Raw genomic sequence first — 69,093 nt, 5'->3', positions numbered from 1 at the left:
GCAGGCAGGGCAGGCAGCCGTCCCCACTCCACAGTTCGAACCAGTCCTATGCCGCAGCGAAAGGCCCGGGCCCACCACACTTCTCGGGACGGCTGTCTCGTGGCCATGTCTGATCTGAGCCCGTCCCCGCCAATCACTACTAGTGCCTGGTCAGGCTCCCTCCGCCTCTCTTGTCCTGGAACCTCAGCCTCCACCATCAGCTGACGCAGCAAGTCCGGGCTCAAGGGTGGAGGCAGCCCAGCTGCCCATACCCTCCGCAGCTCCCTGGTAGACATACGGCCAAAGCGAACGCATCGAAGCAGGGCCTTGGCCTCTGACTCCTGGGTGTCAGGGTTGGCAGCTAGCCAACGCAGTGCAGCCGCAAAGGCCTCGAACTCCTCCTGCAAGTGTAGCTCATCGCTGTCCAGGAGCTCAGCCAGGCAGGCAACCGGTAAGGACGGGAAAGTGGAGCACAAAGCCACAGCAGGCAGGTGGGTGAGGAGGTAGTGACGGGCTTTGCTCCAGAGCCTCTCCAGCCCAGGGGCTTCAGCCATGGGGATCAGGGCCAGGCAACGGGCAGGGTTGAGGCCTTGTGCCAAGGCTCTCTGGCACAGAGCCAGGCAGGAAGAGCTCTGGTACCGCAGAGCAGCCTGGGTGGCTCTCAGCAGTCCCGGCCACCTTGCCCGCACAACCCCAGAGTAGGCAAAGGAGACAAGGAGTCGCAGGTCCTGGGCAGAGATGGTATGCAGAGACACCTCTGTGCCCTGGGATTCCCTCATCCCGCTCAGGAGCATGGCCCCAAAGAACTCACTGCCACAGGCGAGGGCTGCTCGGTGCACTGCAAGAGGGAGAAGCAGAGGGGGACCCAGAGTGTTGCAAACTGCAAGGCACTCCCCTGTCTTCACAGCCCCAACTTTGGGCCAACCACCCAAGACCACAGGCCAAACTGCGGTACATGCACCAGAACCACGTGGGGTGCTTGTTACAGTGAGGGTTTCACGGACCCACCTCCAGAGATTCTGATTCAGTAGCTCTAGACGCAGACCCTAGGAATTTGTGTTTTAACATATTCAAGCACCCTGCATGATTCTCATGTTAGTGGCCTGAAGACACTTTGAAAAACATTGCTTTAGTCTTCTTGATGCAGGCCAATTAGAGAAAGGGTCTTGATCAATCAAGTGAAGATGCTACAGAGAACATTTGCTAAGAGGGGGTACAAGATAAACTGCAAAGACCGATGTGCAACTTATATAGGTCTTTCTATATTGTGCACAGAATAAAGTTCTTTCCTCTACAATTATAAGAGCCACTGACATCAGCCATTCTGCTAGTCAGATTTTACTCAGAAAGTGGTACCACACTCAGGAATGGTTGTGAGCCACACTCATCTAACTGCCATCTCCTCTTACCCAAGATTTAGGGCTTGTAAACTGGAAGCCTTCAAAATCACCTGCTTCAATTGCTCCTTTTAAGATATGAAAACTGAGTCCTAGTGAAAGGCAGTAATTTATTTTCTATCTCCATACAGGGGCTGTCTGGGCAGATCACTGTAACTGATGTCAGGCTGCAGTGAGCATACTTGTGTATCAGTTCCCTGCTTATCTGCATGGCCCTCGTGACTCTGAAAATATCCTATTCAAAAATGCTATTAAATAACTAAACCTGGGCTTCCCTGGTGGCGCAGTGGTTGAGAGTCTGCCTGCTAATGCAGGGGACACGGGTTTGTGCCCCGGTCCGGGAGGATCCTGCATGCCGCGGAGCGGCTGGGCCCATGGGCCATGGCCGCTGGGCCTGTGCGTCCGGAGCCTGTGTTCTGCAGCGGGAGAGGCCACAGCGGTGAGGGGCCCGCGTACCGCAAAAAAAATAAAATAAAATAACTAGACCTTATATGCTCCCTAATGTAACTCAATTTGAGGCAGTTGGCATCAAGTATGGAGTATCCTTACCAAAATATTTAACCGAAATCTAATCAAACCTTCAGATCTAAATTCAAGTTTATAGGAAATTGAGAGGCTGAAAGAATGAGTTAAACAAAACCATGAGGGAAAATGCTTACAAATCTAGAACATGGAGCACTCTATAGGACAACTAATCTTGTTTCTTCAGTAAGTCATAAAAAAGGGAGAGAGAACTGTACGAGAGTAAAGGAAGCTTAAGAGACATATATCTGAGTTCAGTGCAAACCTTGATTGGCTCCTGGGTTGAACAGAGCAGCTCTAAAAGACACATTTTTGGACAAGTGGGAAAATTTCAATGTGGACTATGCAATATTAAGAAATCATTGTTAATTTTGTTAGATATGATAAATTGTGGTTACATGAGAAAATGTCCTCTTTTAGAGAGACACATACCCAAGTATTTGTGAGTGAAATGTCTGAGATTTACTTTAAACTTCAGCAAAAAATAAAGAAAGAAATGAAACAAATATAGTAAAATGTTCATTGTTAAGTCTGGGTGATGGGTGTTTGAGTGTTCACCTTAATATTCTCTTTTCTTTGCTATGTTTGAAATGCTTCATAACAGAAAAGAGAGGAGGACTTCCCTGGTGGCACAGTAGTTAATAATCCGCCTGCCAATACAGGAGACACGGGTTCGATCCCTGGTCCAGGAAGATCCCACATGCCACGGAGCAACTAAGCCCATGCACCACAACTACTGAGCCCGCATGCCACAACTACTGAAGCCCGTGCACCTAGAGCCCGTGCTCCACAACACGAGAAGCCACCGCAATGAGAAGCCCCCGCACCGCAACAAAGAGTAGCCCCACCCGCTGCAACTAGAGAAAGCCTGCACACAGCAACGAAGACCCAACACAGCCAAACATAAATTAATTGATTAATTATTTAAAAAAAAAGAGGGGAAATGCTGCTAGAAGTCCTCTCGGGCAGGTCACACAGACCCAAGCTCCCAGTGAGGCTTATGAACCTCAGGCTGCTTTGATCAGTTGCAGCATGTTCACCTCTCTCAAAGGGCAGGTGATATCGGAGTGGCTTTCCACTGTCTTTTTGAGCAGTAGGTAGTAGCTTGGTGCTTCCCAAGCAGTAAACATTAGTGACAGCTTCCATATTGCCTGAGAAAATCTGCATTCCGTAAAGCAGGTAAGCCATCTCATCTTCCATACCATCAATCAGCCTATAGCTCAGAGCCACTGACAAAGGATTCACAACCACTTGTATTCTGTGCCCCTTCTCACTCATCATTATTCCTTAGAATTTTAAGTGACAGGTTTCCACCACTAAGTTGGAATGTTTCTTAAAGGAAGTGAAAGCAGTGATATTGAATACAAGGATGTTTAAATTCCAAACCCTCGTGAGAATTTTATAACTATGAAATTTTAAATTCCCCCTGCATCTAGTGCTATTGGAAATGATAACAAACACTTTAGAAGTCTGTTATGGACTGAGTGTTTGTGTTCCCCGCCCCCACCAAATTCATATGTTGAAGCCCTGATCTCCAACGTGATAGTATCTGTAGGTGGGGCCTTTGGGAGGTAATTATGTATGAGAGTAGAAACCCTCATGAATGGGATTAGTGCCCTTATAAGAGGAGACATGAGAGAGATGATCTCCCTCTCTCTCTGCTGTGTGAAGATACAGTGAGAAGGTGGTCATCTACAAACCAGAAAGAGGGCCCTAACCAGAACCTGACCTTGCTGACACCCTGATGCAGCCTCCAGAGCCATGAGAAATAAATTTCTATTGTTAAACCACCCAGTCTATGGTATTTTTGTTATAGCAGCCCAAGCTGACTAAGATAGGATCCTTTTCCTTTGGGGAGTCCCAGAAGCACTTTGGGTGCCAGGCATTCCTCCAATGAGCAGTAGCTATGTGACTTTGGACTTGTCTTAAAGACCGATTTCCTTATCAATAAAGTGTAAGAGCTGAACTAGATAATATCTAAACAAATCCCTTTTAATGTTAAACTTTTATGTGTCTGCACTCTGACTCCGTTTGCCAGGTGCTATGTGTCTTTGACTTGACTGCATAGGAGGCAATGCATGGCCTAGTGAGAGCAGACTGGGTTAGTGGATGTGGGCCTGTATCCTGGTTTTCACCTGTTAACATCTCTGAATTTAATATTCTTTATCTGCACCCAGGGATAATGATATCTAACTCACTAGTTTTCAGTGAGATGAAAAGAGATGGCATGTGTAAAAGAAATTCCTGGTACCCAGTACCTCACTAAATGTTAGTAGAATCTGAATAAATCTCAACTTATTCAACCCTCTTCAGCTTTCCTGGTGATGAGCAGAGTTAACTTCAAAGTGCCATGAACTGGTAGCCTTAAGATTCTGGCCAAACAGTACCAGACCTTGCTCACTAGCTGTAGGGTCCACGTCTGCCATGGTGTCAAGCTCACTTGGGGGGAAAGGACACACTGAGTTTTTCCACTGTGTTCCTCTGGCTTTTCCTGTGTCCTAAATAGAAGATGCCAAGAAGGGCCTTTGGTTAATCTTTGTTTGAGTCAATCACCTCCTGCTTGTTCTACTGGCATGGACTATATACCCTTAGCTCCAGCCAGCTGACTGTAAATTTCTTGTTTCTGGGCACAGGGAAAGCCACAGCATAAATCTGTCAGTGCTCTTAAGAAAACAACTCAACTGCGCATGCTCCATTCTCAGTGGGTCAGGAGAGGTGCCAAAGGTCACCCTGGGGAAATTCTGACTGCAGCAGGGATCAAAACCACTATGGTAGGGACTGAACCACCCGCTGCTTGCACACACCATTTCAGGTGGCATATGCGCCTGCATTAACGTAATGCCCCACAGACCCTCACCCCGCAGCCGGCAGCCGTCTGCCTCCAGCTCCAGGTCACATCCGATGCCTTCTTGGTACAGGAGCTCCATGGTGCGCAGGTTCTCTCTCAGTTCCTCTGCCTGGCTGGGCTGCTTTTCATCTTCCCGGGTGCTTCCAGCCCCCTCACGTCCCCACTGGGCCGCAGCCTTCACCCGGGGTGCGCCCAGGGCTTCAGCCGCGACCAGCACATCCTCCCGTGGGGCGGGTCCCAGCACCCCCTCATAGGCAAAGGTCAGCATGGCCTCCCAGGCCCCGGGGGTTACATCCAGGCTGAGGGGGCATTGCAGACCTCTGCTGCCCAGCAACCTGCCTCTGAAGAGGCTGCTGACTGCGGCCAAGATCACCCGATGCACCCCGTATACTCGCCCCCCGACCGACACGTCTTCATCCAGCAACAACCTCTGCTCTCGCAGCCGCTGTGCCTCCGCGAAAAACTGGCTGGGATGCGCCTCGCTGCGCAGCTCCTCGGGCTCCTCTGCGTCTTCTCCGTCCTCATCCTCTTCCTCCTCCTCTTCTTTGTCTAGGGACAAGGCTGGAGAGGGAAGGCTCCCCGGGGCCATGGGCCTGGGGCCAGGCTCTTCCAGAGGAAAGGGGGGCAAACCAGGATCCTGGTCTGGGGACGGAGGCCAGGAGGGGGTTCTCCTGGTGGACAAAGGGAGGCCAAGGCCGTCCTTCTGGACTGGAAGAGAGACTTGTTCAGGCTCTGAGGGACGATGTGCCGAGTCCGAGACGCTCATGGCCCAAGCTCACTGGATTGCTGCAGGTAAGCAGAGGAAAGAGAAGAGAGGGTAAGAGCTGGGCCCACAGAGGCCAGAGGAAGCCCTGCCTCCAGTCCGGCGACATGTCAGTCCCTCTTCCTACTTCAACCCCCTCTCCCCATCCCAGGGCTCGAGCGTGTAGGCCACACCGCGCGACTCTGAGGCTCCCCAGGTGCAGCAAAGCGCGCAAGATCTATGTGTAAACACCCAGTACCCGGAACTGTACCCTGCCCGTCTCGCCCCTATGCCAGTAGTCACCCTCCTAAGACACCAGCGTTCCGCTTGCCCTCTCGCTTGAGCCTGCTCTACTCCTGACAGTGTGGCAGAGGGAACGCGCCCCCGGGGCCCCGTCCCTGACCGAACCCAGCTAATTATAGGCAGTGCTGGCAGGCTGGGGGCTGGTCTCCAGGTGCCCAAACTCTGACACCCAATCCCCTGGGCCTGACCTGAGATGACCTCCTCTCCCCTTCCACTTGTAGGTCATGCCCTGGTGCTGAGCGAGGCAAATTCAGAAGCCAAGTAGGATGTGGGGATCTGGTGGAGTGAGCCAGGCCAGAAAGTCTTCCTTCACTGGACGGGGCTGGAGGGGGTGCGTGAAGAAAGTCTGGACTCTGCACACCTGCAGGAAAGTGGGGAGAAAGAGTGAAGCGTGTGTTTGGGGTCAGTCCTGGCCTTTGTTGATTTTTCTGTGCGTGATAAAGCTGGGACCCTAGAGCGAACAATCCTGACGTGAAACTCAAACATAAGCCATCCATCTGGTCCAACAAGGGCAGAGGAGTGGGGGAGGTGAAGGGGCATGGGTCAGGGCTACCGACCATGGGTGACCCACCCGTAGCGAGGGGTTTCCTCCCTGTGCCAACGTGGAGTTGGTGGTGAGAGAGCCAAACCCAACCCTCAGGCTGCACTCCTCCAAATGGGTAAACAGAGAGGCAGCCCATGGTTGTCCTGGCTTGTGAAATGGGCAATAGTGACCAGCCTCTGTGTGGATCCTCTTATGGCCTCTCCTTTGCAAGACAAGGTGGCCAACACCTTGGGCCCCCACCAGGAAGAGGAGGAACCGCTATCTGGCAGAGACAAGCCCCAGGTCAGCCTCTGCCCTCCCTCTGCCAACAAGGACAAGGACACTGGACCCTGATCTGCATTCTCTGCCAACCCCATGGTCCTGGGACAGCTCCACCACAGCCACGAGTCTCTGGAGGCTCTGCTCGGCTCCACCATGGCAGGACCCATACCCCACAGCGAATCCCCGAAGGTTGGATGAAACCTGCTCTTCTGTGCAATCATCCACCTTCCATTAAATGCATTATGACTGACCTCCCCCCATAGCACCTCCAGGTCTGTTGGCCGTCCTTCTTGCTGCTGACCTGCTGACTGGGGCAGGGTCTTGGCATCTCAGCCAGGGGACAGTATTACTTCCACCTCTGCTTAGGAGCCCCATGTGGAGCCACACTCCCCAAAAATGATGTGGAGAATTGGGGGGCCAGGCCTGGCAAGGCCCCATTGGCTTCATCTGGGTCATGGGAGTCATGGTAACGGATTGGTGCTTAGGGTTCTGAAAGGTTCGGGATGGAAGCAGGGAAAGAGAACTTCGCTCCAGAGGACAGCCTCAAGGGTCCCTCTGAGGGTGAGAGGAAAGGGCTGAGGGTGACCTTGACTCCTCCCTCCCTGATGATCAGGGGCATCATCCTCTACCTGCAGCTGCCTTGGATTACTGCTCAGGCCGGGATAGGTGTGGGCTCAGCACTCTGCTAGACAGCAGGAAGGGATTTGGGATGCGGCCTCAGTGAATTAAAGGAGCCCCATTCCCATCCCACTCCAGGGCTCAGATCGCTCCTTACCTTGCTCTCGGCTTCAGTCACTACTATCACCAGCCTGTCTATCTCAGCCGTCTCCACCAATGGCAAAGTCAAGGCTGGTGAGTCTGTTGTGACTCCATGACCTCTTAGGGCCCCCGGTCCTGTTGGGAGTTGGTGAGACCGATTGACTCTTCTTTCCTCTCCTCTCAGGTGGTACCTACTTCCTTGTCTTGCACAGCCTGGGTCTGGAGCTTGGCAGTTCCACTGGAATCATATTTGCTTTCTCCTATGCAGTAGCTGTGGCTGTGCATACAGTGGGCTTCACAGAGACCCTTTTGGACCTGTTCCGGGTAATGCCCATTCCCTTCCTTCATGCAACCTTTTCTCAAGTCAGCTGACCACCCAGCTTGCATTTTCGTGGCTCCAGCCTGGACAAGTCATTTTAAGAATCAGATGGACCAATTAAAAATCTCTGTGACTGGGCTTCCCTGGTGGCGCAGTGGTTGAGAGTCCGCCTGCCGATACAGGGGACACGGGTTCGTGCCCCGGTCCGGGAAGATCCCACATGCCATGGAGAGACTGGGCCCGTGAGCCATGGCTGCTGAGCCTGCGCGTCCGGAGCCTGTGCTCCGCAACGGGAGAGGCCACAACAGTGAGAGGCCCACGTACCGCAAAAAAAAAAAAAAATCTCTGTGACCCCCTACCTCTGTGTTCTGCCCTTCCAGGAGCATGGGGTGCAGCTACCAAACATGGATCCTGAAAATGAGTTTCGGGTGGTGGGCCTGGTGACCGTGACTATCCTTGTAGGCATTGACACTGGCAGGCGTGGAGTGGGAGTCCAAGGCAGGCGAGGGGGAATTGAGTTGGGGGTGAAAAGACTAAGGGGATGGCAGTGAGAGCTGGACAGATCAGGAAGGGGCGGAATGTGGGGAGATGTGGGATTGTGTGCATGGGTAGTTGACAGAGCAGATTTCCAGGGACCCAGACCTGAAGCTAGCCGGTTCTGCTGGGAGAGACTCCACATGCCAGTTTTTGAAGGGGAAAGTAAGGAGGACTCCTTCTGAGGATCTGTTGGGATGAGCACGACATGACTACCAGATGAGAAATGCCCTGCTTCTTGCTCCCAGTATTTACAACGTTGATATTCACCCCTCTGGCATGGGAAGGGATGCTTTGTAGTTTGAGGCAAGAAGGAAAAGGACACCCATTTAGCCACATTCCTTTATGGGAGGAGGTTGGTAGGAAACAGAACAAGAGGATTGGAGAGAAGAGTGAAGATGAGACAAGAAAAGTGAGGAGGAGAACTACTTCCCTTCCACTCACCTCTCTGTCTCTGTCCCTTCTTCCCTCCCTCTTTCTCCCTCTCTCTGTGGAGGGAGGTGGTGTCACCTATGCTATTACAGGCCCAGATTATCTTCTTCCTGGTCTTCCTTTCTCTTACCAACTACCTGCTGGGGACTTCCTCCCCACAAACCCCAGCCAACAAGCCACTGGCTTCTTTGGGTACCAAGGTGAGACAGTGGGAAACTGACTGAGAAATGTGTCCTCCTCAGAAAAGAACCCTCAACTTCTGATTCTGTATATCATTCACAAGTTGGCCATCAGACCACTCAGAGTCCTGTTAAGTCCCTGGGCCAAAAATCCCTTATGCTTCCCAGCCTAACCTAAGTCACTGACACTAAACTGGGTAGAGGGGTAATAATTTGGGCTGAACAGAGGAAGGCAGGAGGTGCTCCTCAAAACCTCATCTTTTCTCTCTGTTCCTTTCTGTAGAAAGCATTTTCTTTCATAATATTGTCCCGCAGTGGTGGGCACAGTCCAGAGGGCAGTTTCCTTGGTATGTTTTCCATCTTCTTCTCCTCCGCCACTGGGGTACTCACCAGGACCAGTATCTCTAGGGACCTCAAGGTGACACGGATGTCCAGGCATGGAGCACACTATCACCCCTCTTCCCTCTCCACTGATGGTTCAACTTCTGTTCCCCGGACCCTGCTACAGCTGTCCCCAAAGGAACCATCCTTGCCATCACGTGGACCATACTTTCCTACCTGGGCATCTCTGCCACAGTTGGTAAGGCCCTCCACTCCTGCCTTCAGCAGAATGACCTGGAACCCTGGTTTCCGCTTCTCTGAGGGGCTAGGTGATGAAATGAGCCAGAGGCATTCATCAATTATATTAAAAGTAGCTTATATGCAGGTAGGCCCCCATCCCCTCCTCCACCGGTTCTCTCCATCCCCCGTTTCATTAATGAACTGTATGGTGCTCTTTGATTATCAGATTTGGTTGTCCCCCCCAACCCCATGCACACACACTTCCATTACCCGCTTTGGCACTGGTGGTACCTAGACAGTCCTACTGCTTTGGGTTGGGGTTCTCTTCCCATGAAGGAGTGTTTGTGCCCTAAATCTCATTTCCAGGCTCCTGTATGATTTGAGATGTTTTAGGAAATAGGACCGACCTGGGTGTGCAGAGTGGGCGCTGCCTAGGGTCAGAGTGCCAGTATGGCTGGTACTTCGGCAGATGTTGAAAGCCAGGGTCTTGCCTCTATGGGCTCTCTGATTACTACCAGGTGAGTGAACCAGAGGGGAAGATTAGAGAGATAAAGCTTACCTAGCCCACTGCCCGGCATAGAGTAGATGCTCAAAAAACAGTAATGACTTAAGTGGATTCATGTAGGAGGAGCCGAAATCTGATGGAAGAGGAGTTTCTGTGGCAGGGGTGGTGCTGGCTGTGGGGAGACACTGGCTAGTGTCTACCTACATCTGAACAGGTTTATGGTTACCAGTTTGAAAGAAATGCCAGCTGGACAGCAAAACAGAAAAACTAAAGAGTGAAGAAGCCCTATTATCCCTAAATCCCCAAGGACAGGAATTTCAGAGGATGACATACTTTCTGTTCCCTTCTGTATCTGGGGTTTCCTTTCTCTGTAGCCAAAAGGCTTTTGAAGACTTGGTGGTCTTACAGCAGGTGCAGAAGCCACCACCAAAGGAGAACTTGGCATCTACCTCTCAACACTCCTGCTCCCTCAGGCTACATCCCTGAGCAGGACCTGAAGACAAACCAAAAGCACGTAGTTATACAGGAACAGGGCCGTTAAAAGTGGGGGCAGTCGTCCCAGAGCACAAACTGACAAAGGCGCTCACCTCGTCCCTGCTCACTTTTCCTAACCATGCAGTCAGAGTTGCACATGTGCCTTCATAAAGTGGTACGACAATATTCATGCCTTCATGAAGTCCTATGGCTGCCCTCAGTCATGAATCTGGGAAGATTTCAAACTGCAGGGGCATAGAGCTCAGGGGTAGGACTAGTCCAATGGCTAGAGAAGCTGAAGAACAGGTTCCATTTCGTACGTAACAGGAGCCTACCTGTGATCCCTCAGTCAGCCTGCCCTGGGGCCCTATACATGACCTGGCTGGAGATGCTGTCTAGGGGCCTGACATCCCCCATTGCCTTCATTTGTTGAAATCAGCAGTACACACTCACCCTATACTGTTAGTGAGACTCAGGAGGAAAGACAGCTAGGAAGAGGAGTCCATAATTTAGGACTCAAGGAGCCAAGATTTTAATCTCCCGGCTCCACAAACTTTTTGAGTCCACCCTTGGGTAGCCCAAAGCTTTGGACACACAAGGATTTTACAACAGCCCAAAGCTTCCTAGGGAGAGAACCCCCCGACTACGCAATACGAACTGCGGCTGCAGTGCCAAAGGTCCTTCCTCCACAATCCATTCCACCCCATGATATTAATAAAAACTTACAAATAAATACCTGAGGCTGTGTAATAACATACTTGAAAACTCCTGAAGCCTAGAAAAAGATTATTCCTGTTCTCAAATATATTCAACAAGAATTTATCTTCTATCTTCCATCTCGAAGTTTCTACTTTAAACCTCCACGCCTTAATGCATTTCAACCCATTTATGCGTCTATCCTTTGTAAATGAAAAAAAAAGGATTTATCATCACTTTCTACTTAGTAAGTAATCAGAAACTTCCTCTTTTCCCAAGCTCATGTAATCCTAATTTTTAAAATCTTTTAGCTCAAGTCTTACCTTATAGTCCTTTGATTATTTCTTTGGTTTAGTTCCTCATCAGCTTATATATTCATTCAGCAAATACTAACTGAATGTCCACTATGTGCCAGACCCTGTTTTAAGTACTGGGAGATGATATGCCAATGAATACAAGCTACACCTCCCCTCAGGGAGTTTATATTCCAACAAGAAGAGATAGACAATGAACATAATAAAAACAACTATTAAATTACAAGGTGCTAAGTGCTACAAAGAGAAATAAAACAGGGGAGTGGGCTAGAAAGCGCTAGAGGAGTACAATTTTAAGTAGGGTTGTCAGGAAGCCCTCACGAAAAAAAGTTGAGCAGATTTAAAGGCTATACCTCCGGAAAGAGCTTCCCAGGCAGAGGGAGCAACAAGTCTAAAGGCCTTGAGGGGCAGCACACCTTCAGTGTTTAAGGAAGAACAAAAGGCCAATGGTGCTGGAGCAGAGTGAACAAGGAGATAAGTAGCAGGAAGTGAGGTCAAAGCATTACTTGAGGAAGGGTGGAGCAGGTCATGGAGGCTTTTACAGGCCTTTAAAGGGCTCTGGGTTTTATTCTGAGGTAGGAAAACACAGAGGGTTTTGAGAAGAGTGACAATCTGGCTTCCGTGTTAACACTATTCACTCTGGCTGCTGTGTTGAGAATTGACTGTAAGAGGGAAATGGTGGAAGCAGGTAGACCAGCTACGGCAATAATCTTGGACAGCAGTTTCGTGGAAGACAATTTTTCCAGGCTGTAATGCAAGCGATGGTTCAGGTGGTAACGCGAGCGATGGGGGTGGGGGGTGTGTGTGTGTGTGTGTGCAGATGAAGCTTCGCTCCCTCGCTCGCCCCGCCCTCCCGCCACTGCTCACCTCCTGCTGTGCAGCCAGGTTCCTAACAGGCCGCTGACCGACGGGTACCAGTCCGGGTACCAGTCCGTGGCCCGGGGGTTGGGGACCCCTGATCTTGGAGGCAGAAAATTGTGGCTTGGGCTAGGGTGGCAGCAGAGAAGTGACCAATTAGATTCTGGATGTATTCTGAAGGTAAACTCAACGTGATCTGATGAATTGGAGGAGATGAAAAAGAGGTGCCAAAGATAATACCAAGACACTTTAACATGAACAACTAGAAGGATGGAGTTGTCATTACCTGAAATAGGAAAGACTACAGCAGCAAGCTGGGGAGAAAATAAGTTCGGTTTTGTATATGTTAAATTTGAGATGCCTATTAAGCATCCAAGTCGAGATGCCAAGGGCAGCTAGATATTCAGGATAGAAGTCCTGACTGGAGCTAAAAAAATGCGAAGTTATCCACATTGAAATGGCTCTAATGTGTAACACTGGCTGAAATCACTCCAGGTATGTATGTAAACAGAAAAGCAGTCCAAAGACTGAACTCTAGAGCACTATGGAGATGAGGAGAAACCAGCAGACTAAGAAAGAGTACTTGGTAAACTAGGAGGCAAACCAGAGAATATGTCCTAAGGCCAAGTAAAGACAATGTTTCAAAGAGGGGGTGTCAAATGCTGTTGATAGCCTGTGCAAGATAAAGCAGAAGATGCCATTAGATTTAGGTTTGTGCAAGTCCTTGGTGACCATGATGAGAACAGTCATGGTGCAGTGGACTTACTAGGGAATTGGTGGAAAGTGGAAAAGACTCTTTTAAGATGTTCTGCTATAAAACAGAGCAGAATAAACAAACTACAAGGATATATTGTACAGCACAAGAAATACAGTGAACATTTTATAACTTTAAGTGGAGTATAACCTGTAAGAATACTTACTAAATCACTATGCTGTACATCTGAAACTAATATTGTAAGTCAACTATAATTCAACTTAAAAACTTAGTAACAAAAAAAAAAAAAAAAACTTAGTAACAAACAAAACGTTTTTAAAAAATTGAGCAGGAAAATTGGAAGCAACTGGAAGGGGAAATGGGGTCAAGAGAGGTTTATGTCTTTGTAAGGTAAGAAAAATGACACCATATTTGTGTGCCAACAGGATATTCCAGGAGAGAAAGGGGAATACTGACGCTACAGAAAAGGAGGGAGAACTGTTGAAAGATGTCCTTGAAAGCCAGATGATGGGACTGGGTGGACAGGAGCCTGGACAGTTTGTTTAGAGCAGCATTTCTCAACCTTGATGCCAATGACATTTAAGCCCAGACAGTTCTGTTGTGGAGGGCTGTTCTGTGCATTGTAGGCTATTTTACAGCATCCCTGGCCTCTACCCAGCAGCACCACCTCCTTTTGGTTGTGATCAACCAAATGTCCTCTGGGATCAAACTCAGTCCCAGTTGAGAATCACTGGTATACAATAACAAGAGAGAAAGCAGAGCTTACAGGTATAAATGCTGGAAGGTATGTAGGTATAGTGGTAGGAGCTTGTGAACCTTTTCTGATTCTTTCTATTTTCTACCAAAGTAAAACTGAGAATGAGGGATGTTGAAGATTTAATGGATCAGAAGCGAGGGCAAGTGGAGAATTCCCTGGTGGTCCAGTGGTTAGGACTCCAATCCCGCAAGCCATGCAGCATGGCCAAAAAAAAAGGAAGGGCAAGTAAAAGGACTAGGGGATATTGCTAGTAGCATAAAGGACTCACTCAAGTTTTATGGTAATGAATTTAAAGACAAGTCAACCTGTTTCTTCCCAGCCCTTTCAGCTGCATGGATCTAGGAGTAAAGTTGGTCAAGAGTTGAGTGTGACAAAAGCCAGAGAGAAGCAAGGGAGGTAAGCCCTTAACGAAGGGCTCATGACTGGAATTTAGTGGGAGGAGGGAAATGAAGGCATGTGGAATAAACTGGAAAGACAGGAAGTAATGGTGGGAGGGTGGGATGTTTGAGATTGAGATATGGAGTAGTGGTAGGTCTAGAATATGACCAAGGGAATGAGTAGCTGAAGTGGGGGTGGAGGACAAGATCACTGGAGGAGCAAAGAACTGAGACCAGAGTGTTAGAAAGATTATCTACATGGATATTTAAATCACCAAGATTTATGACAGGTACTGACTTGTGTTTCAAAGCTGAGGTATGTTAGAGATGAGAGAGAACAGTCTTAAAAATAGTATGAGGAAGGGACTCTCCTGCCGGTCCAGTGGTTAAGACTCCATGCTCCTAGTGCAGGGGACCGGGGTTCGATCCCTCGTCAGGGAACTAGATCCCACATGCCGCAACTAAGAGTTCGCATGCCACAACTAAAGATCCTGCATGCCGCAACGAAGACCCAGCACAGCCAAATAAATAAATATTAAAAAATATATAGTATGAGAAAAAATGCGGACACTTGCACTGCCTCCAGGCCCAGTGCTACAATGGGTGTGAGAGAAACCACCACCACTACTAAAAGAAGCAGAGTCCTCAGGAGAAATCAGGGCTCAGAGCAGGACTATAAAAAGGGAACATACAGAGAAAAGGTTGAGCATACGTGGGATTTTTGCTAATGACTGGCTGTTAATTTCAGAGAGGATGTGTATACCTGGGGCCCGCCCCCTCAAGCCTGCCAATGGAAATGTCTGTAGGCCTAAGTGTATGGAAGAGGGATGGTTTTACTTTTGAGTTATAAATTAGCATGAAATTACACCTGGCTTCAGGCTATTTTCAGGGAAATTCTGAGTACCTATACTTCAAAGAATTTAAATGAGATGATAAATATAAAGCAATTAGCGTAAGATCTGATGCTAAAATAGTATCAATGATAATAGCATTACTAAGAAAATGTTAGAATATCTAAGAGATTCCCCTCAATTTTAGCTCCAGAGCAGCAGCTCCCAAGGCAACCTGCATAGTCAGCCAGGGTGCCGCTCTGACCCCTTGCCTCCTTACCCATCACCCCCATCAACAAGAATTTATCCAGTGCCAACTGTGTATCCTTCCTGAACACAAGTTGATTATCAACATATAAAAACAAAAATGTTTTTAATGCTGAGTCATCTTGAGGTTCAAATGATAGGAGAGGGGCATCCACAGCCTTGCCAGGATTCTTATGTCAGGATAAAGATTAAGGCCCAGGGTCCCTTGGTCTCCACGTAGGGCGCTGTCTACTCCGACTCTGTTAACCTTGTTAGTCCCTCCAGGTCACTTCTACTTCATCTGTCCGATACCTGTAAAAAAAAAATAGGAAGAACTTGGCGGACAGTTACCCCTTAGCACCTTCCATTCTTCTCTGCCCTCACGATTCTGGATCCTCTTCCCTGCTGATCATTTTTGCCTACCTCCCATTTAATCCTGTTTACCTCCTCCAAGGGGCTGCTCACCTCTGTGTGACCCCAGATTCACTGAGAGGAGTCCTGTGTCCAGCCCGAAACATCTCCCAGCCAGCCTGGGCTATCATGGCTCCGTTGTCAATGCAGAATCTGGGAAGGAAAAGAGGTATGAAATTCATGATCTAAGCATGGAAAATCACAGTAACTGGAGGGGAAAAAAAAGAAATAAAGAAAGGGAAAGGGCCTTTACCTCTCATCTGTGGCAAAAAGCCGGGCTCCACGCTCCTGGCACATCGTCTCCATCATTTCCTGTAACCTCATATTACCTACAAAGAGGTAGGGGTACAGTTGGCCTCCTTTTAGCCATTTCTCCACAGTCTGGCTGTACACCTCATGTGCACTGACTTAGGAAAACGAAGTAGGGATTCCAGGGGCAAGGAGTGGGAAGCACTGGACAAGAAATAAAACGAGTAATTTCCCCAAACCCTTAGAGATTTAGAGTATCAGGAGGATGATATACATGCCCCAAAATAGGAAAGAGAAGCACAGTTCAGTGATACATACACCCCACACCTCCCACGATGAGGGCCTCCTGGGAGCCACAATGTGCCATGGCTCGCTCTGTGATCTCTACCAGCATTGCAAACACAGTTTCCTACAGAAGGCAAACAAGGTGAAAACATCAAAGACAATCCCAGCTTAGTTCTGTCTACTATATAAAAGCTCCTCCAGCTTCAACTTTCTGTCCCAGCTTTTCACTCCATTACCTGCAGGGAGAAACACAGATCCTCAGGAGTACACTCGCCCGTGGCCAGCATCCGCTGGGTTACATCCTATAGTTAAAGGGGAAAACATACAAAACAATGAATTGTGGTTTGGGGATGACATATGAGCAAAAAATTAGTGCACTTGGAGTAACACCATGTTTCACCACAATTCAATTTCCCAGTACATCCCATACGACACCTTGCCCTTCACTGGCACTGAGCTATAAAACCAGCAGAAGTCTTTCAACATTCAATAATTATGGGAAAAAAATTTTTTAAAAAAGAAAATACTGTGATTATCTTAAAAAAAAAGACTCAGTAATTATGAATGTCTACCCTGGCACCCTCCATTCCCTACCCCAGTTAATTTTTCTCTAGAGCACTTGTCCCCATCTGACCCTTTTTATTTTATTATTTCCCCTCTTCTTTTTTTTTTGTTTCTTTTTCTGTCTCCCACCCCCACTGATGAAATGCAAGCTCCAAGTAGGCAGGGATTTTTGTTTTGCTCCATCTTGTATCACAATTGCCTTGAACAGCACCTGGCACACAAAAGATGTTCAATAAATATTTGCTAAATGAATTTATTCAGCATCTAACATGGGCCAGTACTATGCTATATGTAGAAAATACACTGGTGAGCAAAACACATGTGCTTCATTAAAAAGCATGAGAAGTGCCCATCTCCTCACCTCTCCCACACTCACCTCAATGAAAGACAAGATCCCTGAGAATGAGACGTCCATCCCCTTTACAGTGTATGGCAGCTCAACTAGCTTCTTGCCTCTATGTGGGAGTGAGTATATGAGGCACTTAAGCCTGTAGTCAGCTGGCTGCTCACCCTCCATAGCCCTCCCAAACCTCATTAACACATACACAAGGAAATCCCTGGCGCCCCACCAGTCAGCCTCCTTCCACCTTATTCCCCTTACCGCTTTGCCATCTGTTCAATGTTGTAGCCTGGACTTGGGTCATTGGAAATCTAGCAGAATTAAAACAGAGGATGAAGTCAGGTATCCAGGAAGCATAAGAAGCTAATTTACTACTTTTCTCCTCCTTTTCCATTGCTCTCCCCAAATACATTCACATCTTATGTTCTCTGTAGCCTCAATGGCTTACCTTCAGCACTCGAGCAAAACGATCCAGACAATTACCCACAGCAATATCGATGGTTTCCCCAAAGATGCGGTAACGATGTTCTGAATACGCAATCACCTAAGGGTGATGAGGATGTCCATGAAACCTCAAGTCTGTAAAGAGGAGCATTTGGCTTTGGGGAAGAACACAGCAGAGGATCAACATGGTCACTAGAGCTTCCAAAAAGCAATAAGCAATGGGAAAAACTACTTTCCCAAACCCTCAATGGGTACTTTTTAATAGCGCTTATCTGAGAAGTCTATATATACCCCAAGGATTCCCAGAGGAGATTCCTAGTCTACAGAAGGTAGTCTAGGTCAGGGGAGAAGCAAATTATCACTCTGGATGCATTTTTCTTGCTTGGAGGTTCCTAATATTCCTTTAAAAGCAGTCTAGACAGTGTGTACTAGGGAAGGCTTTCCTTCTTGGAAGCAGGAAACCAGAGTTCTTCTAGGTTATCCTACGAGGGTGGTGGTATTTGGAAACCTCCAAGGTAGAGTTAAAAGAAACTCAAAAATCCCAGGGAATTCCCTAGCGGTCCAGTGGTTAGGACTCTGCTCTTTCACTGCTGAAGGTGCTCGTTCAACCCCTGGTTGGGGAACTAAGATCCACAAGTCACGCAGTGCAGCAAACACAACAAAAAAAACCCCAAACTCAAAAACCCCATTCTGGGTCAGACTAATGGCCCATCCAACTCAGCACTGGCAACCAACTTATGTCCATTCTTCATACGTGACCAGCTTCTAGCACAGAGAGTATTTATCACCCACTGACACATATGCTCCATACTGCTGACAGTGAGTACTTCCTAAGGACCATAAGTCCCTTTCCCTTTCTGGTGCTGCTAGGGATTTTCTTTCATTCTGATGTAGCTCTTACTCTACTGTCAAAAGCTGGCAACAAAAGAGGAAAGAAAAAATTCTGCCTTTCTACTTCTGTCAGCTACACTTCCCTACCCAATCATCTTCTGTTTTTCACACCTAAGCAGGCTTCAAAAGGGAGGAGGAAAAGGAGAGAAAATTCCATCGCCGCTCATCTCCATAAACTCTTGTAAGCTTCCACTGATACTTTCCACACCTCAAGTCCGTAACCTTGTATGATATCCTTCAGGCCTCAACCAGTTACTTGTTCACTACCCATTAAAGTTGCCACATTATTTTTACGGGAATGTGTGCTTCATCTTTTTTTTTTTGCGGTACGCGGGGCTCTCACTGTTGTGGCCTTTCCCGTTGCGGAGCACAGGCTTCGGACGCACAGGCTCAGCGGCCATGGCTCACGGGCCCAGCCGCTCTGCGGCATGTGGGATCTTCTTGGACTGGGGCACGAACCCGTGTCCCCTGCATCGGCAGGCGGACTCTCAACCACTGCGCCACCAGGGAAGCCCCTGTGCTTCATCTTTTTTTTTTTTTTTTTTTTTGCGGTACGCGGGCCTCTCACTGCTGTGGCCTCTGCCGTCGCGGAGCACAGGCTCCGGACGCGCAGGCCCAGCCGCTCCACGGCATGTGGGATCCTCCCGGACCGGGGCACGAACCCGCGTCCCCTGCATCGGCAGGCGGACTCCCAACCACTGAGCCACCAGGGAAGCCCTGTGCTTCATCTTTAATAACTATTTCACAAGATGAAGTTTTAGAACATAACCCTTTCATAAGCTGGAGACAATGACCATTCCTGACAATAATCCCATCAGGTGTTATGTGGGAAAGGAAGCCTGGAGTTCTCTAATCCCAACCTAAAAAGATCTTATAAGGTATCCCAAACAACTCTGGCTTCACCTGTAAGTTTAAAATACCTTCTGCCATTCATAAAATGTTTTCTAAATTATTTATATTTTCATACTCTTAGAGTAAAAACTTCTATATATTTATCACCAGTAACTAAAAACATGCAATTGTTGTAAAGATACAAATGGGATAGTGCCCCTTAGTTTTAACTGCTAAGATTCATAGGAAAAATAAGCTTCAAAATAATGAAAATGAAAATCCTTTCATTATTTTGAATACTTCAATCCTTACCATTCTTTCCTTCTCTAAACTGGAAATTCCTTATCTCTACAGCCATATATATAAAGGTCATCTAATGTTCTATCATACTGCCCGAACATACGATATCACAAACTCTGTTGTGGGTTTTCTAGTATATCATATTTTAGTTTCAGATGAGCCCAGCTTTGCTCTTGCAATTCCCACCACTCAGGTGGAACATGAAAGTTGCTGGTACAGTGCCTTAGAAATTAAGAAGGAATGGTGGAGCTTTTCTGCCGTAGTCCTGAGTGGTTTCCGTCAAAATGGACAAGTTCATGAAACCTGGGAAGGTGGTGCTGCTCCTGGTGGGTCATCATGAAGAACACTGATGATGGTATCTCGCTATCCCTGCAAAGTGATGGCTATCACTGGCAAGAAGAAAATCGCCAGGAGGTCAGAGATCAAGTCTTTTGTGAAAGTTTGTAACTATAATCACCTCATGCCCACAAGGTACTCTGTGGATATCCCCTTGGAAAAAACTGTTGTCAGCAAGCATGTCTTCAGAGACCCTGCTCTTAAACACACGGCCCAACAAGAGGCCAAGGTCAAGTCTGAAGAGAGACCAGCAAGAACAAATGGTTCTTCCAGAAGCTGTGGTTTTAGACCTGTTTTCAGTCATTAAAAATAACGAAAAATCTGAGGGGAAACAAAAAGAAGGAACGGTGAAGTACTGTTAAATACCTGTGTATTTCCTCCACTGACATACAGCACAGTTGGGCTGGTGGCTCCAGTGATGAGGCGGCCCATCTCAATGTGGCCTATGCAGTGGTTAACGCCCAGCAATGGCTTATTCCACAACTGAGCCATAGTACGGGCTACAACGGCCACAGAAACCAGTGGGGCACCCATGCCAGGACCTACGGGCACAGAAATGGGAGTGAGAATCCTATAGAGACTGGGAAAAACAGAGCCGGGGGAAGCAGGGGATGTGAAGGTTGGGTGGCGGTAGTGGTGGTAGCAGAGGTGAGCTGCAGGCTGTTTTGACCTAGCCAGGCTCCAGGTATATTCTTCCATTGTCACCCACTCTCCCAGCCATACCTTTGGTGTATGCAATGCAATCAATATCCTTGGAGGTTAATCCAGCCTCTGTTAGTGCCTCCTGCAGCAGGTCCAGGATAACAGCTCGGTGGTGCCTGGCAGTAGCACCTGGAAGGAATCCTAAGAGATGGACACAAGTCAGAGATCACAGAGTTTTTCTATAGAAAGGGAGGTAGAAGTCAAAACAGACGTTTTAGTGGGGTAGGAAGAGTCCTTTCCCTTTTCTCAAGCATCCTGTCTTCTATGTTTTCAGATATAGTCTTTCCAGCCTGTTCAGCTAGGCTAAACAGCTCTCAGAAATGCCCTTCTTCGTACCCAACTCCGACTCAGGACTCAATTCAAGTGATACCTATCTTATACTTTTCGGTGATCTTCTGGGACCCTACAAATCGTATGCATGAATTTAACACATCATTGAATTTAACATACTTTACGTAACATATAACAATTATAGCATTATAATTAGCCGTACTTTTCCCAGTTTAACCATGAGCATCTCAAAGCACTGGCTATTTATCTTCACATTCTTGGTGCCCAAATGCCAAGAGTGAGTGCTAAACATACATATACATTCCTAATGAGTAACCTGTCACAACATCACCTGCTCAGGGAGGCTTTTCAGGTATATGCAAGTCAGTTGCCTTCTCCTACATAAGCAGATGTTTGCGGGGAGGGTAGACAAGTTACAATATAATTTACAAATAACGTTTACTAAAAGTGATAATGTGTCTGGCTCTTTAATTCTCAAGACCCAATGATGCAGGTATTACCATTCTCATTTTAAGAATACAGAAGTCCAAAAACAACTACTGAATATTGCAAAGCCAGCCAGTTCTGTCTACATCTAGGCTGGGAGTCTTTACACTCTTTCTCATTCTAGTGTATTTTGACTGCATCTACTATTTATCACACTGTAATGTGAAGTTCTGTCTATATGTCCAGCTCCATAACAAGCTTATACATCTATTTTTGTAGCCAACAACCAGCTGACGATTAGCACGTAAAAGATGCTGAACGAGCTCAGAAGATCCAGGTTCAAGTGCCTGTGACTCTTCTATCCATCAGCCTTGAGATAACACTGTCACATAATCTCAGAGACTCAGATCAAGAACTATGAGGGGACAATGCGCTCCACACCTTTCTTCACCAATGTTTAGGAAGACTGCAGGTGATGCTGTGCGGAGAAGTGCGCCGCAAACTATAAGTTCCCTACTCCCGTACCTGTGCCTGGAGGCGTGACGTAAGTCCGCCGCGGGTTCGCCAGCACCACGCCATCCCGTACTACTCCCACGCCAATCTTGTTGGCGCTGCCTTCAAAACCCAAAACCGCCGGCATGGCTCCTAGCTACCACTGGGGCCGTGGAGCCCGCACCAGTCCGCGACGCAGACTCTGGGTCGCTGAAGAAAACGAGTCGGTGACCGCTAAGGAGCAGCACGCACCAGAACAGATACCAAAGAATTCCCCCTGGTAGCGCGCCGGCGCCAGCTCCAACCCCTGTCGTCACGGCGACCCATTAAGGCCCCTTCGAGGACCTGTTCTCTTAACTGCCAGGAACACTGAGTCGGCATCTGCTCCTTAAATTCCTATCCGTTCCTCTGCCTCTCTCCCATGGTCCAGCCCAGCCTTCTCCACTGATTTTGTTGTCTCTCAGACAGCTCTGGGATCTCCGGTCAAGGTGGCAGAAGGAGTCGTGATTCTGGCATAGCGATGAACAACCCAAGAATGGAGAATTGGGGCCTTCAGTGCCCCGGAGTCACGGAGAAGGCTGGGAAGGCTGAGCTTTCGGTCACGTGGTACAAACAGACCAATCACCCGCATTCCTCCGCCACTGGAGGCGCATCTCGGATCACGTGACCACGCCAGTTACCCACGTGGGGCACATCGTGCTCCATTCTTTGTGCTGGGTTAAGGAGGAGCCACGCTGCGACCCAAGCAGGTCAGCTACAGGGTTGTTGTTGTTTTGCCCATCGTAGGGACTTCTCTGGACTTCTGATCGGCAAGCCTAAGTCGGGATTCTTAATTAAGTCCGTCGATTGGCTGGAGGGCCGATCTCTTGAGGAGGGTAGGAGGCACTATGAAATGATCTAGTCTTGAGAATGAGGGGCTGAAAGGCCGATGGTGCACTGAGGCGGGAAAAGAATTCAGAGATAATACGGTTTGAAAGGCGGGACTTGGTGCGGGGGCGCCCGAGGGGGGAGTCTTCCCCAGGCCTAGCTGGTTTCACTACTTCTTTGCGTCTGTAGGCAACGCGATAAATATACTGCTTCGGTGGGCGACGTGGAACTGGTGCAGAAGGGTGTTTGTTACAGTGATGCCGAAACGTGGGAAAAAGGGAGCGGTGGCAGAAGACGGGGAAGAGCCCAAGATTGGTAAGAGAATGAAATAGGCCCATCTCCCTAGAGGCTGCGATGGGAATGTCTATAATTCCCTTGATGAACGGAAGGTACGGACGGACTGTATACTCATTTTTGCAGTTTGCTAAGAAGTCGCGGCAACTGCAGGCTCTCGGTGGATCTATAGTTAACTGCGGATCAAAGTTGGTTATCGCCAACTTACATCATTGTGTATTACTTATTTTATAGAGCCAGAGGCCAAGAAGAGCAAGGCGGGAGCAAAAAAAAATGAAAAAGAGGCAACAGGAGAGGGGACAGTCATGTATGAGGACCCCCCAGATCAGAAAACCTCACCCGGTGGCAAATCAGCCACACTGAAGATCTGCTCCTGGAATGTGGATGGGCTTCGAGCCTGGATTAAGAAGAAAGGTTTAGATGTGAGTGGAATTAAGGGGAGGGGGGTACTGATCTTGGGGTTTAATCACCTTTTCCCATTTTAGTTCCTAGCACTGTCGTTTTCTTGTGGCAGAGATACAAAGTTTTCACCAAGTCATACCACTTGTATTTCTTTTCTCTTTATAAATTTATTTATTTTTGGCTGCGTTGGGTCTTAGTTGCTAAGCGGGAGCTTTCTCTAATTGTAGCGAGCAGGGGCTACTCTTGGTTGTGATTAGCGGGGGCTTCTCATTGCGGTGGCTTTTCTTGTTGCGGAGCGGGGGCTCTAGAGCGCAGGCCCGGTAGTTGTGGCGCACGGGCTTAGTTGCTCCGTGGCATGTGGGATTTTTCCGACCGGGGCTCGAACCCGTGTTCCCTGCATTGGCAGCCGGATTCTTAACCACTGTGCCACCAGGGAAGCCCCCCACTTGTATTTCTTAGATGCCATTCCACCAGTTCCACTGCCGTTGTTTTATTTAATGTCCTCATCTTTTTCTAGCATGTCAGAAAAACCTTGTTACTGGACTTGCTCCATTTTATTTCCTGCATATCCAACATTTAAATAACTACTTAAAAAATCTTAGCTGGCTATCCATTGCCTATAGGGAAAAAACCAATCTTCTCAGTGTTGCATGGAACACTCTTTCTTGTCTCCCTGCCACTTATGTAATTTATAACTTCAAATACTGTGTTGCTAGACTTATACTCCTTCTGCAGAGACCGTCTTATTTATTTATTTATGGCTGCATTGGGTCTTCGTTGCTGCGCACGGGCTTTCTCTAGTTGGGGTGAGCAGGGGCTACTCTTTGTTGTGGTGCACAGGGTTTTCATTGCTGTGGCTTCTCTTGTTGCAGAACACGGGCTCTAGGCCCACAGGCTCAGTAGTTGTGGCACACGAGATTAGTAGCTCCGCAGCATGTGGGATCTTCCCGGACCAGGGATGAACCCATGTCCCGGGCATTGGCAGGTGGATTCTTAACCACTGTGCCATCAGGGAAGTCCCTCACCTGTGTATCTCTAGTACTTAGCACATAGATTCTTCAGTAAATGTCTGCTGAATTGATAATACTTTTTCTACCTTTCATTTCGCTCACAGTGGGTAAAGGAGGAAGCCCCAGATATCCTGTGCCTCCAAGAGACCAAATGTTCTGAGAACAAACTACCAGCTGAACTTCAAGCACTCTCTGGACTATCCCATCAGTACTGGTCAGCTCCTTCAGACAAGGAAGGGTACAGTGGTGTGGGCCTACTCTCCCGCCAGTGCCCACTCAAAGTCTCCTATGGCATTGGTGAGACCCTGTTGATTCCTAAAGCGCAGCTCTTCCAAACCAGTTGCTGATATCCCACTCCAGCCCCAATTCTTGATCCCTTTATTCTTTGCTTTCCCTTTCTTAAACTTCTTTTTGCTAATTGTTTCATTGTTTCTGTAGGTGAAGAGGAACATGATCAGGAAGGCAGAGTGATTGTGGCTGAATATGATGCATTTGTGCTGGTGACAGCCTATGTACCTAATGCAGGCCGAGGTCTGGTGCGCCTGGAGTACCGGCAGCGCTGGGATGAAGCCTTTCGCAAATTCCTGAAGGGTTTGGCTTCCCGCAAGCCCCTTGTGCTATGTGGGGACCTCAATGTGGCTCATGAAGAAATTGATCTTCGCAACCCAAAGGGAAACAAAAAGAATGCTGGCTTCACTCCAGAAGAGCGTCGTGGCTTTGGGGAATTGCTGCAGGCTGTGCCACTGACTGACAGTTTCCGGCACCTCTACCCCAACACGGCCTATGCCTATACCTTTTGGACATACATGATGAACGCGCGATCCAAAAACGTTGGTTGGCGCCTTGATTATTTCTTATTGTCTCACTCTCTGTTGCCTGCTTTGTGTGACAGCAAGATCCGTTCCAAGGCTCTGGGCAGTGACCACTGTCCCATCACCCTATATCTAGCACTGTGACACCTCCCCCAAATCACTTTGAGCCTGGGAAATAAGCCCACTAAACTAGCTTTAAACTTCTTACTCCCAAGCTTTAAAAACTGCTCTCTAGAGAAACCTGCACTGTTATTTCCCTTCTAAACTATGAATTCTTTAACCAGGCTTCTAGAAACAGACTTAAGTTCTCCATGACTTATGTGTGTGTGTGTTGTTGGGGGTGGGGGATTCTTTTTTTTTTTTACATTAAACAAAACTACTGATGACTTCCTTTGAACTGTCCATGTGAAAATAAAGAGTCATAGTTTCAGCCTTGCTGTCTTTGTATTCTACCCCTTTGTGGGGCTACAAATTCCCCTCCTTTCATACACACAGATTTAACAACTGGAAGAGTAGAGTCATGACCTTATTTATTTACAAGCACAGGATGACTCCCTAACTTCCCCCATGACAGAGCAACCCTACCCAGCCCAGTTAAATACTGCAACTGGGGGGTAAGGTTGAAAAGGAGGAATTATAGGAAATACAGGACTAGGGGACCATACCCCACATTAAATAGTTATATATACATCAGTTCCTGTGGTTCTGTACAGAGCAGCGGCTGACCCCACCCCCAGAGGACGTGGAATGGGGGAGAGGAGACTGAGGGTGCTGAGACCAGAGCCAGCCCCTGATGAAGTGCAATAGCAGCAGCAAGGTCCTAATGGTGCACAAGAGGGAGGGAGACCCCCAGGGCTACCCACCCCCACCCTGCCCTGGAATGTGTAAGGGACAGGAATGGCTCTCAGGGAGCATATAGGAAGGACAAGGCTAGAACCGTCTTTTAGGACCCAGGTTTAGGGGAAACTTTCCGCCTACTTCACCCTAAACACAGCAACCACTGGAGGAAAGCAGATGGCCAGCAGTGGTTTACTTATTCCTCCAAACCTAGGTGAGGGCCTGGTTCCTTCCTACCTCTCTGCAGGGAAAAGGAAGGCAGCTGCTTGGCTTGGCTCCCCTTACAGAAGCCCAGGGAGCCTTTTACCATCACTCCCTTTATAGTGTCACTGTCCCCACCTGGACGGGCCCAGGCAGTCTGTGGGTCATCGTGGGGCTCAGGAGAAGTTCTGGACAGGGTGGCTGACCTTCATACAGGCCCAATAGAGGGCCCGGCCCAAACACAGCACAGCCAACAGGATGACAAATGCCCAGGCTGCATAGATGCCTCCGTATCGTTGTGCATGCTTCCATGTGCCAAACTGATGAAGAAGAAAAAGGAAAATGAGGTTACTGTTGATCTCTCACCACTTTGTAGGAGCCCTAGTAACAGTAACATGGAACTCAAGCTTCAGTCTCTGTCCCCCTATCCACATGCAGCCGCCTTCAGGGACCTTTTAAAAGGCCCAGCTGTCTAGCTCCCTCCACTAGGCAGGAACATAAACAATCCCAGACATCTGTCAGTTTTTCTTCATGTCGGACAACCAAGCCAGGTTTCCTAATAGCAACTCAATCTAAACCACTGCTCTATTGTTCTATCCTCTGCATAAAGAAGATAGCTGTTTTCTACTCTGATAGTAACAGTGAAGACCGTTTATCAGTCTCCTTCAACTTCAGTTCATCTACACGTTAAAACAAGACAAACAAAAACACTGTTTCTTTCACTTCTTTTTAGGATAGCCATTTCCCCAATCTTAGCCTACAGAGACGAGGCTGCAGAATGAAAGGGGTTGGATCAAGGTTACTCACAGCAAGGCCAGTGGCAGTGACTGCCAAGAGTAAGCCAAGCAAGAAGCAGCAGATACATCTCTTTCGTGGATACCTGCGCCCAATAGATGACCTGTGGGGAGGCAAACAAAAATGGATACTTACAATGGCCCTGTAGCTTTTACTCTATTCACTACCCAGCTCAACGATGCCGCTCTCGAATCACTCACACTTTCCTGCAGTGAGGGCAACGGGCCAAGGTTCGGTCTGTGAACTCTGTCCACTACGGAGAAAGGAAAAGAGAAACCAATAAATAGTAGAAGCAGCGTCATCTTCAATGAGAGCCCTGGGGCAGTGGAGGCTGGGAAATGGGTCCTCATAAAACAGACCTTTTCAGGATTCATTATCATAACTCAGAAATATATTCATGACTACTTCTCCGCTGCCCACCCCCCGTCCCCCAGGGCTTCCCAATACCTCTCCTCACCAGAAAAGTATTCTTGCAATGTCCACAGATGACTCTGACACCCACAGGTTGTGGTTCTGGACTCAAAGGTCCCGGATGCACAGGCCCCAGGTTGATGATTCTTTTGCTGTACAGAAGAAAAAGACTATGCTTTTAAAGTTTTCAATCCTAAGGATCCCTACATTATTCCTCCTTTACATCCCCCACTCCCTGGCTCTCTAAGTCCCTCTACTTCTCTGTACATTTAAGATACTCTGCCCCCCCAAGCCCTACCGCAGAGAATCCTTGAGGAAGAGCATCGCTTAAACTTCAGGCCTCTAATTTCCCTTTTACCTCAGGATAATTCACCCAGTCTCTGAGACTCTCCATCTTCCTAAAGGACACCACTTTTCTCCCAATCTTTTTATTGAGAGATGAGAAAGATGGCTATAACACAACAGTCCTTAGCTTTTTCTCCTTCTAAATAAACACCAGGCTCTCTCACCTTTACATTCTCGATAAACATTCACCCTTTTTCGGCTTTCCGATTTTCCCCACTAATGCCCTTCCCCAAATTATCCCTCTCACCAGTATGGCCGAGGGCAGGCGATCCGCTGGGAAGTCACTTTGCAGATAAGGAGACAGTTGCAGGGGCATCGAACATATTTTTTCCCTGGGGGTGCATTCTTGATTGGCTAGAGAATAATGGGGACATCGGTAAGCAAACCTCTAATCCCAATCAGAGAGATAAAATCTTAGACGGGACAGAGAAATGAAAGGCATGTAACATGAGATTTGCAAATGAAAACTAAGCTTAAGTATCCAAGATAGGTATGAAGGTGAGGGATGGTAAATATTAGCTTTGGTGAGTGGCTTCTGGGGAAATGGCTGTGTGAGACTCCTGGCACTGAAACCTGGGTTTCATCAAGAGCACTTAGCTAACGCCTGAAGGTCCGGGTCTAGAATCAAGGGATCAGAAAGAGGATCTAGGAAACAGGGCCCATTTCACAGATTTGTATAACTCACAGTGGCTTCATTGCAGACGCCACATTTGACTACATGCTGATGCATCTTGCCTTCCACGTTGATGAGAGACTGGCAGACTCTGCAGGTGATCATGGGAGCACTCCCACTGTCCGGGCTGGTCAGGGGTGAATAGGGGGGTGGGTCCTCCCCAGGCAACACGGCTGGGTGTCCCTCGGGGAACGGGGGAAATGCTGGAGAGGAAGGTAAAAAGAAGGGCTGGCATCAGTTGCTGACACCCCCACTGAAGCTACACGGAGTAAGGCAACTCTTGCTGGTCCTCAAGCCTTCTGACAAGCTCAGCGGGATCTTATGATCAGTGCTTCGATCAGATTCCTCAGAACCCCCTTCCGCTCCGAAGCTCCGGTCGCGATTGCGGAGGGAAGGAAGCCGCCCCCGGTCACAGGTGCAACAGCTCCGCACCTGGCGCTTGGGCCCCGCCCCCGCCCTCGGTCCCGCCCCCTGCTCCTCTCAGAGTACCCCCGGGAACACCTCGGACCCGCCCCGTCTTACCCTGGGGCGGGGCATGTTTACCGGCTCCGTACGGTGGTGCGGAGGGGGTCAGGCCTCCCCCGGGCCCAGCCCCACTCCCGCCCGGCCCCACTAATCCGTTGCCGCCGGCGCCACCGTCGATGGGCTCAGAGAGCAGCGGGGATCGCTCTCCATCTGCCGCCATGGCCTCCACCGCCGCCTCCCGCTTTGGCCAAGGATCCGGCTCTTCGCCGCCGCCGTCACCGCAGCCACCGCCGCCGCTACCGGGTCCCCAGGGCGCCTGCGCGCCGCGCGGCCAGCTCGCCCGCAACCAGTGGCCTGCCCCGCCCCGTTTCGCCCACAGCACTTGATAGGCTATCCCCGCCCCCGTCGTGCTATTATTCGCGGAGACAAACCAATTTCTGGTCCTGTGAAGGCAGCTCCTATTTTCCATTGGGGAGCGTGGCGCCATCGTCAACTGTCACATGACTTTCAGGACGCCGCTGGGCCTGCAAAAACTGCACGTGACGAGAAGTTCTTCGAGCTATTGGAAGCGTGGCCCATCGCGCTACCTCCAGACCAGGAGGTGGGGCAGGGCTGCTTCAGCTCACTGGTGTTTCAGGCAGCCGCCAGTCCTCTGTTAGTCGCCCAGAGCGGGCGCATAGTCATTGCTCCTCATTAGTCCAAAAACATCACTAAAAGATTTTTCTACTCTTTGAGGTTATAATTGGCCTCTCATTGGCTGGAGGCTTCCCTTCCCTGGTCCTGCGATCCTTGGAGCGCAACTTTATTGGCCCGAACTTAGAGCCAGAACCTGGAGGCGTGGCTCAATGAGCTGCAGTGAAAGCGTGAGGGAGTTTGGGCTGTTCTAAGCACCGGGAGTAGGAACGGTAGGCAATAGTTAGCCACTCTACTCAAAGGAATACCTGTAAAAAGTGAGGGTGAAGATGTGCCAGAAGGAAATGAATTAAAACGTTAAGATTTTCACCCCAGGCTTTCTCACTGAATTCACTTCTGGAACAGGACACAAGACCGGCTTCTCCAGGAAGCTGCCTTGCAGATCTCACCCTCCCACCATCCCTGGTTAAATTATGAAAGCATCTTTGTATGAGTCTGTCTCTATCGCTGCAGGGATGTCTCATCATTTTACTCAATTTTGTGACCCCCAATTATAAACATATATGTATGATAAGAGTTTTTTGACTGAGTTACCAATCAAGTTCAAAGAGATTTTAGTTACCTTATATGGCATAACAGTCTTTAGACTTGTCTCTGCTTTGCCCCCAGCCAGGAGACTGCTAATGGAGGTTTTTCTGACAAGTATCGGAAAAGATCTTAAGCAGCTCAAACATTTAAACATACAACCAGGACTTCCCAGGTGGCGCAGTGGTTAAGAATCCGCCTGCCAATGCAGGGGACATGGGTTCAATCCCTGGCTCGCGAAGATTCCCACCTGCCGCGGAGCAACTAAGCCCGTGTGCCACAACTACCGAGCCCACGTGCCACAACTAGTGAAGCCTGTGTGCCTCGAGCCCGTGCTTCGTAACAAGAGAAACCACCGCAGCGGGAAGCCTGCACACCACAACAGAGTAGCCTCTGCTCACCGCGACTAGAGAAAGCCTCCGCGCAACAACGAAGACCCAAGGGAGCCAAAAATAAAGTAAAATAAATCAAATTTTAAAAAATTTAAAACAAAACAAAACATGAACATACTCCAAGCTACAAAAATCCCCAATATCCTCCTCCCCCAGCTAATATGAATGACTGCTACTTCATTTTTTTTTATTCTTTGGTACGCGGGCCTCTCAATGTTGTGGCCTCTTCCGTTGCGGAGCACAGGCTCCGGACACGCAGGCTCAGCGGCCATGGCTCACGGGCCCAGCTGCTCCGCGGCATGTGGGATCTCTTCGGACCGGGGCACGAACCCGTGTCCCCTGCATCTGTAGGCAGACTCGCAACCACTGCGCCACCAGGGAAGCCCTGACTGCTACTTCTTTACGTATTAGAGCTTAGCCTCTATCTGGTCTTCTCTCCTAGACAAAATGTATTAGATACCCAATCATAGAATTACTCTACTTCCTGACAGCATTCAATCCAGAGCAAAATCCCATTTCCTTAAACACTTTCAAAATCTCTTAACACAAGCCCATTTCTATAATAAGTTCTTTCTAGCACCCTGTTAACTGACAACATCTCAGTTTTTCATGGCTTGTTCTTTCCCCTCACCGTACCAAGTCGAGGTCTTCTGACTTATGGTTCTTTTTTTTTTGGCCGCATTGTGCAGCATGTGGGATCTTAGTTCCCCAACCAGGGATTGAACCTGTGCTCCCTGCATTGGGAGCGTGGAGTCTTAACCACTGGACCACCAGGGAAGTCCCTGACTTATGATTTAATGCTTTTGCACGCACATCATCTACTAGGCATATAGAAAATGCAGAAGTGCAGAGGTGGCAGAATGCATGGTATCTGGGATGGAGGCCTTTTGATGCTCAATACCTGGCACAAAGAAGTTGCCAGATAAATGACTATTAAACTAATTAATTAATTACCTTAAGCCCTATCTTGAGGGAAATTTGTGTACTGAGCAATACCGTCAGCTGTAGTCCCAAGCTGGGTGGATATTCAGCTGGGACACTCCAGTGTGGCTGGTATCAGTTTATGGCTGGCATTTGTTCTGATTGGTTGGCTCCTGTACTATACAGGTAAATAATTTCAATGTTACCCCTGGTACCAGGTATCTTACTTATGGGATGGGGGCTTCTCACATAGACTGAGAAAAATCAGGCTATGGAGGTACATTTGTTTGCTAGGACTGCCATAATAAAATATCACGGACTGGGTGGCTTAAACAACAGAAATTTATTTTCTCACAGTTCTGGAGCCTTGAAGCCCAAGATCAAGGTGTCAGCAGGCCTCTGCCTTTGGTTTGCAGATAACCACCTTCTCCACTGTGTCCTCACAGGGCCTTTTCCCTCTGAGCACACATCCCTGCTGTCTCTTCCTCTTCTTATAAGGAATTAGGGCCCCTTGTGACCTCATTTAACCTAATTATCTCTTTAAAGACCCTATCTCCAAATATAGTCACTTTGGGGCTAAGGGATTAGGGCTTCAACATGTGAGTTTTGAGATAGTCCCTAAGAGTCCATAACAGGAGGATATAAAGAAAGACACTGCAAAGATTTGGAAGGTTTTTTTCTTCAGGCTTCCAACCAAGTGGTAACTATCACACGGTGTAGATGGCAGAGAATGGGGCTGGAGGCATCTGCTGGGCTTCTGCCACCCAGGGTCCCAATTTGATTTCTCTTTCCACTTACCCTATTTCTTCTTTACCCTTTCCTGAGGTGGTAGTTTGCCACCTGTGTGAAACCAACACAGTCCCTTACTCCATTTCCAGGGCAAAGAATGTTTCTGGTAATGTGCAGAGTGAATTAACCAAGATGAGGTGTAGTATGGGCAGTTGGATGGAGTGGGGTAGGGTGTGGTCTAGTTTTAAGGGGTTATTTCTCTTTATCACTCTACACTTTTGTTCCCTTCTGTTTTATGTCCTTTCCATGCCCCAGTGCTTTGCCCCTTCCTTTAGGGTGTAGTCAGCTTCTCTATCTGGGGATTGATCTGTTAGGTCAGTCTGTTTATCTTCACTCTGTTCCTGCACTGAATGAGGCACAAATAGGGATCTCACACAGAGAAGAGAAATGAAAGTGATCCTTTTACGGGGAGGTGGAGGGAGTGGGGGTGGGGCGGGAGGAACTAAACTAAAATAACATTTTAGTTTCAGGAATTGGAGAAAATGGAAGGTCAAAGATTCTTGGTGATGGTGGGGTAGGTATTTAAATAGGAGAACAACTATCTTGTGGTCTAGAGAGAATGAGAAATTTCAGTTGAGAGGGCAGGAATAAAATAGGTTTCCTGCCTAAAAAGTCCTAAGAGGCTGAGCCTCCTTCTATAAAAGTTGCCATTAGGAGTCACTATCTCGAGATATCTTCCCACTCCATAAGCCAATACTTAGTGACTTAGAAACTACCACTTCCATTCTTCAGTTTCCTTGATATTGAGCATGGAAGATGGGTGTGTTACTGCATGTGTGCCTGGACATGGGAGTACCTCAGAACTTCAAAGAGGGGTGAGAAGAAGATAGAAAAAGAGTAATAAGGCAGTAATGAGCTATAATCACCCTAAAGTTGATAATTGTTTGGTTCCTGACTACAGGAACCCTACAAGTACAGAATAAAACATAGCTCCAGCTTTGTAAAATGTGGAGACTGGGGAGCAGTGACTAGAAAAGGTAAGAATAGTGTTGTGCACTATTCTCTCTGTAATGATTGAAATGTTTCTGTGCTTTGCAATGTGGTAGCCACTAGCCACATGTAGCTTTTGAGCAGTTTAAATGTGGTTAGTATAACTAAGAACTGAATTTTTACTTTTTATTTTATCTTTTAATTTTATTAAATTGAAATAGCCATATTTGGCTAGTGGCTTCTGTTTTAAACAATGCAGGATTAGAGTTGCTGTTGATGGGCTGGGCGTACCTCTAGTTTTTGTTCTGATCCAATTCATGGTTAGGTGGGTCTAGAGAAATCAAAAAGAAAAAGAGACAAAGGGGAAAAATAATAATAGTCAATATTTACTGTGTACTTACTATAATTCCAGGCACTTATCTAAACATTTAACTGGCATTTTATATAATCCTTGCAACAAGAGTAAGTACTATTATTATCACCATTTTACAGATGAGAAAACTGAGGCATAATGAGATTTTTTTTTTTTACTTGCTTTGGATCACAAGCTGGTAGGTAACGGGTGGAGATGGAATTCATTCACAGGTAGTTTGATTAGAGTCCACTCATTTACACTACACAGATTCAGGAATGAGGTGGCAAGGAGTGCCTGGGGCCATAGTTCCCAAACTCTGTGCCAAAGGGCAAATTCACAGGAGTACTGTGGGATATTTAAATTTTTTTAAGGGAAACACAGCAATATTTGACATCTCTTGTATATTATGAGAACTGCTAGCTCAAGGTAGTTCACAATTTGAACATTAGATTGTGCTACATTGGGACTTCCCTGGTGGCACAGGGGACATGGGTTGGAGCCCTGCTCTGGGAAGACCCCACATGCTGCGGAGCAGCAAAGCCTGTGCGCCACAACTACTGAGCCCACGTGCCACAACCACGGAAGCCCAAGCACCTAGAACCCGTGCCCCGCAACGAGAGAAGCCACCGCAATGGGAAGCCCACGCACCTCAAGGAAGAGTAGCCCCAGCTCACTGCAACTAGAGAAAGCCCACGCGCAGCAACGAAGACCCAATGCAGCCAAAAATAAATAAATAAATTTATAAAAAATAAAAAAAGACTTGCTACATTCCTTTGATGACAAAATATCTTTGCAAAGCTGGCTTTTAGGAGGTCGTCTGATAAAAAAGTAAGTACTGTGTGGAAATCAGCCCAGAACAGGAAATGTGGGTAGTAGTGCTGGACTGCAAGGTTTGAGAAGTTGGGCAGTGCCCAACAGGCACACACATTCCATTAGTAACTATTTGTGCTTATTTAAGAAAAAAACAAAAAATATTTTTTCTTTCAACTTGTCTGTATTATTTTTTCAAATGGTTACTAAGATGTTAGGCACCAGCTACCTAAAAAGCAAAACTCTTAGGTATTTCTTTGGACCTAGGGATGCTGTGAAAAAATTTCTGAGCTCCTAAGTGCCCTATAAATTAAGAAACTGGGAACCTCTGGACTGGGGTATTGCAAAGAGATCAAAATGGACTATGGACGCTTGGCTTGAGATGGCCTAAAGAGAAATAATAGACATTTAGTGGACATTTCATATATATGATCATTAAGTATTTTACACACACACACACACATATACAGACACACACAGAACGCCTAAATCTGTACCCTTTAAAGGTAAAAATCCTGTGAGGAAAGCAATGAGAGATGCAAACAAACCAAGGTTAGAGGTAGGATGGGACCCAAGGGCTTGATGCAATCTGGAACCTGGGCCCTTCTGTTGGATAGACCACTAAGATGTGTCCTGAGGAGGCCTGCTAGGCCTCATAGGGTAACTCAAAGGGCCACTGGTGAATCCGAGATTAAAAAGATTGGGGGTCCAAATGATTGTTCAGAAGCTTGGTTGCTGACCTTGAATTCAGAATAAAGTATATTGTATGGTTCTGAAGGTTATATGATCCTGGCCAAGGTGCAGTCTGGTAACCTGTCCTTGCCTGTCATATAGCAGTACATTTCTTTGGTGCCCAGAATGTTTATATATTCTGTATGTTCCTCCCTACATGACATAGGAGAAACACTACAGAAGATTGAGCCTTGTCCCTCAGTTTTCCTTTTGTAGATATATTGAAGATCATCTACACTTACTTTAGACAGAGTCCATTAAAATTAATTAAGGGAATTCCCTGGTGGTCCAGTGGTTAGGACTTAGTGGTTTCACTGACGAGAGTCAGGGAACTAGAATCCCACAAGCCTCCCCGCAAGGCCAAAAAAAAAAAAAATTAATTAAGTTTGTGCTTTCTTAGATGTAATTATGTTCTACTCTTGTTTTTTGTGTAAACTTGATTGGATTTGAGGTGTTTAAAAAGGAATTTTCAGGGCTTCCCTGGTGGTGCAGTGGTTGGGAGTCCGCCTACTGATGCAGGGGATGCCGGTTCGTGCCCCGGTCCGAGAGGATCCCACATGCCCCGGAGCGGCTGGGCCTGTGAGCCATGGCCACTGGGTCTGCGCGTCGGGAGCCTGTGCTCCGTGGCGGAAGAGGCCACAGCAGTGAGAGGCCCGCGTACCGCAAAAAACTTTCAGCAATCAAATATTGATACATATTACCCTTGGGCTGATTTTTACTTATGACTGAACTTACCCATCATTCAAAATCATGCTTTCAGTGTCTCAATTGTACAGAGTTACATTACTAAGGTGAAACTTTACCTTTAGCTCACCCTATTGTTACCTTTGCTAAAATTACTGGATGAATAAGGATAATAATAATAATCCAATAATGACAGTAGAATAAACCGTTCATTTGGCACTGTCCTCAGTTCTTTATATATGTTATTTTTGTGTTTACATATATTGTCATTACTCTTGTGTCCCTAACACTAGAACAGTTCTGGTACATAGTTGATGCTCAATAAGTATTTGTTACATGAATGAGATAGAAACGGGGCTGGGAAACAGTGGTTTGGGTCATGGTGTTGGCTAACACAGCAAGCAGGAAAGGTTAGAGTTCAGGAGGGTGGAAATAGGTGGAGGATTCCAATAGCTAAGCAAGGACAATTTGTGATTTGATGTGAATTTGGTTAAAATTATAAAAGTGGAGGCAGAAAATAGCTAAATTCTTACAAAGACATTATGCTGCGTAGTTCTGTTACAGGAATTTTCATTTTGGGGAAGAATCCTTCTGTAATTATCTGAATTCCTTGGATCGAGTATGAGTATCGTGTAAATCAAGGGTCTGTCTGCATTTCCCCTTCCCATCCCCACCCTATCACCATCCTTTGTCTGTATCAAGGATCCAGGAATTGTGTGTGTGTGTTTTCCAATAAAACTTTATTATAGGTTACAATTCTTTGTAAATACTACTGTTTCTTATTTATATAACAATTTTTTTAGATATCCATAATAATGAGTAAAGAATGTATGGAAGTAAGTATTCTATGAATAACTTATAATTTGGGGAATACTGGGAAATTCCTGGAAATTCCTACTTCTCATTCCCAAATCCCAAAGCTTAATATCTATAGGGAATTTGGAAACACCTGGAGAAGGGGATTTGCTGCATCCTCCTGCGAGGATCCTGGGATACTTACCCGAAGAAATTTGTCTTCTCCTCCTCCGGGCCTGGATTTAGACCCCTTATGTGTTCTCCCATATCCTGTAACCTCCAGAGCAGCATTATTGCTAGAGTCGACCCTTTTTCCTTTGCCCAGGAAGCAACTCAAACACAGGCTCACTTAATTTTATTCTGGATTTGCACCACGTAAGGTTTAAATTTTTCTCTGTTCAAATATCTCATGATTTGCTGTAGACACAACCAGGAATGGGGTTTCAGGTAGATGGTTCGGGGTCTCTCCTCCCGACTCCTACCCTCTTCCCTCATAGGCTTCCGTGCCGGAAACTCCGGACCTGCAGTTAGAAATGGGTGCAGCGGCGAAATGCTGGATGCTCCTACCCCTCCCCCGCGGTGGGTAGGGTGAGGATCAAGAAAGGTACTGCAGCTGGGAAGACCTCAGATTAGGTTGACACCCTAGCCTCCGGCGATTGAGTCGGGGCGTGTCACCATGGAGACGGGGCCAGCCGCGTACTCGCCTGCCATTGGCTGGGACTCCTGAGCTGGGGATATAAGCCAGCGCGTTGCAAACAACGCGCTGTGTGGATCGTACCCGGTGACTGGCTGTAGCTCAGCTCAGTGGAGTAGGTCTGAGCGGAGAAGGGCAAACTGATCGAGAGGGCGTCGGCGGGACCATGGACGACGGGTGAGGCGGGCACCAGGCCCAGGGAACCCCGTAGGCCCCTGGGGAGGGGAAATGGCTGTCATCGAGAACTGGAAACCCAGTACTCTGGGCCCCGAGAAGGCCAGGAGAGGGAACGAGTGCCCCGGGGATGCAGAGAGGCCTGGCTCGGAGCCCAGTATCAGGGGCAAAGCGGCAGAGCAGTGGGGCGGCCAGCGCTGGCAGGGGCGCGCGCGGGAATCGAGTAGGGGTGGCGCCACCAGAGCAGGAAGGGGACAGGTTAGTAGACCGTAGACGACTCGCCAAAGAAGCCGGTGTGTGTGCGTGCACGCACGCGTTGCGATGTGAATGTAGAGGGAGCGTACTCCCCCACCCACATACAGAGAAGAGGTCTTTTCAACCCACGTGCTCGTCACAGATTCCCATTCTAGAGTCTAGGTAAAGCCGCGAGGTACTTTTGGCGCCCATATCTAGAGTTCCTCCTTCAGAGGAGAGATTGCTCACGTCCCTCGACAACGCCTCTCTTTCCTCCAAGGTGGAGTTTCAATTAAGTTGGGGATGTCGTCTCCAAGGAGAGAAGGAAATTCTTAATCACTGAATTGAGCAACAGATCCTGCCTACTCCCCCCACTTCACCTTTGAAAACGCTTATTTCGGCTTTGGTCCTTGAAGTCCCAGCCCAAGTCTCCAGCAGTAGGGATCAAAGTGGCTTTTGGGTGCCCAGGGATTCAGGGCATTCTTGGGAGACTGCTGGCCAATGAGGAAGTCCTGTAAGCTGTGGCTAGATGTGCTGGGTGGCCAGGGCTTCACACATATTTCATTTCCTTGGCACCTGTTGGGGAAGCTATTTGATTCACTTTTACCATCTCACTGCTTCTCTCTTCATCATTCTATGACCCCGGTTCTATTGCCCCAACCCGGTCCCTTACCCAGCTACTTCCCTGAGGGTAGCCCGGTGTATTGTAAAGGCAGCACTTTTGAAGAAAGAGGTTTCCTCTGGAGGCTTGGTTAGTTGTGTTCAGCTCTGTCACACCTCAGTCGTCGTTTCCTCCCCTGCCCCGTCCCTTCTTGTTTTTTCCAACTAGGTATGAGAGAATTGGACTGGAATTGTGAGAAAAATTCCCAGTTGATTCTTGGGGATGTCTGGGTTCTGCATAAGCGTATGCCTTTAGGTCTCTGAAGGGCAAAGGACCTTGGACCTTGATGAAGAGAAGGAAAGATGGGAGAAGGCAGGGAGGAAACACGGACAGGGGGGGAAAGTTGTAAAAGAGGTTCAGGTGCTGTGGACCTGAACCATGATTTATGGAGTCAAAGGTCTTTGGAGCTTGTTAGTAAATTTTAAATTCATTTTCAAACTGAGCCTGTTAGATAAGTGAGGCCGATTACATTCCCTTGCTTTACATTAGAGGAAAGAATTTGAAGCACAAGTTACTTGCCTAAAAAAGACAAAATTGGGACTAGAATCCCTGTTGAGTTCTGCTTCCTCAAGACTAGAATTCTGAAACCTGGTTTTTGAATCAGAATTACCTGAGGCACTTTTGTAAGAAATAGCGATTCTGGGGTCTCTCCCCATTCTGTAGGGGTGGGCTCCAGAGTCTAGTTTTCACAAGCAGCTGCTGAGAAACTTATGCAGTCAGTTCTGCTCCAGCCGTTGACAATCAAAATTGTGGCCTGGGTTTGCTTTTTTGTGCAGTGGCTTGTCTAGCTCCTTGGCCAACTTCTCTGTCCCCTGTCACCTTGGTACCTCAGTCAGCCTTTGTACGCTGAAGGTCATTAGTTTATGATACCCTTGGGATGGAAGTGAAACTCACCTTGGTTTTCCTTTTTTTCCTAGATTCAAGTATGAAGATTATCAGAACACTGCAAAATGGCTTTTGTCTCACACCAAACACCGACCTCAAGTGGCGGTGATCTGTGGTTCTGGGTTAGGAGGTCTGAGTGACAGATTAACTCAGGCCCAGATCTTTGACTACAGTGAAATACCGAACTTTCCCAAAAGTACAGGTGCTGGCAAGGGGGAGGAGGGATAGGACTGAGGGATATTGATGTGATTCTGATGGGAGGGCGATGCTTCTACACCCTGGCTATCCTCTATAGCATTTGACTAGAGATAACTGTTGTAACAGAGGGAAAAACCCACCAAGAATCAGAATGACTTTAGAAGGAAATTCCCCCAGTAGAAATGTTTTAGTAGGGCATGTTTATGTCAATGTTACTGTATGATGACATATTTCCTGTGCTTTAATGACTCAGCTCCCTAAAGCTCTACAACACTTCCCCTGCACACTCTTTCCCCATACACACTATGGTCACCATATCCTCATACACCTCTCTCATTTCTTTCAGTCTATAGCCTAAGTGGAAAGAGCAGTGCCTGTAAGCTCCCAGACAAAGTCAGGCCTTCCCTGTCCCATGTGTTCCTGCCATTCCCAATCTCCCCAGCTCTAACTCCAGTCCTAGGGTAAGGCACACACTGGTGCACAGCAACAAATGAACACACAGACTGCCACGTTCTTGCAGACAAATACCCAGGTGATACATGAATACACAAGACTTGATTCACACTGACCCTTTGGAGGGGGAAAGGGCCCCCTATGCACAGTGGAGTTCTGAGGATAGTGTATCCAGCATCCTAATAGCAGCCAAAAGCTCTAAGGCTGGGCTTCCGTGGTGGTCCAGTGGCTAAGACTCCACACTTCCACTGCAACGGCGTGGGTTCAGTCCCTGGTCGGGGAAGTTCCGCATGCTGAGGATGAGGCTTAGAGAAGGGCCAGGTAAAATAGGGCCAAGTAAAGGGCAAGAGTAGTTTATTTGGTTTACTTATTAATTTCTCAGATAACTAACTTCTGTTGGTTTATTTATTAATTTTTCAGATTCTACTTTCCTTCCTCTTTCCCTGGAGAGTTAAGAGTTTTAACAGATATTTTTCATGCCCTTTGGAGCAAGACTGGGAGACCAGAGCAGGGAGGTGGGGATGGGGTTGGAGAAGGAAATATTAAAAAGTGAGAGAAGGGAGTGCAAAGTTTTCTAAGAGAGATAGTAGTGACTGGCTCCACCTGCCACTCCTACCTGCAGTGAGAAGGGCACTGCACTGAGTGGATTAATTTTTTAAAACTTTACCAATTTACTTTTTATACTTTATTTGGGTTTCCCTAACTGTGTCACCTCTGCTCTACTACTGGCAATTTTTTAAAAAATAAATTTATTTATTTATTGGCTGTGTCAGGTCTTTGTTGCTGCGTGTGGGCTTCGTCTCAGTGTGCCGGCTTCTCATTGCGGTGGCTTCTCTTGTTGCGGAGCACGGGCTCTAGGCGCACGGGCTTCAGTAGTTGTGGCGCGTGGGCTCAGTAGTTGTGGCTCGCGGGCTCTAGAGCGCAGACTCAGTAGTTGTGGCTCGCGGGCTCTAGAGTGCAGGCTCAGTAGCTGTGGCTCACGGGCTTAGCTGCTCCGTGGCGTGTGGGATCTTCCTGGACCAGGGCTTGAACCCATGTCCCCTGCATTGGCAGGCGGATTCTTAACCACTGCGCCATCAGGGAAGCCCTGTAATTTTTTTATAAGCTCCTCAATCTCTGAGTATCCCTCAACTCTCCCTCTTTGTTTTGGTCCCTCTCCCAGACCATCCATTCTCTAAGGGATAGGTTAGCCATGTCCATTAAAGGAGAAATGTTAGATGAGAGAAATGGTAATAATGGTTACTGTGTCTGTGTGGAGAGTTATCTTTGCACTCCCATGCCCCTGCATGCCCCATTCAGGGTACGTATTCCCACAGGATTGTTTTGTGGGTCACAAAGGAGACTTGTATGGGTCCAACCTCAGCCCCTTTCCTTGTTCCTAGCCTCCTTAGGAAGCTAGAATATACCATGAGCTCCCTCTCAGGAGGGAGGAAGCATATAGTTTAGTTAGGGTAGTAAGGATACAGATTTTGAGAGTTTTGGAAATTTTGGAAAAGAGGTCTATAATTACGACACTCACTGCATTCATTATTACTCACTTATTCTATTTTTTATTCTTTTATTCTCTTACAGTATGGCTTTCTCATTCTTTTGAAATTTCTTTAAAAAGAAACTGATGTGTGTTCACATTGAACATCCTCACCCCCATAGCTCTAATCTCAGGATGTACTTATATCTAAGTTTATGATTAATTTCTATCTCCCCCACCAGACTTAAACTTTCTGAGAGTGGAGATGATAATGTTTTCTTTTGATTAAGTATACCCTCACCTGTTGAGCACAGTGAGTTGGCTCAGAGTAGGTACTCAGTGGATATGTGTTGTATGAAAGCATCTGTCCATGCATTTCCCTTTCTTTTTTGTGTACAGTGCCAGGTCATGCTGGCCGACTGGTGTTTGGGATCTTGAATGGCAGAGGCTGTGTGATGATGCAGGGCAGGTTCCACATGTATGAAGGCTACCCGCTCTGGAAGGTAAATCAGGGACACAAACCTGATTGGGTCTGGACGAAGGGGGAGAGAGCTCTCCTATTTTATTACCTAACTTCCCCGGGCAAAGTAGATTTTTGGTCCCCTTCTTTCTCGTCTTTTATGCTGTATCATGTTTATCTGCATGGGTGGATTGGTGACATTTTAAAGAACACTCTCTGATCTTTTATCTTTTGCTTCTAAGGTGACATTCCCAGTGAGGGTTTTCCATCTTCTGGGTGTGGACACTCTAGTGGTCACCAATGCAGCTGGAGGGCTCAACCCCGAGTTTGAGGTTGGAGATATCATGCTGATCCGCGATCACATCAATCTACCTGGTTTCTGCGGTGAGAACCCTCTCAGAGGGCCCAATGATGAAAGGTAGCTATCCTGCTCCTCTTTGTATAGATGGGTAGGCTCTAAGGACTTGTCTGGGAGTTGGGAGAGAGCTTACTCTATTCCATTAATCTGAGATAATCTAACCTGTGCCCTAGGTTTGGAGTTCGTTTCCCTGCCATGTCTGATGCCTACGACCGGGATATGAGGCAGAAGGCTCACAGTACCTGGAAACAAATGGGAGAGCAGAGAGAGTTACAGGAAGGAACCTATGTGATGGTGGCAGGCCCCAGCTTTGAGACTGTGGCAGAGTGTCGTCTGCTGCAGAAGCTGGGGGCAGATGCTGTTGGTGAGGAGGGGAACTTGGCTGGAGGCTTGAAGAGGGAGGGTTCTGGTAAAATAAGATGGAAAAGAGAAAAAGATTGTAGACCTAGATGATAAACTGAAAGAGGGCCTGACTTAAGGGAAGATTGAATTAAACTGACTTGAAAGGTGGTGGAAGGTTTGCATCGTAGCCATCAACTCACCACCCACCACCAAGGGCTCTAACCACTGTAATGCTAATGACCGGTCCATAATTTGATGACTGTTTCTGATTATTTTAACAAATATCATTATAGCCACCTTCTATACCCTTTGGCTGGAAGATAGAATTGCATCATTAGAACTGACTTTAGAATGACCACAAACAGAAATTTCTATTTATAAGAGATGTGCAAGGCCCTCTGAGGCCCGACTCTTTTAGGCAATACAGAACAGCCTAAGCTTGACACGAATTTAGCTGCTGCTTTGGATGTTTTCTTGATGCTAAATTGTCAACGAGGTGATTAATGGAGGTGAGGCTAAAGGGCGAGGAAAAGAGTCATTTGCGGATCCTGACAGTTGGTTTCCCTCTTTCTCCACATCAGGCATGAGCACAGTACCAGAAGTTATAGTTGCAAGGCACTGTGGACTTCGAGTCTTTGGCTTCTCCCTCATCACTAACAAGGTCATCTTGGATTATGAAAGCCAGCAGAAGGCCAATCACAAGGAAGTACTAGATGCTGGGAAGCAAGTTGCGCAGAAATTGGAGCAATTTGTCTCCATTCTTATGGCTAGCATTCCACTGCCTGACAATGCCAGTTAACCAGCCCTGGAGTGGTCTGGCATCTCCCTTCTGGGATCCAAGGAGCTACTACCTACTTTGGCCTCTTGCTGGAGTCACGTGCCTCTGCCCTTAGGTAGTGGCAGAAAGGAGTGTCACCTGCCCTGCTTCTCCCACCAGACCTTTCTGATACAGAGTGCTCTTCTGCTCAGCTGTCATCACAAAATGATTTCCACCCCTATTCCTCTTAAAGAGCCCAAGCCCTACCACACATCCAGGGATTTGACTTGGGGCTGTCGAACTCAGCCTAGTAGCTACTGCTAGCTTTTTGAGATGATCCTCTTACATTCCTGGGGGCTCAGCTCTGCTCCTCAAAGCACTGGAGACCACACAAGGAACAGCCTCTTCCTTTTGGAGTTTTATACTATCATATTTTGAGAATAAAGAGAAAGATGAAATAATTTCTTTATTTTTGTGTAATTTGGGATAAGGGTGGGGCACAGGCCAAGACTGGCATGAAACCAATCACGAGACCACATGTCTTGTGGTTTGACTCTCTGCCTCTCAGACAGCTAAGAATTGAGGTAGATGGTATGTGAATGCAGGAAAGGATGGAGGAAAGGCAAAGAGGTGAAAGACAGTGTTAGAAGATAAGGAAGGACTGTGCATGATGGCCACTTCCCTCAGATCAGTCTTGCCCCTGTCCTTTGGCTTTCTGGTTGTTTCTCTCTGTCAGCTCTCATGAATATCCGAATTCGTTCACTGATCTCAGCTTATGTTCCATAGTTGCCACATCCTTGGTAAGCCCTAATTGTATTTCTTGTTGGTTTCCTTCAATTCCGCCCCCCCCACCGCCGCCGCTAACCTCTGCCATAGTTCGTGACACCCATACATTCTGTCACTCCATTCCGACAGTGCAGTGGCAAATACCCCTTTCTCTGCTGCCGGCAGCTCCACTGCTGGTTAGCGTCCTGCCAGCCCCTGTGAAGTTGACTCATACTCTGGCCTCTTCTCTTGGAGCACTTCCTTGCCTCCTATTGCTTTCTTTCTGGGTGTTAGTTTTCCTTTTCACCATTCTTGGTCAGAACCTCCCTGTGACAGGAGCCTAGGCATTACCTTTTTTTGGCCCATTGCACTGCTGGCGCTTATCAACTTGCATTCAGCTGGCTGGCACGTTTGAAAATCATACTATCCCCACCCCCTCAGTTCTGTTTGCCTTTTGACAGCGGGTAGAGCTGGATGACTCTACAACAGTGGTAACATTTCAGTTAGTAGTATAACATGGAAGAGGTGGGATTCCCTGGTGGAGCAGTGGTTGAGAATCCGTCTGCCGATGTAGGGGACGCTGGTTCGTGCCCTAGTCCGGGAAGATCCCACGTGCCGCGGAGCGGCTGAGCCTGCGCGTCCGGAGCCTGTGCTCCTCAACAGTGACAGGCCTCTCAACAGTGAGAGGCCCGCATACCGCATAAAAAAAAACAAACAAACATGGAAGAGGCATTTTGGCAGGAAAGCTTTCGAAAACTTTCAAATCATCCTTTGTTTGCTACCTGACCTACCTAGCTGAGCCCAGCACAAAGAAAAAGTATCCTGAAGTGGCCCTGTAACTACTCTTCTTTTCATTCGTTCTTTGTACCTTCATCCACCTCTAAAACCCTACCTGGCAATCTGCTAGCGTCTGTCATTTGTCTCTGAGAGAGCTGGTGTAGAGGGAAGGACTGTGCATCCTTTAGATACATATACATCACAGTAACTTGTTCATCTGATGAGATGCTTATAGACATTTTTTTAATTTATTTTTTTAATTGAAATATAGTTGTACAATATTCTATGTTATAGATGTACAATACAGTGATTCACAGTTACATTTCTTTTTAATCAAGTTATTGAATATTTCTGTATAACACTCTTAGCCTAATAAAATGTTAAATTGAGAATATAAAAATGGTCTTTCCCTCTCAAGGGCCCTACAGTCTTAACAGATACACATTTGTAAAGCTATTAATTGTTCATATAAGGCAGTATAAAATAGGTACAAGTCACATGTTATGCGAGTCCAAAGGATGAACTGATTTTAAGTATACACTGGACTTTGAGATTGGTTATTGAGAGAAAGGTTGTTTAACTTTGAGCTTAGTCTTCAAGGATGAAAGGGAGGAAGGATTTCACATCAGGGTGAGCTGAAGCACTCACAATGTTTGTGGGTCATTGTCACATCAGGTGTGACTAGAACAGAAGACATGGAGACATAGCAGATGGGTACTTGCGGGTTAGAGGAGGGCTGCATTTGGTGCTTGGCTTTCTTACCCTGGATCTGCTTCTTGGTGAGATGGATCAGGAATCAGAATGGTGTCATCTGAAAAATATGTCCCAGAGAGACTTGAGTGGAATATTTAAGGGCATTTCTAGCTTTTTAGATTTAGAAGGTATCTTGTATTTCATAATAGAATACTAGATTAATGAAGAAGATTATGCATTTGATGTCTTAATTCAAGAGTCTAATTCCTTAGATCTAAGCACAAAAATTAGGACTCACCTACTTTATACAAGTATATATTACTATATTCATGTTAGGGCATTAAATATACCCCCATGGTGACAGAAAACAAAATTATATATTCTTTATAGTACAAAGTAAGCTATGACAAGGAAAGTAGCTACAGGCAAGTAATAATCATTTTTAAAAAAATATTTATTTATTTGTCTGCTCCGAGTCTTAGTTGCGGCACACGGGATATTTAGTTACGATGTGCGGGATCTCTAGTTACGGCATGCAGGATCTAGTTCCCTGACCAGGTAGCGAACCGGGCCCCCTGCGTTGGGAGCATGGAGTCTTAACCACTGGACCACGAAGGAAGTCCCTAGTCATTTAATTATAGATAATAATTATTAATTCTAAATTCACTAGAATTCTAGTTTCAAGGTGGGTATGGGCTGGGGAGGAAAAACATGACCACACAGTGTCTTCAATATTTTTAGAAAACAGCTTTACTGAGATATAATTCACATAAAATAAAATTCATCCATTTAAAGTGTATAATTCAAAGATTTTTAGTATGTTCACAGATAAGTACAATCAGTCGTCATCAGAGTCAATTTTAGAACACTTCCATCACCTCCAAAGGAAACCTATACCTTTTAGCTGTCACTCTACACTCCACCCCCACTCCCACCCTCCCTGGCCCCAAACAACCACTAATCTACTTTCTGCTCTGTAGAGTGAACTATTTTGGGCTTTCATATGAATAGAATCATATATGGAATGATATGGACTTTGTGACTGGCTTCTTTCACTTAGCATAATGTTTTCAAGGTTCATCTAAGTTGTAACGTGTATCAGTATTTCCTTCCTTTTTTTTTTTTTTTTTTTTTTGTGGTACGTGGGCCTCTCACTGCTGTGGCCTCTCCCATTGTGGAGCACAGGCTCTGGACGCACAGGCTCGGTGGCCATGGCTCACCGGCCCAGCCGCTCCGCAGCATGTGGGATCTTCCCAGACCGGGGCACGAACCCATGTCCCCTGCATCGGCAGGCGGACTCCCAACCACTGCGCCGCCAGGGAAGCCCCTTCCTTTTTATAACCAAATAATATTCCCTTGTATGGCTACACCACATTTGGTTTATCAAGTATTTTCAGTTTCAAAATGCCAACCAACCCAGCCCAAGATGAATGTATCAATTGAGGTGAGCAAAAGAATAAAAACACAAAGTCAGAGAGATAGGTCTGGGGGGGGGCGCCTACAGAAGGGTAGTTCTCGAAAAAAAAACTCTCCAGAGGGGCCTACAGAATGCCTAAATAATGGGTTCAGTTTCTTGAGCCTCATCATATGTATCAAAACACACTTACCCCATCAAGTCATGTTCTCTTCCCTGACCCTATCATGGTCATCTCTACCTACATCAGTAATGTTACTAGGACTCCCCTGGTGGCACAGTGGTTAAGAATCTGCCTGCTAATGCAGGGGACACAGGTTCAAGCCCTGGTCCAGGAAGATCCCACATGCTGCAGAGCAACTAAGTCCATGCACCACAACTACTGAGTCTGTGCGCTAGAGCCCCCAAGCCACAACTACTGAGCTCACGTGCCACAGTTACTGAAGCCTATGCACCTAGAGCCCGTGCTCTGCAGCAAGGGAAGCCACCACAATGAGAAGCCTGCGCACCGCAACGAAAAGTAGCCTCCGCTCGCCACAACTAGAGAAAACCCGCACACAGTAACAAAGACCCAACACAGCCAAAAATAAATAAGTAAACTTATTAAAAAAAAATAATGTTACTGGGCTTCCCTGGTGGCGCAGTGGTTGAGAGTCCACCTGCCGATGCAGGGCACACGGGTTCGTGCCCCGGTCCGGGAAGATCCCACATGCCGCGGAGCAGCTGCGCCCGTGAGCCATGGCCGCTGAGCCTGCGCGTCCGGAGCCTGTTGTTCCACAACGGGAGAGGCCACAACAGTGAGAGGCCCGCGTACAGCAAAAAAACAAATGTTACTAATCATGTATTTTGTATAGAACATTGTCTTAAAAACCATAATATAAATTGGTAATAAGACAAAGTGCTTTCAGTCTAGACAGGGGACAGGATATACGCATAAAAAAGGAAAAACAAGGCTGAATTAATGGTACCCTCTATGCCTACTTTTAGTCTTTTTGTGTGTTATATTGTCATTGTTTAGAAAAATTGTTTTTGAAAGAGGAATACAATAATGTGTGAAAAGTAGTACATGCTAAGTGCCAATGATAACGTGCTACAGAGGATGGGGAATGGGTAAAGGATTGGTAGGACTCAAGTTAGGCTTTATAGGAAAGAGAGGTGAGGAGGATATAGCTGAAAGCACTACATGCAGGCCAATTCAGGAATGTCTAATTTAACAGACTGGAAAGGTTAAAATGAAGAAAGCATGAATGCGAGCAGTTGGAGATAAGGTGGAGAGGGGCTAGATTGTTTAGAGCTCTGATCTCAGGCTAAGGAGTACGAACCTTATTCTCTAGGCAAGTGGCCAGCCATTGAAGGCTTTTTAACTAAGGACTGATGGGAAAATCACACTGTAGTATTTTGATGGACTAAAGCCTAACCAGAAGCGGGGAGGCTTCTGACTTCTCCGGTGGCACAGTGGTTAAAAATCCACCTGCCAGGGCTTCCCTGGTGGCGTAGTGGTTAAGAATCCACCTGCCAATGCAGGGAACACGGGTTCGATCCCTGGTCCGGGAAGATCCCAGATTCCGCGGAGCGGCTGGGCCCGTGAGCCATGGCTGCAGAGCTTGCGCGTCCAGAGCCTGTGCTCCGCAACGGGAGAGGCCCGCGTACCACAGATAAAACAAAAAACAAAAAACATAAAGACAAGAGTGTAAGCAATTTAGAAATAAAAATATACACTTAAGTCAAATTAGTTTTCTCTTTTTTTGGGATTAAAATTTGAATAGGTGATATAATCACATAGTTAAAAAATTATGCCACAAAAAATGTATACAGTGAAAATATTCATCTCAGTTGTCTCCTCCATCTACCCTTCCTTCCCCACCCCACTAGGAATCACTTTTATTAGCTTCCTGTGCATTCTTCCAGGATTTATAAAAATATAAACAAATAAAAATACATATTTTTATTTTTTCTCCTATTATTATACACAGAAGTTAGCATGTTATACTTCTTGTTCTACACCTTGCTATTTTATTTTACCTTAATGTATCTTGGAGATCTTTTCACATCTGTTAATTATTGTGCTTACTTGATGAATTAGGTCCATGCTGTCAAGAATACATGTCTGTCACTCAAATTTTTTAGAACCAAAGGAAGAGTATGCTTGGGGTTTTTTTGGTTTTTGTTTGTTTGTTTTTAGCTATTTCCCAGTCTGAGTTGATTACTATTACAAATAGATACGAAGAGTTGCTGCCCCTTTAAAACAAGAAGGTGAAGAAGAATGGAACTGTTCCTTCCGTGCTGTGCCTTGCATCTAAATTTGATCTGGCTTAGATTTGCATTGCTCTTTCTTGTAAATAGGCCTCTGTTTTTCATAATTACATTTTGTTTCTAAGGGACGCCATTTGAATAAACACTGGCTATCTGCCTTGTTTTTCTGTTATTGTAAATTTGGATTTTAATAAAAATGGAAAATTTCCTGTCTTTAATCTTTTTGCCAGACGTTTAGCTTTAGTCTAAATTAGATTTGAAATTGCCTTTGTTCTCTTGTTTTGGGGTCGGGTCAGAGAACTCCTCCACCCCTCCATCGGGTTTTCATTTTCACTTCCATTCTGAGTTTGTTCATTTAGGAGGCTTACTTTAGCTCATTTGCAAATCACTTTTTCTCTTGTCCTCTTTCCCTTCTCTCTTTTATTCATTTTTTAAAATACCATTTTGCTTGTCAGCCAGCTATTTGATATTGGTCTTTGTCTTTGCTTTTCCTATTTTATTTTGAGCTGTTTCTACTTGAGCTTTGGCTATAATTTTATAATAAAAGATTGGTAGGAATATAGTATGACTTTATATGTAGCCTGACGTGTTCTAGTTCTATCCAGTGTTCTTTTTACCCATCAAAGACCGTCCAGGTCAATTCCAGTTCACAGTATTAATCTCCACTGTTCCCTCCAAATAATACTGTAGAGCTACTACCATTGTTAATATCCTACCCATTCCATCAAATGAAGTGTGAAAATAATTTAATTGCCATCAAGGAATATAGTTGATATTTGGCACAGTGGTTGTTGTTATTTTTAATAAATTTATTTTTTATTTATTTATGTTTGGCTGTGTTGGATCTTCGTTGCTACGTGCAGGCTTTCTCTAGTTGCGGCAAGTGGGGGCTACTCTTCATTGTGGTGTGCGGGCTTCTCATTGCAGTGGCTTCTCTTGCTGTGGATCATGGGCTCTAAGCTCACAAGCTTCAGTAGTTGCAGCACGTGCACTCAATAGTTGTGGCTCACGGGGTTAGTTGCTCCACTGCATGTGGGATCTTCCTGGACCAGGGCTCGAACCCATGTCCCCTGCACTGGCAGTTGGATTTTTAACCACTGCACCACCATGGAAGCCCACAGTGGTTGTTTCTGATATACTTGTTTTGGAGGTGGGAAGGTTCTCACTCTGGAGTTTCACTGATAGACCTGCAAGATCATGAATCTGGAGGGACAGAAGGAAGTCATTAGGTTTCCTTGGATGCTTGCTCCCCTAAATTACCCTCCTCCTTCACAAACAGATAGGAACCAACACTGTTTAAAAAAACAAATATGGAATTATGGTAAGGGTAATTTTGGATATGTTCTGCCATTCTGCCGTTCTTTATGGTGTCCAGCTTCTGAAATATTTCCTACCTACGGACTCGTTACTTCAGGATAGCTCTACATTTGGTCTAAAGGCTTGTTAGCAGGACTCCCAAAGATCTAGAAAACTGATCCTTGGTAAGGTTACACAATACTGGATTCAGGAATGTTCTCAGACCAGAATATACTAGCCTGGAGAGTCTGAGAGAGGTGCCTTAGAGAACCAAACTGTACCCTGCAATAGGATTGTACATTGTATAAACCAGAAACTTGAGGTGCTTCTACCCAAGGAGGGGCTCTGGGCATATCCACACTTGCTTAGGAGTACAAGTGGACTAGACAGAGAAATACTGTTATATTTCCATAGAGTCTAATATGACTCTCACTTACTTAAAGTTTTCAGTAATAATACACCTTCTGGTGAAGGTGCTGGAGTCAAGATGTTTGTGCTTTTTTTTAAAAAATTTTTTATTGGAGTATAGTTGATTTACAATGTTGTGTTAATTTCAGGTGTCTAGCAAAGTGAATCAGTTATACATATACATATATCCACTCTTTTTTCGATTCTTTTCCCATACAGGCCATTACAGAGTATTGAGTAGAGTTCCCTGTGCCATATGGTAGGTACTTATTGTCTATTTTATACATAGTAGTGTGTATATGTCAATCCCAGTCTCCCAATTTATCCCTCCCCACCCCCTTTCCCCCCTGGTAAGCATAAGTTTGTTTTCTAAGATGTCTGTACTTCTGTCTGAATTGAAACATTTATTCATCTCTCTGACTGAGCTGACTTTATTTTGTGCCCTTTGGATAAATAACCCTGTTTGGTTATTCAAGTGATGTTTGTGTCAGGTCTTGTCATCAGCCTTTACCCAGTATTGACATTTTTCAACAAAGGTCACTCAGATAACTATAACATTTACTTGACAACACTGTATTGCATTGATATTTGTTCATTTTTTCCACAATTATTTTGAACTATGTCCTTTTGATAATCAGATGTATTAAGGCTTATATAGAAATGCCAAGGGGTGTGTGTGTGTGTGTGTGTGTGTGTGTGTGTGTGTGTACATACATATGCATATACACATACATATATGTATGCTAAACCCCCAAATTATCAACTTATAAACTGTTGTCTGTCCATGAAAACTTGAGTGCACCTCTCAAGGCTGCTGCGCAGACAGAAAGATAAACGTGAAGAGGGTTTGTTTATCCATTTACTAACAAATGTTCTAGAGACTGGGGAAACAGAGAAGAACAAGACAATGTTCTTGCCTTCAAGGAGTTTATATTTAACTCAGGAGTCAGACGACAAATAAATACAAATGTAAAAAAAAAATCTAAGGTAACAATAAGTGTTAAGAAAAAATAATCAAAATAAGGGGATGGAAAGTAATAGAGGAAGGAAAGGCAAGTTAAAACTACAGTGAGATACCATTTCACACTCACTATTATGTCTATAATAGATAAGACAGACATTAACAAGTGTTGGCAGGATACAGAGAAACAAGAACCCTCATACATTACTGCTGGGAATGTAAAATGGTGTAGCCACTTTGGATAAACACTTTGACAGTTTCTCAAAAAATTAAAACCACTATGTGACCCAGCAATTCCACTTCTAGGTATCTACTCAAGCGAAATAAAAACACAACCACACAAAGACTTAACACATAAATGTTTACAGCAACATTTACTAATAATGGAAACTGGAAACAACTGGTGAATGGATAGATAAAACGTATGGCCATACCATGGAATACTTTTCAACAATAAAAAGGAACAAACTGTAGACACATGCTGCATCATGGATGAGCTTCAAAAACATGCTGAGTAAGACAGTTCAGATACAAAAGAACATGTATCCTATGATTCTGTTTATATGAAATATCCAGAAAAGACAAACTTATAGAGACAGAAAGTAGATTAATGGTTTCCTGGGGCTCAGAGTAGAAAAGGAGATTAATGTAAATGGGCATAAGCGATCTTATTCAGGGGGTAAAAATGTTCCAGACCTGATTTATGGTTGTGGTCACACGACTGAGTAAAGTTACTAAAAATCATCGAATTGTACGCTTGAAATGGGTGAATTTTATGACATGTAAAATATACCTCATTAAGGCTATTAAACAAAAGAGGGAATTCCCTGGTGGTCCAGTGCTTAGAATTCCATGCTTTCACTGCCAAGGGACCAGGTTCAATCCCTGGTCGGGAACTAAGATCCTGCAAGCCGCACAGCATGGCCAAGGGGAAAGAAAAAAGGGAGAGAGAGAGAAAGTAATAAAGAAGCAAGAGATTTCTCGAATAGGTTAGTGCTGGAAAGGCCTCCCTGAGGAGCTGGCATTTGAATAGACACCTGAGTAGAGGAGGGAGTGAGCAATGGAATGACTAGGGAAGAGTGTTCAAGCAGCTAGCATGAAGGTTCTGAGGGAACTTAGCAATTTAGCAGCAGCAAGAAGGCCAATATTATTAGAGTAGCATGAACAATGGAAATAATGGTGGGAGACAAAGTTGGAGATGTGGGCAGGTGTTGTAGGTCATGGTAAGAAGTTTGGATTTTATTTTGAGCATGAAAGGATTTTTAAAACTGATTTACCCTAAACAACACAACCACAACAAACAACTCAACTGCCTATTTTGTAGAAAATCCATGGTATGGAGCAAAAATTGAAGTAGGGTGATCAGAGAAGAGACCATTGTGGTAGACCAGGTTAAAAGTTGGTTTGCATCAGTGATGGTGAAGGAGGTGGTAAGATGAGGTCAGAATTTGGAGATATTTTGAAGATAGAGCAGACAAGAATTTCTGATAGATTGGAAAAAACTATGAGAAGAAAAGAAGAATCAAGAATTGTTCCTAACTTTTTGCCCCAATAGGTGAGGTGAATGGAGCTGCCATTTACTGAGATGAGACGCTTAGGGAGGAGCAGTTTGCTTTTATAGCTGATAAGTATTAAAAGTCTAGACCTCCAGGTGGACACGTGGGGTAGGCAGTTGGATAAATGAGTCTGGAATCAAAGGAGATTTAAGCTAGGTACATAAATTTGGAAGTCATTAGCATGTAGATGGCATTAAAGCAAATGATCTAAATGATATTATCTAGGGGACAGAAATCAGGATGTAGGGAATGATTCAGCAAAGGAATTTGGGAATGACCCATTAGTGAGGTAGGAGGAAAATCAGAAAATAGGATGTCTTGGAGGACAAGTGAAGAGAGCAGTCAAAGTCACTCACTGCTTACCTTGACATGTAGTCCTGAAACCATGCACCTCAGATTGGGACTTGAACCCACGCAGCCGGGACTCGAACCCAGCCAAAACCCACAGTCTTCCAACTGAGATCGCACACCTGGTTTTAGGACTTAATGAAGCTCAGGTTCTTGATGTCTCATGGCAGAAAGAATTCAGTGAGAGACAAAGTGATAGGTAAGAAGTGGATTTATTTAGAGAAAAACACACTCCACAGACAGCATGTGGGCCATCCCAGAAGGTGAGAAAGGCACCAGGGTATGTGACTGTCAGTTTTTATAGGAGTGGGTAATTTCATAGGCTAATGAGTGGGAGGAGTATTCCAGCTCTTTTGGGAAGGGACGGGGATTTCCAGGAATTGGGCCACTGCACACTTTTTGATCCTTATGGTCGGCCTTGGAACTGTCATGGCGCCTGTGGATGTGTCATTTAGCTTGCTGATGTGTTACAGTGAGCGTATACTGAGGCCCAGGGTCTAGTGGAAGTCAACTTGTCCGCCATCTTGGACTCATTTGGTTCTAATCCATTTATATCCTGTCCTCAGGCTATGTCATTCTTTCAAATGTCGTGCCCTGCCCCCTCCCCTCCTGTTTCAGTCTTAGTGGAGCAACAAGAACGACACTGATACCAAGCAGGACCCTGTGGGGCTCCTGGGCACAAAAGCCTTTCTGTGACCCCCACTTCTTTTTGTTTGTTTGTTGGCCACACCTCGTGGCATGAGGGATCTTAGTTCCCGGACCGGGGATCAAACCTGTGTCCCCTGAAGTGGAAGCACGGAGTCCTAACCACTGAACCGCCATGGAATTCCCCTCCGCCCCCACTTCTTGGTTACAGGAAATAGGCTTCTTTCAGACTCCATGACCTTCTCTGAGTTCCAATGGGCGGGTTCAAACAGATGCTAATTAGGGAAGGGAAGGGATGCAGAGACAAGGGAGGAAGAGGCAAGAAACAATAGCGCAACCTTGGGGCAGAGTCCTTGTTCCAGCCCTCAAGGGATATGCATAACAATATCTTTGAGCTGTTTTGCAGATACTGAAACCCCCACCTGGTAGGAGAAGTTAACTGTATGCTGTTCACCAGCACGTAGACTGGTTGGAACCCGAAGGTTGATGATGCTGACTCCCACTTACCTCACCATCAACCGATCAGAAGAATGTCCACTAGCTGATCACACCCTCTGTGAACCATTACTATAAAACTCCTCACTACCCCCTTCAGGTTGCCTCAAAACACAATTGTGAGGGCATTAACCCTCTGTGGTCCCCTTTGCCTTGCAAAGCAATAAAGCTATTCTTTTCTACTGCATCCAAAACTTTGTCTCCGAGATTTAATTCGGTGTCGGGGTACAGAGGCCGGATTCAGCTTCCACACCTTGATTAGACTGGACACCAGAAAGAATGAGAGATGAGGAAGTAGAGACAGCATGTACAAATAACTCATTTGAGAAATTTTGCTACATAGGGGAGTAGTGGTTGGAGGAAAGATGTGAGGTCTAAGAAAGAGGCTTTAAAAAAATTTTTTTTTTAATTTTTTAACGACGGGAGACACCTTGAAACAGAGAGGCCCCAAATGGGACTTGCATATGATATGAGGGAGGAGACAAGATGGTTTATACTATTGACTGGGAGTTAAATGGGACCTTTAGTTGATTATCCATGCAGTACCCGATGACTTGTTTATCGCATAGTTACAACTGCGCCGTGCGATAGGGACTCTTGATAGTGAAAAGAAATGAGTCCACACTGATAGCTTGGACTTTGACTTGATAGCTGTCCATAAGAGGGCAGCAGAGAAAGAGCCCTGAAAGGTTGTCCCTGCAGGGTAATATTACATAATTTTCAAAGATATTAGAGGGAACTGAGCCCTTCCTTCCCAGAACCTCAATGCTAAAATTCAGCTTGGAGACCCCAAAGCCTCCAGACTGTGGGACATTCTCAGATAGTGTGGCCAGGCTTTGAGATCTGGAGGTAAGGAAGCAGGTAAGGAAGCAATTGTAAAGTTAATTGAATGTGGAGGAATGGCCAGTACGGAGGGAAGTTGCAGCTATTTTGTGGAAGCATCCTTAAAAAGAATGAGGCTAGACCATTGTTAGTATAAATAAACTGATTCTGGGGGAGTATTCACTGCCACAATCATTCCAAAGGACCCATTGAGGCTGAATCTCAAAGTGTGTGGCCAAAGTTTACAAAAAAAAAAAGCCAAAAAAAGTCAAGTAGAGAAGGATTTAATCTGTAAGGGGAAGAGGGTGGGGAGAGAGGAAGACACTCCTGCTGTGACTGGATCTTTAATGTGAATAACCATAGCATGTAACATGTACAAAGTGCTTTACAATCTACAAGAGATTTTACATTCTTTGTCCTTTTTAGTTTTGATATTTATGGAGACTATTGAGTATCATTAATATTATTCTCATTTTCATTTCTCAGATGAAAAAAGAGAGGCTTAGAGAAAGGTCACCTGACTTTTCCACCATCACACAGCAAAGGAATGACTAAGCTAAGACTCATATTCACAACTTTTGTCTCCAAATCTTTGAATCTACAGAGAGTGATGTGGGTGGGTACTGTGTGGAAACACATCACATGTTTGGGCTGAAAATGAAGGTCCGATGGAGTTATGCTTGGTGGCAAATTGGAGATGAAATGGAGTAGTGAGGAACTGTCTTCTGTCGTTTTAAAGGATTGTTGATGTAAAAGAAGAATCAAAATTATTTTGTGCAATTTTGGTGAGTTAAGATTAGACCGGAAGAGAGGTTCCACTCAATTTGTGAAGAGCTCCACAAAAAAGAAATTGTTAAGTTCTTCAAGTGTGGAAACAGGGGCTAGATGAATATTTGGCAAAGCCATAGAGAGAAATCTTTGACCTTACAACCTCTAAAATTCTATGCAAATCAAGTACCTTGAAACATTAAGACTTGTTTGGAAAAGCCTGAATAACGATGATACTCTTCCCCAACACTAAAAATCAAGTAGCTTGAAACATCAAGACTTGTTTGCAAAAGCCTGATTGGTACAGTTCCCCAACACTTAAGTTATATGGAAGGAAGATTAGATGTTACACTATACATTCATGTTGCAATAATTATATGTTTATGCATGTCCACTTCTTCTTGAAGAAGGTAAGAGGTGAGGAGTTGGGAGGCTAGATTAGGAAGAGTTGAGAGCTGTGACTGATTCCAGACCAAATTGGAAGCAATTCACCGCTTCATCAGACGGGAAACTCAGCAGTTGAGAAATCTTTAGCAGCACACCCAGAGGAATTCACCAGGGGACTGAGGCAGTAACTCCGAAAGGATAGGTGTGGAAGGGTTACACAGGAACTTTGAGGAAGGAGTGATTTATGGGCGGAAGCCTTGCCAGAAGTGCAGTCAGTGGTGAAGAAAGCCATTTGTTCCGGGAGAGCAGTTTAGAAGGAGTATGTTTTGTGTGGGCAGTAGTTCATGAGGGAAGTGTTTGTGGGGAATGGAGATATGGGGCTAGTGATATGCATGAAAGCACTTGTTGAGAAATGTGGTTTGTAGGGGGCTTGCATTGCTGGGGCCGTGAGGCTGGCGGGTGTTTTGTGCAGAAAGAGGCCACAGGGACAAAAAAAAGAGTCCCCACTGTGGCCTTTAAAAAATATATGCATATACATATTTAAAAGTTGAAATAAAAATATTATATGATTACAAAAACAATACAGTTCAGTAGAACAACTGGACTATATAAAGAAAAAAAAGAAGAACCCCTATATCACCTCAGCCAAGATAAGCACTGTTAGCAGTTTGGTGCACTTACTATGGATTTTTAATTTTTTTGGAAAAAAATTTTTAAAGTATAGTTGATTTACAATATTGTGTTAGTTTCAGGTATACAGTAAAGTGATTTGGTTATACGTATACATATGTATATATCTATACCTTTTTTTAAAAGTTCTTTTCCATTATAGTTTATTACAAGATATTGAATATAGATCCCCGTGCTATATAGTAAATCCATGTTGTTAATTTTGGAAATTTTTAATGTTCATTTTCTCCCCAACTGTATACTTTGAAAATCTTCAAGCCTATAGAAAAGTGGAAAGAATAGTGCAATGAACACTAGTATACCTTCTACCTGTCGACTAAAAAAATATATTCACAACCTACAAGTTGAGAGTTATGTTTTATTTGGTGGGAATTTTTAGGACTTCAAGCCCAGAAGGCAGCATCTCAAGTAACCCTGAGAGAACTGCTTCAAGGAGGCGAGGGTGGGGAGCCAGGATATATAGGAGTTTTGCAACAAAAGGCAGGTAGTCTGAACGTCAAAAGATTATTGTTAATTAAAAAAAAACCAGATATGTCAAGTTAAGGAATTTAGCGCTTTTCTGTGTATGGGAAGATGCAAGAGTCTGGCCTCACTTAAGTCATTTCTTTGATATGTACCTCAGCTATCTGGGGCCAGTATCCTGTGTTTCCATGCCCTGAGTTTCCTCAGGGCTAACCAGGGCTGCTGGTGGCTGCTAGATGGCAGGTATTCTTTCCCTTCCTGAGTTCCCTCAGGGCTCACCAGCTCACCATCTGCTGTGACTGTAATCGCTGATGACTGTGACATCCTTCGTTTACTGATATGGCAGGCAATATTTCATTTATCACACTTAATTCGTCAATTGTTAACTCTTAGCCACATATACACTTCCTTTTATTTCTGAGCCGTTTGAAAGTAAATTGTTGCAGACATCATGTCAGTTCATTAAAAAAAAAAATTTATTCATTTATTTAGGCTGCGCTGGGTCTTAGTTGTGGCGCGCGGGATCTTTAGTTGTGGCATGCATGTGGGATCTAGCTCCCCAACCAGGGATCGAACCCAGGCCCCCTTGGTCTGTAACCTGTCATTTAGGAGCATCATGCCCATAGGACTGGCTTACCCATCTGCTGATCTTACCAGAGTATATGAGGAGCTTCCTGGGGAAAAAAGCCTGTGTTTCTTGAACTGATAGTTGCCCTGATGATCGTCATTACCTGACCAGAGCGCAAGACACAGTTTCATGAAGAGAAAGCAAACACCTTTACCCTGAAATTTTAGCTGAGTTGCTCTCCCATGGGATAATTCTTTGTGCAGGGAAAATATCTGATTTGCAAATTGAAGGGCACCTGTGATTACTTTGTTGGCTCAGGCTTTTTTGTTTATTTGTTTGTTTTTGGATAGAGTTGTTGGTTGTCCTTTCAAGAATGTTCCTAGGTATAAGAAGGTAAACATGGAGGTCTGTGAGATAATTTTAACATTTCAGAAAGTTTTTTATTTTTATTTTTTGCTTGTGTTGGGTCTTCGTTGTGGTGCATGGGCTTCTCATTACAGTGGCTTCTCTTGTTGTGGAGCACAGGCTCTAGGTATTCGGGCTTCAGTAGTTGAGGCACGGGGGCTCAGTAGTTGTGGCTCGCGGGCTCTAGAGCGCAGGCTTAGTAGTTGTGGTGCATGGGCTTAGCTGCTCCATGGCATGTGGGATCTTCCCGGACCAGGACTCGAACCCATGTCCCCCTCATTGGCAGGCAGATTCTTAACCACTGCACCATCAGGGAAGCCCCATTTCAGAAATCTTAATGAAGACCACAAATTTACTCTAAATAAGACTGCAACATGCTAACTAAAACTAAGTTTATCTGAATGATAGCAATCCATTATGGCAACCCTGGTTATCCCATCCTTATCAAAGATTTTGGCAAGGTTTTTTTTATTTTTTATTAATACAAATGGAAAAATTACATTGTGGTGATTCATAAGTATAACAGCAGACTTTCCTCTTTTTTTTTTTTAGCAAACTTTTCTTAAAACTTGAAATTTTTAGTGCCATCTGAGAATTAAATCTGGTTAGATCAGCAGTTGGTAAATAGTAGCCACTGTGGACAAAAAAATCACTTGCCATTCCAGTAAACAAGAAACGTTGCCCACCACCAAGCCGTTAGTCAATGCTGCTGCCCTGACAGTACACCCTGATTGTACACCCTGTGGGAATTCAAGATGGAAAAAAACAGGATACTGGCCCTAGACAGTTAAGATGCATATCTAAGGAACTATTTCAGTGAGCCCCAGACTCTTGTATTTTCCCATACATAGAAAAGAACTAAAATCATTAACTTGAGATGTCTGTTTTTTGCAATTAGCAGTAATCTTTTGATGTCCAACTACATTTTTTTTTCAGCAAACACTCCTATATATCCTGGCTCCTCCCTTACTTCTTTTATTTTTTAAAATTTATTTATTTAATTTATTCATTTTTGGCTGCGTTGGGTCTTCGTTGCTGCACGCAGGCTTTCTCTAGTTGCGGTGAGCGGGGGCTACTCTTCGTTGTGGTGTGCAGGCTTCTCACTGCAGTGGCTTCTCTTGTTGTGGAGCACGGGCTCTAGGCATGCAGGCTTCAGTAGTTGTGGCACACGGGCTCAGTAGTTGTGGCTCACAGGCTCAGTAGGTGTGGCACACGGGCTTAGTTGCTTCGCAACATGTGGGATCTTCCCGGACCAGGGCTCAAACCCGTGTCCCCTGCATTGGCAGGTGGATTCCCAACCACTGCACCACCACAGAAGCCCCCTCCCTTACGTCTTGGGAACAGTTCCTCAGAGCTATCTGAGAGGCTGTCTCCTGGGCTATAGTCCTCAGTAGGGTCACTGAATAAAACATAACACGCAAATTTTAAGTTGTGTGTTTTTCTTCAGTTGACACCATTTGTAAAATCAAACCACTGAAATTCCAAATGTATTAGTGGAGTTGGGGGTGGCCACTAAGAACCCACAGATTCCAGTTTGGGGACCAAAATGTAGGCTTAGGGAAGTACAGCGATTTTAGCATCCTCACAGCTAAAATACAATCAATCAAAGTGTATCTTGCCTTTTTTCTCTTACCTAAATTTGATTTGTGTTGTCATTTATTGTAGGTAGTTTTACAACCTGCCTTTAATCCTACCTTGGAATAGGTGGAGTATAAAAGAATACAAACCAACAAGCATGCTAATGTATGTTAAGGAGGAGCTTGGGAAGCTTGGAGATTAGAAAGGGAAATTCTAAATTTTGGGAGTTGCCTCCTTGTAAGCCACCACTGCTCAGGGGCAAGACGCTGGCTCAGTCCTTAATTCTGAGTGAGCAATGTTTCCCCACCCTCGTCCTGGCGTGAATAAACCTCAACGCTACTCACCTCTCCTGCTCACCAAGCAAATATCTCTTCACGGTTTTCTCTCCCACTTAAGTCAGGGAGAAAATATTGGGGCAGGTTTATTTTTCACTGTCCAAATTTTTCAATGTAGCTCTTGCTTATGGTTTTATTTGGGGATAGGTTGGTGTGAGTCAATCCAGACAAAATCAAACATGGACCTGTGAGTTGAGGACGGACCCAGTGTGGCTTGGGTCATTGCGCTGACTTCACCACTTGAAGCCATGCCTGCGTGGCCATCTGGCTTTGCTGGATGCTTTTGTTATCTCACCTCAGTCTAAACAAGAGAATCATTGTAGCTTAACAAATATAGGTTATCAGGAACCAAGAGGTCTGGGAATAATAAAATTGTCTTTGGTAATTAAAAGATTAGAAGTCACCAGGTTTTTTTGTTTGTTTTTGGTTTTGGCTATACCACACAGCTTGCAGGATCTTAGTTCCCCAACCAGGGATTGAACCCCTGCCCCTGGCAGTGGAAGCACAGAGTCTTAACCACTGGACCCTTAACCACTGGACCACCAGGGAAGTCCTAGAAGCCATCAGTTTAACTGGTATATCTTCTTTTGACTTCAGAGGCTTTTTGCCACTTGAATTAAATGTGGTTCCACTAAAACTTGTTTGACGACTGCCTCAAGTTGAAATACCACACAGTGACAATTATTTGAAGTTTGGTCCTTTCCCTGTGAATTTTACTGCTTCGGTGTTTTGTTCTAAAAGAGTTGTGTTACAATGACCTTTCAGCCATTTTACAAATGGTCATCTTCCACTCCAAGAGACACACACACTCACACACCACACATTTCTTTACTAGTGTTCTTTCTTTCTCACTCTTAGTGTCTAGTACCGTTATGCACCTCAGGAATTGCCAAGAATCCCTCGCTGACCTGACCATCTATCTCCATACTTCTTCCTGTTCATACTAGAACTTCCAAGAACATAGACTTTTAGTCAGACCGATCCAAGTTCAAATGCTGCCCTTGTCATTTACTAGCTCTATGATCCTGGGTATTTTACTAAGGTTCCTAATGCTTTGTTTTCACATTTGTAAAATGGGAATATAGTATCAGTTACCTCACAGTATTAGGTGAGATACTGTAAATAAAGTGCTTAAGACAATTCCCTGGCACTTAATCAGCACTTTATAAACGCTAGCTATTATTTCTTTTCATCTCCTAGTGGCAAGGCGTCCCATTATAGGAAATCACACTAAGTTGATATTGACTTTATTTTTTTTAATTTTTAAATTAATTTTGATTGGAGTATAGTTGATTTACAATGTTGCGTTAGCTAAGTTGATATTGACTTTAAACCCAATTAAATGTGTCAACCTTTTGGGGGGATCATTTCATTTAAAAAAAGAAAGGGCAGGGAAAGATGAATGTCATTTGGTGATTTTTATCCTGTTTTCACAAATAAGGCTGGCTCTATGTGCAGCCATGGAGATCTTGAGATGATCTGAAGGAAAGTTTGTAGTTTAATGCAAGTGAGCAACATCTGTTCTTTCTCTCCTTTTTTCTTTTTAAATTTATTTATTTTATTTATTTATTTATTATTTTTGGCTGCGTTGGGTCTTGGTTGCTGTGCGCGGGCTCTAGAGAGCAGGCTCAGCAGTTGTGGCGCACGGGCCCAGTTGCTCCGCGGCATGTGGGATCCTCCCGGACCAGGGCTCAAACCCATGTCCCCTGCATTGTCAGGCGGATTCTCAACCACTGAGCCACCAGGGAAGCCCTCTGTTCTTTCTCTTGCTTTCTTTCTTCCAGGACTCCACTTGCTCCAGATTCCCTGCAGTGTCAGCGCTGTGGTAGAAAATGACAAATAGAGGGCACAGTGCTTCCCACCTTCGTCCGTCCTGTCTCTCCCGTGGTCTCCAGCAGTGATTCCACTGGTTCAGCCCACCTACATCTTACCCCTTCCCTGCCCTACCCTCAGACCTTAGAGCATTCCATTCCTATTCTACTCACGGAGATATCTGGTCACTGCCCAGTCTCAGATCTGACTTGGCTCAGCCAAAGGCTCCTGTGTAGGGTGAGGCTTGCCAGCACTCAGGGCTAACACAAAGCCTCTTGAGCACTTCCTCCTAAAGCTCACTTTTCCCTGAAACCTCTGATGTTTTGCATATCTTCTTCCTGAACAGTCAGCTAGGGAAAGCAGAAGTAAGTCAGGGAGTAGTTTGAATCACTACGTGCAAAAATCCCCAAACAAAGCAGAAAAACTACCTGAGCTCACTCATCCCTCACCTCCTTCCACACAGAGCTCTCAGACTTCCTTTTTTGTACTTTCCTTCCCCTTCAAGGTGATTTTAAAAAACTTTTTATTATGAATAATATTCAGACATGCCCTGAAGTAGAAAGAAGAGTATGATTAGTTTCCAAGTGCCTACCACATGCAACTCCAACAATAATCAAAGTTTTGCCTATCTTGTTTCGTTTCTCCTTCTTATTTTATTATTTTTATCTGTGCTCATTTATTCCTAGAGTATTTTTAAGCTAATTATGAGTTATTTTTTTAAATTTTTTTGCTGTCCTGCGCAGCATGTGGGATCTTTGTTCCCTCAGCATGGATCGAATCCGCGCTCCGTGCATTGGAAGCGCAGCATCTTAACCACTGGACAGCCAGGAAGTCCTGATGAGTTTATTTCTAACGACTGTCCTTCTCCCTGAGTTAAAGCTGGGGTTTGGATGGAGGGAACCACGTGTGGTGGGTTCGACTCCTCACCCTGCCTCCCTAGCTCTCCTCACTGCCTCACAGTCGGAATCAGGTGCGAATACAGTTTCATAAACTGATATTGACTTTTCTAATAAATAATGTTAGTTACCTTCTTTATGCCAGACACTGGGCTAGGCACTGAGAATAGAAGAGCGATAGGATAAGAAACTTTCAGTTCGGCGAGAAAGAAAAAAAGCAAAGGGGCAAGGCTCTTTGTTTGGCCCGATTATTCATGCAGGTGCAGCAAGGTTAATTTACCGTATAGGCTCCTTAAATCTTCTTTGTAAATCTAGAGCCATATTCATTGATAAGGCCACAAGAGTAACTTCTTTCTGGAAGTTTCCTTAAGGAATCTCAGATTGGACTGTTGAAAGCCTCTATCATTTGCTATCTTGAGTTTGGAGAAACCAAGCCCAAGAAACTCTTTCCACCAGATTTCACCTATAGTACATATAAATTTGGGTGAATCCCTTTTTTCTCAAGGTTCTTACAATTTCTTAAAGTTCCTGGCCTGCCAGGAAGTGATCTTCCTTATCTCCTGCAAACCTACAATCCAGTAAGCCAGGTCCTGAGATGTTTTCCTGAGAAGACTTTGTAAGTATTGATTCATCATATTAGATTTAAAAAGCATCATTCTCAAAAATGATATCTGGGCAAGGCCTTGGTTGCATAACTGATTTTTCCATTATATGTTAGTAAAAGGAGGGCAGGTTCTTACTGAACCTATGCAAATAGCTATATTGCCATGAAAAGTACGGAGATTTGGTTAAGTTATGGGTCAAATGTGTGAGTCAGTGAGAATCAAATATCATCTTTGAATGTTTATTTCAGTTAAAAAAGCAGAGTCTAGGGACTTCCCTGCAGTCCAGTGGTTAAGACTTCATGCTTCCATCGCAGCGGGGCATGGGTTCCATCCCTGGTGTGGGAAGTGAGATCATCCCTGGTCCGGGAAGTGAGATCCCATATGCTGTGTGGTGTAGCTAAAAAAAAAAAAAAAAAGAACAAAACAGAGTCTAGTAATTTGTTATGGATTACACAGAGTTTACGAAGAAAGAAAAAAGCCATATTTATATATTCAGAATAGAACATTAAAACAGCATTAGCATTAAGACAGAACATTAAAACAATATTCCTAACAAATAACCACAAATGTTCCTTATTAGTTCATTCAGTCTTATGCAACTAATTCTTGTTCTGCTGGATTTTAAGTCAGCAGCCTCAGAAGCTGTCTGCTTTTGACTAAAAAGAGTTTTAGAAATCCTGACTCAGTCCACTGGTTTGGTATGAAAGATGTCTAAGTTATGTCAATTCAAAAGCCAGTACAGCTGTCCCTTGGTATCCGCAGGGGATTTGTTCCAGAACCCCTGGGAATATCAAAATCCAGGGATGCTCAAGTCCCTTGTGTGCGTAGAATGGCGCAGTACAATTGGCCTTCTGTATTCTCGGGTTCCACGCTCGAGGATATGGAGGGTACACTGTACTTAAGAGAGTTTATGCTTTAAAGTGTCAATGGCTTGAAGTATCTGGTCCAGTTCTTTTTATTATTATTATTTTTTGCGGTACGCGGGCCTCTCACTGTTGTGGCCTCTCCCGTCGCGGAGCACAGGCTCCGGACACGCAGGCTCAGCGGCCATGGCTCACGGGCCCAGCCGCTCCGCGGCATGTGGGATCCTCCCGGACCGGGCACGAACCTGCGTCCCCTGCATCGGCAGGCAAACTCTCAACCACTGCGCCTCCAGGGAAGGCCGATGGTCTCTTTTTTTAATTGAAGATACAAATTCTGGCCTGTAGTTTATAGGGGAGGCTTCAGGCAAGCATTAGAGTAAAACAAAAACTATCTGAAGGTAACAGGGCCTTAAAATGCCTGTGATTACTTTGTAGCTGATAATTTTCATACTAAGAATAGTATAACTTCAGGGAAATTTGTTTGCTTCTTTGGCATGCAAAACCAGGTAATAAAGTCATATCAAAAATTTTTCTAGACAAAATGTCTCTAAAGGTAGTTGTTAAGCCTATTTCAAAGAAGTCAGTGAATGTTTTGATTGATAAAAACGGATGAACATAATTTTTATAGAGAATACAACCCAGAATGTCAGTGAGCTGCATATTTCCTAGCAAAGGTGTAGGCTGTGAGAAGACAGAGAACTTGGATAGAGGAGTCGAAGGTTGGATGTGATTTGGGGGAGCTCCTTCTTTAGACTTTGTTGGTTCTGAAAGTTCTCGTTGCATCAGAGTAAGGTGGCTGTGGTCACTTTCATTGATCATATGTTATTAACGAAACTCCTCCAATGTCACAGAGCTGCCCAAATCACTCATTTAGAAAGAACAAGACATAACACCCCCATAGGGTCATCTACCAGTTAGACCGAGGGCTACGCAGGACCTGAAAAGGTAAAAGCCTGAATCAGGAGAACTGCAGTGATTGGACAGGGGATGAAAGGATTATGAGAGGGAAAGATCTGGCTGAGGTTAGCAGGGCTGGGTTCTACAGATTGTGAGCCAGTCTGTGTATTACATTTTACAAATGTGATTTGTTATGATTCTCAATAATAACTGAAAATACCCATCTTATATATATGCAAGATTGTTTTGGGCATCAATGGTAACCGATTGTTCTCTAGATCCATAAGGAAATGACTTTAACTGGAACAAACTATCAGGGGCAAGGTGGATAGTGTAAGAGAAGGAACAATCCGTGGGAGTAGGTAGATCAGGATTCCATTCTTGTCCTGCCACCCATTAGCTCTGTGGCCTCAGTTTGATTTTAAAAAAGGAGAAATAATTCTAGTGCTTCTTACTTTGTGTAGAAGTCGTAAGGGTCATATGAGGTCATTTCTGAGAAAATGCACTAAAATGCAAAGCCATCTATTTAGGTCCCTAGAAAACCTAAACACCACCTTTGCATGGATTGGAAGAGAAGCCCCTTGCTCTGGGGGAAATCAGCTCTGTGCCAGTTTGTACAGTTTGCTGAGCAGAGCACGAATTAGGTTTTACTCTCTACTTGTCCCCTTGGCTGGGGAGCAGAGCATAACCTTTAGAACGGTTTCTGTAAGAACTACACTACATAATATCATAAGGAAGCATTCACTAGCAGGATATTTGCCGATACCCTTAATAGACTAGACCTTATTGTGTTCAGCGGGTCAGAGTAAACTGATGCTAAGTTCTGTACACAAATGAGCACTCTGGGATCTAACAATGGTCAGTGTTTAGATAACAGGTCATCTCAAATAATGTGTCCAGCTTTGAAAAAAGTGACCGCCCTCATCCCTGGACTTTTGTGTTATCTGGAGGGCATGTGAGTGATAAAAACCCTGGGAAAAAAGCTTAGTTGGGACCCAAGCAGAGTTGGATTCCTTATTAGTAAGACATTGTTCAGCATTCTTACCCTTCTTTTGTTTCTATGTCTCCTATCCTAAGAAACTCCTCGCAGCTGGAGAGCTTCCAGCCCAAGGCTGACCTGGATTCTCATATCCAGTCAACTGTAACAAGCCGTAACATTTGCTACTGCAGAATGAGGGAAAAGTTCTCCCGTCCATAGTGTAACAAGGCCACTGACCATTACTAATTCTTTTAAACCAGTGGTTCTCAACCATGTGACTAGATTCAATCTTTTATAGCAAACATGTTGTATGTCCCTTTTACTATCCTGTAGGGTAAGTCCTAGATAAAATAACACATTTATACTCGTAAACCCAGGCAATGCATCTTCAGAGTCTAAGCACTCAGAATCATTGTTTTAACAATTCTTTCCTTGCTCTCCTGCCTTATCAGGTTGTCCTCTCTATTTGGTCTTTATTATCAGTAAACAAGCTGTTATTTTTCCCATCTTAAAAAAAAAAAAGTAAAACACCAACCTTTCCTTGACACTCAGTCTTCTCCAGTCTTGTGACTTTATATACCTAGTCCTATGCTGATGTCTCCTAAATTTATATCTGCAGCTCAGACTCCTTTGAACTTGACTCCTGTATTCACTATGTTCAACTGCCGTTTGACACCTTGAAATGTAATTTTAATAGACATGTTGAACTTAGCATCAACACAGGGTTGGGTGGTATGGGAGGAGACTGCAAGGATGTACACCAAAATGTAAATGACAGTCTTGATGAGGATCTTGTGTGCGTGTTTCTCTTTATTATTGTGTAAAACTATCTTTTTTTTTTTTTTTTTTTTTTGTGGTACATGGGCCTCTCACTGTTGTGGCCTCTCCCACTGCGGAGCACAGGCTCTGGACGCGCAGGCTCAGCGGCCATGGCTCACGGGCCCAGCCGCTCCGCTGCATGTGGGATCTTCCAGGACCGGGGCACGAACCCATGTCTCCTGAATCGGCAGGTGGACTCTCAACCACTGGGCCACCAGGGAAGCCCTACATCTTACCTATAGTGTAATATCAAAACCAAGAAATTGACATTAGCATAATGTGTGTGTGTGTGTGTGTGTGTGTGTGTGTGTGTGTGTGTGTAGTTCTGTGTCATCTTATTTCATGTATAGATTCATGTAACCACCACTGCAATCAAGATCCAGAACTATTTCAACACTATAAAGGTCTGCCTTGTAGTACAACTTTATAGTCACATCTGTATTCCTATCCTACCATCCTAACCCTTGGCAAACATTACTATGTTCTCCATATTATATAAATGGAATTATACAATAACGACCATTTAATAGTATTAGTTTTCCACTCAGAATAATGCCCTTGAGCTCTACGCAGGTTGTCAGGTGTATAGATATTCCATGGGATACAAGCACCACAGTTTGTTCAGTCCTTCACCTCTTGAAAGATAATTGAGCTATTTCTAGTTTTGGGCTAATCTGAACAAAACTGCTGTGAACATTCATGTACAGGTTTTGTGTGGACCTATGTTTTTGTTTCTCTGGGATAAGTGCCCAGGAGTGCAATTGCTGGGTTGTATAATTATATGTTTAATATTTTAAGAATATGCCAAACTGTTTTCCAGTGTCACTGTATCATTTTAAATTCCCACCAGCAGTGTATGAGAGATCCAGTTCCTCTGCATCCTTATCGGTGTTTGGTTTTGTCACTACTTCCGTGTGTGTGTGCGCGCGCGCGCACGCGTTTATCGAAGCATAGTTGATTTACAATGTGCCAATCTCTGCTGTACAGCAGAGTGACTCAGTTATACCCATATAGACATTGTTTTTTAAAAAAATTCTCTTCCATTATGGTTTATCACAGGATATTGAGTATAGTTCCCTGTGCTATATAGTAGGACCACGTTGTTACTACTTTTTAATTTTAGCCATTCTGATGTGGCTCCCTGGAGCTCTTTCTCTGCAGTCCTGTCCCCTCTGGTACTCTGCAGTGAACTCTAGTTGCCTTGGTTTCCTTGCACTTCCATCTCCTCAACTCAGACAGATTGATAGACCCTGCCTGGGTTCCCCTCTCTGTGCCAAGTGGCCTAGAAACTCCCTGCAGGGAGAAAGCTCATCCCGTTTGTTTCCCGTCTCTCAGTGATCACTGCCCTTCATTGCTTGCTGTCCAATGTCTTGAAAATCTATTGTTTCATATCATTGGCTCATTTTTTCTAAGAGTTTCAGGCAAAATCCAATCATTGCTATTCCACAGTGGATGTCCAT

At 45.4% G+C, this 69,093-nt stretch overlaps 5 protein-coding genes across 8 annotated transcripts in view; 2 read left to right on the top strand and 3 right to left on the bottom strand.

Moving 5' to 3' along the window:
• The window catches only part of KLHL33 (kelch like family member 33), an 8,899-nt gene extending 3,052 nt beyond the window's left edge, over positions 1-5,847 (bottom strand). Inside the window, exons 1-3 of the mRNA XM_065872584.1 lie at positions 5,828-5,847; positions 4,756-5,532; positions 1-817 (exon numbers count right to left, since the gene is read on the bottom strand). The exon at positions 1-817 is cut by the window's left edge and continues 108 nt beyond it. Coding sequence (XP_065728656.1) covers positions 1-817; positions 4,756-5,512 — 1,574 coding nt within the window. The 5' untranslated portion in view covers positions 5,513-5,532; positions 5,828-5,847. The remainder of the gene's footprint in view (positions 818-4,755; positions 5,533-5,827) is intronic.
• Positions 5,848-15,262: 9,415 nt separating this feature from the next.
• On the bottom strand, positions 15,263-21,990 carry OSGEP (O-sialoglycoprotein endopeptidase). The gene is made up of 11 exons (XM_065871871.1): positions 21,748-21,990; positions 20,527-20,646; positions 20,170-20,345; positions 17,450-17,545; positions 17,263-17,312; positions 17,038-17,116; positions 16,334-16,399; positions 16,131-16,221; positions 15,817-15,892; positions 15,618-15,716; positions 15,263-15,464 (listed from the first exon to the last, which is right to left on the bottom strand). Exons 1-11 carry the CDS (start codon positions 21,860-21,862, stop codon positions 15,425-15,427), a joined length of 1,008 nt encoding a protein of 335 aa, XP_065727943.1. The 5' UTR covers positions 21,863-21,990; the 3' UTR covers positions 15,263-15,424.
• Positions 21,991-22,387: 397 nt separating this feature from the next.
• APEX1 (apurinic/apyrimidinic endodeoxyribonuclease 1) lies at positions 22,388-25,531 on the top strand. Of its 2 annotated transcripts, none has more exons than XM_065871101.1 (5): positions 22,388-22,475; positions 22,771-22,896; positions 23,110-23,297; positions 24,392-24,584; positions 24,726-25,531. In XM_065871101.1, exons 2-5 carry the CDS (start codon positions 22,839-22,841, stop codon positions 25,241-25,243), a joined length of 957 nt encoding a protein of 318 aa, XP_065727173.1. In that variant the 5' UTR covers positions 22,388-22,475; positions 22,771-22,838; the 3' UTR covers positions 25,244-25,531. The 2 variants fall into 2 exon arrangements, with proteins under 2 accessions (XP_065727173.1, XP_065727174.1); XM_065871102.1 differs by having other exon boundaries at positions 22,417-22,463.
• An 81-nt stretch (positions 25,532-25,612) lies between these two features.
• Positions 25,613-29,170, bottom strand: PIP4P1 (phosphatidylinositol-4,5-bisphosphate 4-phosphatase 1). 2 transcript variants are annotated; one of them, XM_065871599.1, is made up of 7 exons: positions 28,884-29,170; positions 28,374-28,564; positions 27,936-28,042; positions 27,390-27,495; positions 27,133-27,185; positions 26,945-27,035; positions 25,613-26,457 (listed from the first exon to the last, which is right to left on the bottom strand). In XM_065871599.1, the coding sequence occupies exons 1-7, from the start codon at positions 29,044-29,046 to the stop codon at positions 26,314-26,316; spliced, it is 855 nt and encodes a 284-aa protein (XP_065727671.1). In that variant the 5' UTR covers positions 29,047-29,170; the 3' UTR covers positions 25,613-26,313. The 2 variants fall into 2 exon arrangements, with proteins under 2 accessions (XP_065727671.1, XP_065727672.1); XM_065871600.1 differs by having other exon boundaries at positions 28,905-29,137.
• A 3,725-nt stretch (positions 29,171-32,895) lies between these two features.
• On the top strand, positions 32,896-43,593 carry PNP (purine nucleoside phosphorylase). Of its 2 annotated transcripts, none has more exons than XM_065871597.1 (6): positions 32,896-32,906; positions 39,133-39,302; positions 41,619-41,722; positions 41,922-42,097; positions 42,211-42,401; positions 42,961-43,593. In XM_065871597.1, the coding sequence occupies exons 1-6, from the start codon at positions 32,896-32,898 to the stop codon at positions 43,176-43,178; spliced, it is 870 nt and encodes a 289-aa protein (XP_065727669.1). In that variant the 3' UTR covers positions 43,179-43,593. The 2 variants fall into 2 exon arrangements, with proteins under 2 accessions (XP_065727669.1, XP_065727670.1); XM_065871598.1 differs by lacking the exon at positions 32,896-32,906 and adding an exon at positions 37,229-37,323.
• Positions 43,594-69,093: the final 25,500 nt, after the last annotated feature.

The sequence above is a fragment of the Phocoena phocoena genome, chromosome 2, assembly GCF_963924675.1.
Source record: "Phocoena phocoena chromosome 2, mPhoPho1.1, whole genome shotgun sequence".
In the NCBI taxonomy this organism is placed as follows: domain Eukaryota; kingdom Metazoa; phylum Chordata; class Mammalia; order Artiodactyla; family Phocoenidae; genus Phocoena; species Phocoena phocoena.
This window is presented reverse-complemented; position numbering and strand designations above follow the sequence as displayed.

Bases quoted from the DNA above. Each gene is read 5' to 3' on its own strand.
- OSGEP (XM_065871871.1), bottom strand. From the start codon at position 21,862: ATGCCGGCGGTTTTGGGTTTTGAAGGCAGCGCCAACAAGATTGGCGTG. The intron at 20,647-21,747 runs GTACGGGAGTAG...TCCATCTCTTAG, and splicing joins CGTCACGCCTCCAGGCACAG to GATTCCTTCCAGGTGCTACT. The intron at 15,893-16,130 runs GTATGTATCACT...ACCTCTTTGTAG, and splicing joins CATCGTGGGAGGTGTGGGGT to GTAATATGAGGTTACAGGAA.
- PIP4P1 (XM_065871599.1), bottom strand. From the start codon at position 29,046: ATGGCGGCAGATGGAGAGCGATCCCCGCTGCTCTCTGAGCCCATCGAC. The intron at 28,043-28,373 runs GTGAGTTATACA...ATTATTCTCTAG, and splicing joins GCGTCTGCAATGAAGCCACT to CCAATCAAGAATGCACCCCC. The intron at 27,186-27,389 runs GTGAGGAGAGGT...CTTTCTCCGTAG, and splicing joins ATTGCAAGAATACTTTTCTG to TGGACAGAGTTCACAGACCG.
- APEX1 (XM_065871101.1), top strand. From the start codon at position 22,839: ATGCCGAAACGTGGGAAAAAGGGAGCGGTGGCAGAAGACGGGGAAGAG. The intron at 23,298-24,391 runs GTGAGTGGAATT...TTTCGCTCACAG, and splicing joins TTAAGAAGAAAGGTTTAGAT to TGGGTAAAGGAGGAAGCCCC. The intron at 24,585-24,725 runs GTGAGACCCTGT...TTGTTTCTGTAG, and splicing joins CAAAGTCTCCTATGGCATTG to GTGAAGAGGAACATGATCAG.
- PNP (XM_065871597.1), top strand. The intron at 42,098-42,210 runs GTAGCTATCCTG...CCTGTGCCCTAG, and splicing joins AGAGGGCCCAATGATGAAAG to GTTTGGAGTTCGTTTCCCTG. The intron at 42,402-42,960 runs GTGAGGAGGGGA...TCTCCACATCAG, and splicing joins GCTGGGGGCAGATGCTGTTG to GCATGAGCACAGTACCAGAA.